Raw genomic sequence first — 58,993 nt, forward strand, 5'->3', positions numbered from 1 at the left:
AAGGCGCGCGAAGAGACCGCAGAGTGGCGTCGATGAGGTCGTTTCTTTGTGACCTTTGCATGATTTCTACTGCCACCGATCGATAGCGGGTGGCTTCTTACGAAAGTTTTATCTCTTTTAAGATTCGTCTTCTTCAAGCACAGCCTCTGTATAAATTTTGGCCGTAGCCGTTATTTCTGTGTGTGCCGGCAAAACTCGCTGACTGTGGGTTTTTTTCCTTACTCGCAGCTTCAGCAGACGGGGTACGCGACTTGCGCTATGAAACCGTCGGGCTTCGCGACAGGTCAGTGGCACTTACCTGTGCGGACCACTCGTATGTTTCTTGTTTTTCACGTGATGGTACAGTGCAGGAAATCAGCTTCTTTGTGGCGCTGCCGAAGGGCGAAAGAAGGTGTTGCTGGCCAGCGGGGAGCCAAAGATTAAAAATAAGTTGGCTCATGGTGAAATAAAACTGGCGTACCTCGTAGTGGCACCAACCGTCTCTACAGCATGTGACTGCAGTAAAGTTTGTGCACAGGACATGTATGTAATGCATTCATTGTGTATACTCGCTCAGGCCTGTCACTGCCAAGTAACACATTTTTAAGGCGATGGGCGCCACAAGGAAGTCATCTTGCATACAGTGATGACTTTATTAGCGTTCAGCTGGTATGATATTCGAGGTCCGTGGAAATATTTGTTACCTTACAACCGAAATATCTGCATTGGTACAATTCCTTGAGCTTTTTTAAACACCTTGGTTTAACTTTTGGAATTCCTGTCCCTACGACAGTTTCTCAAAATTTGTTCTGTACGCTCCAATGCATTCGAGAAAGCTGTGTTAAAGATTTTCAGAAAAAAATAATGCATCCATGAAAAACAGACAGTACGAGGAGACCTAGCGGACGCTGCATGGGCCTCACGTGGCCGTCAAGCAACAAAGCAGCTGCTACTATAACCACTTTCCACTGCAATTCCATACAAGCAACATATATGGCACTTAATGTATCGATGGATCCTCTGCACTGTTTTTGTTTGTGTCTTTTTAATTGTCTTGTAAATGCGCTAGAGGTTCATGTGTGTGTTTACCAGTAGGTGCCAAAGTCGTTACTTGGTTTTTCGGCGGCTGCAGGAGCGCAAGTATCCAAGAATACGTAAACAGCAGCGGTGGCCAAGTGGTTGAGCATCCGCATCGCATGTGGCAGGTGCGGGGTTCGATACCCACTGCCCCCGGGTACTTACCGGGGATACAATAATTACAAGCTTCCCCTGGTCTGGTGCTCGAATTCTTTAGGGTGAAATGCTTGGGAAATGGGTCTTTGACCAAACCTTGAGAAATAGAAAAAGCCCTGTGCCATGGCGCTCTCGGGCCCTAGATGCCCTTGCGCCATAAAAATCCATAATCGTCATCACCTTCACCAAGAGCATATGGTTCACCACTTGGTATTTGCCGCCGACTGCTAAGTAATATACAATTGACTTTCGTCGCATGATGCATGAAAACACTGCAGTATAAATTCTGATAAGTAGGATTAATTCACTACAACACTTATGCCAGCCTACCACAAGAAATGGAATGACAACAAACGTATCAGTAACTATATTGCCGTTTTTATTGCGCATCACGTGACGGAAAGGTGAACTACACATCATAGCCCTTGTTCGGTTCTTGTCTGTCAAGGAGTGGTGCCTTAAAGATTTTGAGATTGGCCGGCCACAGGGGAAAATCAAGTTTGGCAGAGTGTACCTCGCCCGAGAAAAGGAGACAGAATTCATCGTGGCTCTTAAGGTGGGTCCCAGGATTCATAGCAAGTTCTTTCACCACTTCAGGACATATGACGAATATGGAGATAAGAACACAATATAAAAAGAAAATAAAAGCGCAAATAGAAGCTGTCAGTTTGGTACAGCAATGGTGGCACAAGAACAAATGAAAACTTGCCCGTTTCTGACGCAGTCAACCCTCCGTTCCGATGATGGCTTTTTTCATTACCTTCCTGTGTCTTCTATCGTTGATCTCATCATTTACAAGTGTCATTAAAAAGGTCTTTTCATTGATTACCATGGGCATATTCTAAAGCAACAAACCTATATAGGTGGTTTTTTGTGAGTATTCCAGTCAAGTTTAAAAGCTCTCGGTGGACCCTATAATTTACGAATATTTCTTAAAAATTACTGCTCGGAATTGATTTGGGCAACACTTTGGCACACATTCTTGACTGCCTCTTCCCCTGTGAAATAGTGGGAAATCTGGGCGAGCCTTGCTATTGGGTTTGTTGAAGTGCTATAGGCCGGATCGGGGACGTAGCAAGGTGCAGTGCAGACCTGTTTTCTTTTTCTTCGGCTGGCCAGTAAGTGTGGGTTCAATGTGAGGAATCATTTTTATACTTAACAAAGCCAGCTAGCTTAAATTTTTTTCTGGTGTGGGTGATGAGTGATGGAATACTGATCGCTTGTGAACTTTTCGTAAATGTGGTATATATCATTTGGTGGTTTCTTTAAGGCACTTGGCGCAGTTTTAAAAAAGTAAGGACTCATTTTGTTTGACTGCAGTGGATGGCACACCCCTGACTGCAGGACACTTTCTGATTATTATGTGCCATGTTACAGGTATTTCTCATTATCGTATGTTGTATGCAAGGTGTTGTATACAAAAGTGTCGGGTGCCGCAATGACCAAGTTCCACAAATATGAACATTACAACAGTCCAACTGCTATCCACGAACAATGGATCTGAACACCGGAACCAAAGTGAAAACTGAACTACTGGCACACCTCATTCGCCTTGGGCCTAACTACGCTTATCGACTATCACTTTTTTATTTTTATGTTGTATAAGGGCATTGGGCATCAAACATTGCACCCTCTGGTGTGCATTCACTATCTGCGAAGTTCCACCTACCTTCAGACTTTCAATGAAAATTTTATGTTCAGTGTTGCTGAGGTGGCAAGCTGCAAGGTTTGATAATGACCCACGAAAAAGCATTGCGAAAGGCATACAGAGAGTAATGGAAAGAAGTGGGAGAGGTGCTCACTTTGGTGAATTTCTTCTTCATTCAGAATGTTGAGTCTGCGCCTGCCTGTCCTCACATTCACGCATGGTCTCATGCTTGGCAAAAAAAGGTGCAACAAGAAGGCATCAAGAACCAATTAAACAAACTGATAAGCCACTTCGTTCTGAGTGATGAAATTGATGCCTATCTAGCATGCTAGACACTTCCTTTTAATCTTGGTTTCTGTCTGGCCTAATCTCATCGTCCTGGTGGAGAACCTTATTTCTTTTCTAACAGCAGAGCACGCCTACAGTCTTGACCGGACTGGCCCGGTATGTTAGCCTGCAGCTTTTCTCCTGTATTTTTGGACCAGTCCAGTTGCTGAAGTTTGTAATATTGTGTAGTATATTCTGCAGGACAGGGTGAACTCGGGACTAATGGTCGAGGCCTTATTCCTGCAGCGGAAGTAGTTATGGCGACAATAGTTGTAGTGGTGATTATATCGTAACGAGAGGTGATACATATTTGACCCAGGTGTTATTTTTATTGCCCAAGAAGGCAACATTTGATCATTTCTTTTTGCTGCACCTTATTTGCTTGGCCTGTGAGCGTATGGACAAGCATTGTGGGGTGTTTATTAAAGCAATGCATTGAAATCAGCCTGTTAATTGCCTCTTTCCTGCTGCTCTCCTTGTGTCTTTGTTGCTGTTATCCTTAAAGAATTGCGTTATATATGTTGACCAGTGCTTGTTTCACTATTAAACAAGTAGTACATTCATTCAAGTGAGCAACCGCAAAGAAAACAAGCAGTGCATACAAATTAAATTGCACACTAAATGATGCTGTTCATTAAACAGGTATTAGTTAGATCTGTACTCTGAGATCTTAGCTTTAGCGCCCTCGCATACACGTTTTTTCTGTTTCCGAAATTATCATTAAGCACCCGTGCTGCAATCTGTCTGCAAATCAACAAATGGTTTAAGGCGAGCAGAGCTCATAGAAATGATTCATTGCTTTGTCAACAGATTGCTGCAGGGGTACTAAGTGATCATTTTGGTACCATTTTCGAAAATAAAAATGTCCGGTAGAGGGTTATGCATTCCTCAACATGCAAACTTCAAAAGTGTATAAATTGTATTGCACATATAGCAGGGTTTCCTGCAGCTCCGTAGGAAATTTATCATATCCTCTTCGAGTATTTTTATGGGTAGCTGTCTTGAAATGCATTTTGCTCTGCTAACTGGTCGGTGATAGCAGCTTTGCTTATCTGTGCTAAGGAACTATCTTTGGTCACATGGAAGCATTCAGAGTTAAAGGCTAGTCTGATTATATGATCAGATCCTCTCAGGTTCTGACATTCAATTTACAAGTGTTCGCAGCATCTGGATTGTGCACTGGGCACACTACATACCGTTTCATACATAGCGAAACTGCGGCTTTTTCTATATAGCGGCGGTGCTGCGGATGCGCAGATTTATTTTAGATGCTAGGTGCAGGTTTGAAAAAATAAGTTATTTCTCAATGTTGTGTCCGTTTGAGAAATTGTAGTGACTGAAAGCGAGCGGCTCTTTTAGCACTGCAATTTATGCATTGTCACAGCTGTGCACAAACTAATGTTATGAAACACATATGTAGCCTGTTTGCTAAGTGGCACATTGAAGAGTGCTGGGCAATGCGCACTTTTTGCGAATTAATCCCTGGTATTTATAGCTAAAAATTTTCTCTGGTGCTTTGTTTTTGTTTTGGTACAAGTTTCAAGATATGATGGAAGTGTATGCTCGACAGACATCTGAAGTTGGTTTGGAAACCGAGCCACAGGGAAATTGAAGGTAACAATTAAAAAGTGACTATAACACTTTAGGCAGCTTTGAAGATTAGGTTTCAAACGAGAAAGCAGTGATGTCTTCAGCGGTGCCACGGGGACTGCAGTAAACAATATTCAGCTGCTAGGATGATCTCTGCTATTCCCATGCTGCCCCTCACTTGATCCTGGATTCAATGTCGGATCAGCAGCCAGTGCCGTTTTGATAGAGATGAAACAGAAAAGGTATTCGTTTGCTTTGGAACCTCCATGCACATAGACCCCAGGTGGCCTAAGTTTTTTGGGCTTTCCACTACGCCACCACTTTCTCATATTTTACTCCTCCTTCCATCCCCTTCCGTCTTGGCATGGTTTTGATGCCTACTGAAGACAGTGCACACTTCTCTGAAAAACCAAATTAAAAATTTTTTTCTCGCTTTATTTTAGGCATACTCCCTGGCTACGTTTGCCTGCAAAGCCAAAATATCCAAGCTGCTAGAATGTAGGGCACAGTACACGGCATGTGCTAACTACAACAGTGAACACTCATAGAAAGAAATGAGCATTTTAAGCTGGCTTTGTCAGCCATGAGTGCATGGGTGCACTGTCTTGAACAATAATGCTGCATGACTAGGGCAATCCCTTATTGTGTACCTGTTCAAGAAAAGAAGCCACATCTACCTCAGCCTGATGCTAACATGTGCAATGAGACTGTTATCTACTGATCGCCAATTTGAAATTCAGTGGAGCAAATCTGGTGGTTCTCGGAGCTTCACCTGCTTCCAGGTCAAAGGTTGGCAGTTACATGAAGCACTTTGTCATCTTGCAACTACCGTGACGCTTTGCACACAACTGTGTGCAGCTCTGTTGGAGGCATGTACATAAACAGTGTGTGTGTGTGTGTGTGTGTGTGTGTGTGTGTGTGTGTGTGTGTGTGTGTGTGTGTGTGTGTGTGTGTGTGTGTGTGTGTGTGTGTGTGTGTGTGTGTGTGTGTGTGTGTGTGTGTGTGTGTGTGTGTGTGTGTGTGTGTGTGTGTGTGTGTGTGTGTGTGTGTGTGTGTGTGTGTGTGTGTGTGTGTGTGTGTGTGTGTGTGTGTGTGTGTGTGTGTGTGTGTGTGTGTGTGTGTGTGTGTGTGTGTGTGTGTGTGTGTGTGTGTGTGTGTGTGTGTGTGTGTGTGTGTGTGTGTGTGTGTGTGTGTGTGTGTGTGTGTGTGTGTGTGTGTGTGTGTGTGTGTGTGTGTGTGTGTGTGTGTGTGTGTGTGTGTGTGTGTGTGTGTGTGTGTGTGTGTGTGTGTGTGTGTGTGTGTGTGTGTGTGTGTGTGTGTGTGTGTGTGTGTGTGTGTGTGTGTGTGTGTGTGTGTGTGTGTGTGTGTGTGTGTGTGTGTGTGTGTGTGTGTGTGTGTGTGTGTGTGTGTGTGTGTGTGTGTGTGTGTGTGTGTGTGTGTGTGTGTGTGTGTGTGTGTGTGTGTGTGTGTGTGTGTGTGTGTGTGTGTGTGTGTGTGTGTGTGTGTGTGTGTGTGTGTGTGTGTGTGTGTGTGTGTGTGTGTGTGTGTGTGTGTGTGTGTGTGTGTGTGTGTGTGTGTGTGTGTGTGTGTGTGTGTGTGTGTGTGTGTGTGTGTGTGTGTGTGTGTGTGTGTGTGTGTGTGTGTGTGTGTGTGTGTGTGTGTGTGTGTGTGTGTGTGTGTGTGTGTGTGTGTGTGTGTGTGTGTGTGTGTGTGTGTGTGTGTGTGTGTGTGTGTGTGTGTGTGTGTGTGTGTGTGTGTGTGTGTGTGTGTGTGTGTGTGTGTGTGTGTGTGTGTGTGTGTGTGTGTGTGTGTGTGTGTGTGTGTGTGTGTGTGTGTGTGTGTGTGTGTGTGTGTGTGTGTGTGTGTGTGTGTGTGTGTGTGTGTGTGTGTGTGTGTGTGTGTGTGTGTGTGTGTGTGTGTGTGTGTGTGTGTGTGTGTGTGTGTGTGTGTGTGTGTGTGTGTGTGTGTGTGTGTGTGTGTGTGTGTGTGTGTGTGTGTGTGTGTGTGTGTGTGTGTGTGTGTGTGTGTGTGTGTGTGTGTGTGTGTGTGTGTGTGTGTGTGTGTGTGTGTGTGTGTGTGTGTGTGTGTGTGTGTGTTTGTTTGCCTTGTGTAATTTTTACTTTTATTTATTTCTTTACCCTTATCCCGAGGGCATTACAGACAGTAGTGGGTTACATACGACAGTAAAACAAAATTACGGCAGTATATACATATATAAATCAAAATAAATGAGGGTCACAAAAAACAAAGAAAGGTTACATAAAAGCAGTAAAATGAATTAACAGCAAATAGGACAGAATAAAAAAACGATATAAGCACAGAAGGCATAGCGACAGCTTTTGCAAACATAAAGAAAACGGTGTAACACTAAAAAAGCATCAACGTGTGCGTATCCAGAACAAGAACAACAACTGTTTTTTAAAGAAATTGGCTGGATGAGGAAATTAGCCGTAAAAGCAAAAATGACACTGCTGTTTATTTATTTATTTATTCATTTATTTATTTATTTATTTATTTATTTATTTACATATTACAGATACCTCAAGAGCCTTTGGGTGAGGACCTTATATGAGGGGTAAAGCTAAAGGTGCTCATTTGGGAGTAGCACACCTAAAGGTACTCCTTCGAGGACAATACATAGGGGGGTGGGGGTTCAGTGTAAAAACATGTATAAGGAACATCATTAACACGCGAAGGACAATAAACAGGTAAGGTTTAACATGGAAAAATAACTAAGCGCCAGAGAGTAAATAAACAGGCGATTAGAAAGAATATAATACAAAGTATAGGTTTAAAAAATAATAAGGCGTAATGGACATGACAAATACTACAATTTACGTAGTAGGCACGAAAAGAACGGAAGTAATCGAAAAAGTTCAGTAAATGGAAAACATGGAAACTGGAAGCATTTCAAATGCCAACGTCTCTGCAGATGAGATCAAAAAATGCGAATGCGTTAGATTCAATGGCTATATGCGCTGGTATATCATTCCTATCTATGATAGTGTGTGGTATGAATGACTTCGCAAATGCAGATGAACGACACGCGGTGTGTTTAACTCTGTGTGGGGCTGGTTGAGTCGCGGAAAGGCGGCTGATGGTGATTGGAATAAATCGTGGTGAAGAGATGGATGGTGATGCAGTTAATAGAAAAGCGTTAGTAGTGATAGTTTACGGCAGTGAGATAAGCCTTCTAATTCGGCGCGATTTTTTAAGGCAGTGACGCAGGTAGCATATGAGTATTCTGAAAACAAAACGTGCCGCCTGGTTCTGCAAGGACTAAATGTTAGCTACGAGATAGGCTTGGTCAGGATCCCAAATGGCTAGTGCGTATTCAATCTTCTGACAAATGAGTGCTATGAAGTTAAGTTTCTTCAGGTGCGGGGGAGCCAGTCAGAGGTTTTGCTTTATCAGGCCGAGGAAGAGAACGGTGGTTGGTAAAGTTATATTAATGTGGTTAAGCCATGTTAAGTCTGAATGCAGGCGACCTCTGAGGTATACTTGTAAATAGTTGCAAGTTCGACCGAATCGTTATTTAAGTAATAGGTTATGGGAATGCGAAAATTGCAAGTGAAAGACATAAGTTTAGTTTTAGAAGAATTAAGTGGCGTAAGCCAAGATGTGCACCATGCTGTTACTACATCAAGGTCAGTTTACAAACACTGTTGGTCAGTGTTAGAAACAATATTACGGCATATCATGTAGTCATGAGCAAACAGCATAACTGGAGAAGACACGGAGATAGGTGAATCATTAGCATATATTAAATAGAGGAGTGGACCAAGAACGATCCCCTGTGGTAACCCTGATGTGATTTTAGAGTAAGCGGAGTTGTAGTTGTTAATGGAGATAAAATGAAGTCCGGCGTTTCTTGGGTTTGACATCAGCAGTTTAGATTGAACGCGGACATGGACGGAGAAATATAAGAAATTTCCACGTTAGATCCGGGAACATCATCATTAGCCTGACTACACCCATTGCAGGGCAAAGACCTCTCGTATGTCTCTACAATTATTTCTCTCCTTTGCGAGCTGCGCCCACCGTATTCCTGCAAACTTCTTAATATCATACACCCATCTAACCTTCTGCAACCCCCGCTACGCTTGCCTTCTCTTGGAATCCACTGCTTCACCCTTAACGAGCAGAGGTTATCTTGCGTTCGCATTACATGCCCTGCCCAAGCTCATTTATTCCTCTTGATTTCGACTAGGATGTCATTAACACGCGTTTGTTCCCTTACCCACTCTGCCCACTCCCGGTGTCTTAACGTTACACCTATCATTTTTCTTTACATGGCTTGCTGTGTTATCCTTAGCTTAAGGTGAACCCTTTTCATTAGATCAGGAGGAAATTACAAATTATTACCGTACTTGGGATGAATGGTGTCATTAGCTTCTTGCAGTTTTATACCACGCTACCATATGTGTAGTGCCTGGAAATGATGCATTCCAAATCGACTTCCGACGAGTTACTGTATCCTTCAAGTCCCTACAGTACTGCGACACCTGTTTCAGCACAGCACAAATTGTAGTGCACTATTTTTACGCAAGTGTTATTTCTTGGTGAACCAGTGCAATGGCACGAGGCCAAAAAGGAGAGGACGGGACAAGTGCTGGTGTGTTCGCTCACAGCTGAGACCCGCAGTGTGCTGACGCCTGTAGTGGCTCAGTGGTATGAGCATTTTCCTCAAATGGGAGGTGTGGGGCATAATTCCTAGTGCTCCCAGCTACCCACCAGTGATAAATGCGTACAAGCTTTCCCCTAGCCTCTTGCACTATCGAAATATTGCTTGCAGATGCTTATTGGCCCGCCTTGTGAACGAAGCCTTCTTTGAGAGGGCTGGTGATAAAGGTGTAATGAAATTGCTTAACTGCGATAGCTACAACTCTTTTTTTAAGGAATCTTTTAACTGACACGTTATATATACACACAGTTGTGTGCGAAGGGACTTGCAGCGTTTTCAGAGAGTGTGCTGCACCTAGCAGCGATTGCTTTGTTTCAGGTGAATTTTGCATCCTTCATGTCGTATGTTATGTGGTTCTTTTATGCCATATAATTTAATAATAATATAATTTATTGGTCTTTCATTACATATAATGGAGGAGATAAGGCAAAAAGCTGCGTACGCAGCTTGACTAAGGCCTTATCCCCTCAAAGGCAAAACAGTAGTGAACACAGACCGAACACCGATCAGAAACTAGTAACAAAGAATAATGAAGACAATAGTTACAAATGTACAATAGATTCAAGTATCTGCGCCAAAGAAAAACAAATTTCGGTTAGGAGCAAACACAAAATGCAGTGGTAGGCCAAGTCGACAATGTACACAATGAAGAAATTATGGGTACGGAAGGAGCATGAGTAGCACAGCATATTATGACGTGAAGCAATGAAGGCACATAAAAATGTCTAGCACATCATTTGACATAGGAAAGCAAAGGAAAAAACGGTTAGGTTCTTACTCGCTGAGCATTAAATATAGCGATAAGGACACAAAAAGTATGGTACAGCGGCACATTGCTTAAGATATAAAACTAATAAGGACATTACAAAAATAGTGTCGTGAATTATCATGAAGGAAAAAAAAGTTGTTTTAAATGTTTGAGGTGAATGTTAAGAATGTCTATATTTTCTTGAAGAAAATTGTTGAGAAGAGTTGGTATCTGATATTTTAGAGAGTGTGTTGCATAATTAGTTCGATAATGCTCTACTTTCCAGTATAAGGGATTTCGCGTATTATAACCCGATGGCTCTTTGATTACCAACTCACCAAGGTTAATAAGATAATTATTGTGCTGTAGTTTGCCACGAATCAAACATTTACAAAGCTGGTATCTATGTATATCATTAACGCTTAGCAAATTCAGGTTATGGAGCAAGGGTGCAATCGGATGATCATAGGCAGACCGGGTCATAACACGGATTGCCTTATTTTGGAGCCGGGACAGTTTTAACTTGTTGCTTAGTGTGGTAGTACCCCATACAAGAATGCAATAATTTATGTGCGACATGAACAGAGAATTGTATAGGATTAATGCTATTTTCTGAGGAAGGTAGTCTCTATGGCGATGAAAAATACCTACCATGTTTCCTAACTTGGAAGCTATGTGGTCCACATGGGCGTCCCAAGACAAGGTTTCTGTAAATAATACGCCTAGCGTTTTAAAACTAGGTACTATGTCTACTGTGCAATTATTGAGGGTAAGTGTTGTGTTTTGCGGAACAGATCGAGACTTTGCGCGATAAATGATGGCTTTAGTTTTTGTTTCATTAATTACTAGACCATTTGCCCTTGCCCAGTTACTAACTTTATGTAGAATTGAGTTACCGGTATCAAGAAGTTCTGTGCACGTGTCTGATGAGAGTAATATGGTGGTGTCGTCTGCATATATTACAAATTCTGCTCGTGCATCAATTGCTGAAATGTCATTAAGATATATGTTAAATAAAAGTGGACCCAATATACTGCCTTGAGGAACTCCAGAGTTAACTGGCAACGGACATGATGGGTGATCGTTTATGCTTACGTACTGGGAGCGACTACTCAAATAAGACTTCAGTAAGTCTAAAGGTGGGCCATATATACCATAATATTGGAATTTGTCAGTAAGAAGATTGCGATTCATGTAGTCAAATGCTTTAGTGAAATCAATGAATATGCTTAGTACAAATTTCTTAGCCTCCAGATTTTTAATTATATATTCTTTCTGCTTAAGAAGAGCTAACTGAGTTGATCGGTACTTGCGAAAACCGTACTGATCGTCACTTAGTATATTCATCTTTTCACAGTATGACGTAAGCCGTTTGTGAATTAATTTTTCAAGTCCTTTCGAGAAGACTGGCAAGATAGAAATAGGACGGTAGTTATTGAGATTATTTTTTTCACCTTTTTTATGGATGACAGTTACTTTCGCTAACTGCATTGATGCAGGAAAGACACCATCTCTGAAGCACATATTAAATATATCAGTAAGAATGGGGGCTATGATGTCTAGTACAAATTTGATAGGCTTGATTTGCATGTTATATGCATCACAGCTGCAACTGTTTTTGAGGGACATAAACGCGGTGATTACTTCGTTCTCAGTTACTGGATGGAGATACATACTGTTTGTGTGGTTAGGTTTTATAAAAGAACTTGCAGCACCGGTCAACGTCGGTGTCGGCAAATTAGTAAAGTATTCATTGAATACATTCGCTAAGTCAGAACCGGATATTGTTCGACCATTTATGACAAGATCGTCTACACAACTTGAAGATGCTGACCGATTTAAGAGACTGTTTAGTTTGTTCCACGTAACTTTAACGTCACTGGCGGTACTTTGAAATGCATTTTCAAGGTAACTTCCTTTAGCAACCTTCAGTGCTTTATTAAGATTGTTGCGGTATTTTTTCAACTCGCGCAAGTCGCTGACTTCACGGGTGGCTAAGAATTTGCGAAACAGTTGATTCTTCATGGTAATTTTGGTTAACAATTGAGTCGTTATCCAAGGTTTTCGAATTCTTTTAGAGGTACGATATTCTATAACAGGAAAGTATTGATTATAAAGTGTACTTGATTTGTCACGGAACAAATCAAATGCGTCACCTGCGTTTACAGCATTTATCACATACGACCAATTGACGTTCTGTAGATCCTGACGAAACCTTATCAAACTTGAGTGGATGAAGCGCACAAAAGGCACGGCATATAGGCAAAGACGGACACGGCACAGGCGCTACTTGCAACTGTTTATTGGATACACGCACTGCTTATTTATAGCCAAGAGGTAGGGGTGATGGAAAAAAAAACACAAGCAAAGGGTAAAAGATACTGGCGATGGTATGGATACTGCATTGTAGGGAAGTGACTCAAATCTTTCTAAACTTATCTAAAAATATACTCTCATTCTTCTGTATGACTAGCGATGGGGTGCTGATGCAGGAACTCCCGCCTTTTTTAATCCGGTGAGCTTCTAGCAGTTCTCGGGCAGACTTATCTTTACTTCTGCAATTGATTTGAGTTTCCTGGAGCTTTGGTTGACAATTCTTCTTCTCTTCTTTGCCGCAGTCCTTGCAGTGATGCGGCAAATGTGACCCGGTACCAACTCTTAGTGATCGTTTGTGCTCGGTTAAACGAGCATTAATACATCGGCCTGTCTGGCCGATGTACACCTTTCCACAGGTCAGCGGGATGCTATAAACCACACCCACAGCGCATTTCAGAAACGGGTTTACATGCTTAATTTCACATTCTGTTGATTTGGCATCATCATTTCCAATCTTTCGACACAGCGATGCAAGTTTTCTGGGTGCAGAGAAGACCACTGGTACTTTGTATTTTGCAGCAACACGCTTAAGATTATGAGCCACTTTGTGGGAGTATGGAATCACCACCGGTTTGATTTTCTTTTCAGATACTTCACCATCTTCGCTCTTTCTTTCTCTTTCTTTTTTTACTTTTTTCAGTAATGCTTCCGTGACAGAACTAATTACCAGGGAAGGAAAGCCTGGCTGTCTAAGCTTTTGTATCTGTATATCAAAGCTTTCCTTTACTTTATGACAGCACGATTTTTTGAGAGATGTTTCGAGGCACATGATGGCAATGGCACGTTTCACAGTTTTAGAGTGCGTCGAATCGTAGGGCAACAATTCTTTGCGGGCACGAGGTCAATACATCCGGCAAACGCCTTCGTCAGTAATGGTTATGTCAATATCTAAAAACTGCAACTTTTTTTCTTCCGCGACTTCATAAGTAAAATACAAACCCTTACCATGTTGTTTAAAATCTAAAAGGATATCCTGCACAGTTTGCAAATAAGTCAAGGGTGATTGCTTAGTCAATATAATTAAAAAATCGTCAACGTACCTAAAGGTCTTGAGAACTTTGCTTGCGTCAAATGCCACCGATAAGGTCCTGTCAATGCCCGCAAGAAAGATGTTGCACAGTACGGGAGCGACGCACGAACCAATGCATATTTCTCTTTTTTGCACATACATTTAACTTTGAAAAGAAACGCTTGTCGAAGACAATTAAAACTCTAAGAGTGCTAAAAAGTTATCTGCAGATATTCCGGCAGTATTTTGGAAAGCAATCAGGCCGCTTGTTTCAATGCAGGCCAAGACAGATGCCATCCACTCTGCATGTGGTATAGAGTAAAAGAGATCAACCACATCTACAGAAAAAATACAACCTAGTGATTCGTTCTCCCGCAGCAATTGAATGATTTCCAGACTGTTCTTGACACCAAACGGATCTTCCAGTACCAGGTTATTGAGTTGTTTTTGAAGGTAGCGGCCAACAAGATTTTGCCAGGAACCTCTTTCGCTCACTATGCACCTGAAAGGTACACCTTCCTTGTGTGCCTTCGCAGTGAAAAACACATCCAAACTATTGCGCTTGCTGTCGTGAATACCTTTTGCGAGCTTCTGTAAACCGAGTTCTTCACATACGGAAATTGCCCGAATTTTTACCCTTCCAGGTTTCAGTTTTGTAGTCTTGAAATTCTTGTGGATGGCCTGGACTGCTTTCTCGCTGAACATGCCTGACGGCAAGACGACGAAGCCTCCTTCTTTGTCGGCCTGCATAAGTCGTAGGTCATTGTCGTTGAAAAAAATCTACGACATGCTTCATTGGAGATCGTTGGCGAGGTCCGAATGTTGGTACCGTCCTGATAAGGCTGTCAACACCGTCGAGCAGGCACCTTTCCTTGTCCTCCACATGGGCTTTGTTAGAAATCTGTCGATTGAGGGAAAGGAGCTCATGTTCCGGGATCCTCGGCTCGAGGCTGTACTTCGGTCCCTTCTTGATGACTTGAACGACGTCTTCCGGAACGTATGCTCCCCCGAGAATCTGAAGAGCCGTACCGCCGTCTTGGGCTTCATTCCTTCCTTTGGGTAGCAAAAGCTTTGGGTAGTACGTTCCGGAAGACGTCGTTCAAGTCATCAAGAACGGACCGAAGTACAGCCTCGAGCCGAGGATCCCGGAACATGAGCTCCTTTCCCTCAATCGACAGATTTCTAACAAAGCCGATGTGGAGGACAAGGAAAGGTGCCTGCTCGACGGTGTTAACAGCCTTATCAGGACGGTACCTACTTTCGGACCTCGCCAACGATCTCCAATGAAGCATGTCGTAGATTTTTTCAACGACAATGACCTACGACTTATGCAGGCCGACAAAGAAGGAGGCTTCGTCGTCTTGCCGTCAGGCATGTTCAGCGAGAAAGCAGTCCAGGCCATCCACAAGAATTTCAAGACTACAAAACTGAAACCTGGAAAGGTAAAAATTCGGGCAATTTCCGTATGTGAAGAACTCGGTTTACAGAAGCTCGCAAAAGGTATTCACGACAGCAAGCGCAATAGTTTGGATGTGTTTTTCACTGCGAAGGCACACAAGGAAGGTGTACCTTTCAGGTGCATAGTGAGCGAAAGAGGTTCCTGGCAAAATCTTGTTGGCCGCTACCTTCAAAAACAACTCAATAACCTGGTACTGGAAGATCCGTTTGGTGTCAAGAACAGTCTGGAAATCATTCAATTGCTGCGGGAGAACGAATCACTAGGTTGTATTTTTTCTGTAGATGTGGTTGATCTCTTTTACTCTATACCACATGCAGAGTGGATGGCATCTGTCTTGGCCTGCATTGAAACAAGCGGCCTGATTGCTTTCCAAAATACTGCCGGAATATCTGCAGATAACTTTTTAGCACTCTTAGAGTTTTAATTGTCTTCGACAAGCGTTTCTTTTCAAAGTTAAATGTATGTGCAAAAAAGAGAAATATGCATTGGTTCGTGCGTCGCTCCCGTACTGTGCAACATCTTTCTTGCGGGCATTGACAGGACCTTATCGGTGGCATTTGACGCAAGCAAAGTTCTCAAGACCTTTAGGTACGTTGACGATTTTTTAATTGTATTGACTAAGCAATCACCCTTGACTTATTTGCAAACTGTGCAGGATATCCTTTTAGATTTTAAACAACATGGCAAGGGTTTGTATTTTACTTATGAACTCGCGGAAGAAAAAAAGTTGCAGTTTTTAGATATTGACATAACCATTACTGACGAAGGCGTTTGCTGAATGTATCGACCTCGTGCCCGCAAAGAATTGTTGCCCTACGATTCGACGCACTCTAAAAGTGTGAAACGTGCCATTGCCATCATGTGCCTTGAAACATCTCTAAAAAATCGTGCTGTCATAAAGTACAGGAAAGCTTTGATATACAGATACAAAAGCTTAGATAGGCAGGCTTTCCTTCCCTGGTGATTAGTTCTTTCACGGAAGCATTACTGAAAAAAGTAAAAAAAAAGAAAGAGAAAGAAAGAGCGAAGATGGTGAAATATCGGAAAAGAAAATCAAACCGGTGGTGATTCCATACTCCCACAAAGTGGCTCATAATCTTAAGCGTGTTGCTGCAAAATACAAAGTACCAGTGGTCTTCTCTGCACCCAGAAAACTTGCATCGCTGTGTCGAAAGATTGGAAATGATGATGCCAAATCAACAGAATGTGAAATTAAGCATGTAAACCCGTTTCTGAAATGCGCTGTGGGGGTGGTTTATAGCATCCCGCTGACCTGTGGAAAGGTGTACATCGGCCAGACAGGCCGATGTATTAATGCACGTTTAACCGAGCACAAACGATCACTAAGAGTTGGTACCGGGTCACATTTGCCGCATCACTGCAAGGACTGCGGCAAAGAAGAGAAGAAGAATTGTCAACCAAAGCTCCAGGAAACTCAAATCCTTTGCAGAAGTAAAGATAAGACTGCCCGAGAACTGCTAGAAGCCCACCGGATTAAAAAAGGCGGGAGTTCCTGCATCAGCACCCCATCGCTAGTCATACATAAGAATGAGAGTATATTTTTAGATAAGTTTAGAAAGATTTGAGTCACTTCCCTACAATGCAGTATCCATACCATCGCCAGTATCTTTTACCCTTTGCTTGTGTTCTTTTTCCATCACCCCTACCTCTTGGCTATAAATAAGCCGTGCGTGTATCCAATAAACAGTTGCAAGTAGCGCCTGTGTCGTGTCTGTCTTTGCCTAAGTGCCGTGTCTTTTGTGCGCTTCATCCACTCAAGCTATGAACCAACTTGCCCAAGAAGGTGTTTTACTACAATACTTATCAAACTTGAAGACAAAATTTTTTGATACAAAACAGATCGCGCGGTGTTTATTCGTTTTCTACCTAACTTAACACATATAAAAATTGGAAGATGATCACTGAAGCCGTAAGCCATAACTCCTGACACAGTTTGGTTTAATTCGTAATTAGCTAGAAATAAATCAATTAGCGTTGCAGAACTGCATGTAACTCTTGTGGGTAGTTTAATAGTATTTTTTATGTATTGTGTCTTAAGTAGAAGACTGAGCTCTCACAGCTGATGAATTTGAAAGAATGTTAAGATTAAAATCACCGCCACAGACAACATGAAGTCTATTCTCATTAACATATGTAAACAGACGTTCGAGAAACGCAAAAAAGGTGAATAATTTCCTTCTGGTGGCCTGTATATTGTTACCAGTATGGGTTTGTCGCATAGTACTGATAGTACTTCTATATCTCTAGTGCAAAGTGTAAAAGATGGCAGCAGCTCATACTTTATGGTGTCATGTAATAATGATACACCCCCTCCACGACTATGTTCTGTTCAAGTTGCATATATTGTAACCAGGAAGTCTGTAGGCGTCCATATCACATGTGCACCAAGTTTCAGAGAACATTATAACCCGATATTGAATTCTTGACTGACTGAAAAAGGTGTCTAGTAAAGTACTTTTATTTCTTGCCGACTGCGTGTTCACGTGAAATACCTTAAACGAAGTTTGGAAACCTGCACCAAGAAAGTTGTATATATTATCTGGATCTATGTAACATTCACCTGACATTTAAGAAAAAAGAATCCGCTTAACCAAACAACCACCATGGAAACTACAGTTCTATCGTTGCCAGGTCACCTACTGTCTTGACGCGACACGCATTCTCGCCATCTTTCCGCCTGACAAAGATCTTTGCATTCCTGTGCCATGCATACTGGAAGTTGTGGCTTTTCGCCCATTATTTCGCGTCCCAGAGAAGAGCCCTGCAATGCTTAGTCAAGTTTTCTTGAATGCAAACTGAGACTTTTTGCCACCGATAAGAACAGGAATTTTCTTTCGCATTTTGAAGCGTTATGTGCACTTTCAAAATAGAAATAATTGATACTTCTATGATCACTCGAATGTTTACTGGATGAATACCGGGAATTCGATGCTGCTATTTCCATCAATTATGACGCATTTTACGAAATTTTACACATCCCTGCAAAATAAACTACCGGTATTTTTCGCTCAGAAGCTAACAAATTGTCTTACTTAAGACAATTGAGGGAAACAAAAAGTGGAAGCTGAACAGATAACGAAAATGCTTTGATGAGAAATTTTTGTTCCTTGGATGATGTCGAACATTTAATGCAGTAAAAAAACCTTCGACCACAGGTTAATTACGGTCCTTAAAGGAGATTTCAAGGTGCAACAAGGGCAACCACGCGACAGATGCAGGAAGAAACTAGTGCCCTTCTTGCTGCATGGCTTGAAACAGCTCCATCTGTGAACACACGCCTAAACCACCAGTTTGAGCATCAAACTTTAGCCGGCAGGTGAGAAATAAAAGCTGTAGAGGTGCTGATAAAAGCACTTTTAAAAAAGCACAGCTCTGTTGGGGCTGTCAGATAAAATATGCTGCACACAGATCATGTACACTCTTTATGTACAGGTGGGCTCCCGGCGGAATCTTTGTTCAGAGTGTCTTGCACTCTATACTGGTGTCGGCATTTGTGGTCACCCAGGGGTGACTCAGGACCTCATCTAGAGAAATTCGGTCGGCAGGCCGTATCTTCAACAACTGTTGAAAAAAAAGAAAAAGGAAGACGATGCTCAGCGCAGGCACTCCCACACGAACAAATGAATAAGACCTGGTTCAATGACAGGAAGCATTTGCGGATCATGGAATCCCCCGAATAATTTATAATCCACATTTTCTTTCAAATATGGTGCCCTCTAGGAAACATACCAAAATTTGTCCGTTACTCAACTGGTGTCAAACAAATGCATGTTGACACTCCTGTGCCCACTACTGGCACAATCCGCTTCAGCAAGGCACCAACTGCTAGTGTGAAGCCACAGGTGTGCACTTTTAGCTGTTGATTGCTCTTGTCGCTAACACGAATTGCACATGCGTGGCGTAAGGTGGCAACTTGTTTTCAGACAGTGGGTTGCAGGCATCTCTAAGGTGCTTGGACTTTCCGAGTTCGTAATCGCATCATTTTCTTTGAAGTTCCCTTTCACCAGCATAGCACACCATTTTTCAGCATATAGAGCGGAACTATTTTAAAAACGCAAACCGAAATTAATACGCTGTTTGTGGCCTAAGACTGCACAATCCTCGACTGAGTAACGACGTCCCAAACATTACTGAAAAAAACTGTGCGCAGGTTAAATGGCTGAAACAGTGATTGAACGGTACCCCATACATAAAATCCCTAGGATGACCTGACACAAGGAGAGAACATTTTGCGCAGCGAGCATTAGTCAACGTGCTGGCTATGTCTGCAACACCCCAAATATAGTGTTGCCCGTGGAAATCACCCGAACTGATTCCACGTAAACAAAAAGAAAATTCTAAGATCAAATTTGCACAAAATGACATATTGCTGCCAGACTTTGTGGAAATGTCCCATGCTGGGAGGAGGTTTGCGGTGTCGCCACTTGCAACTTGTCATAGAAACCAATAAAATTGCCATCCCCAAGATGAATGAAGCAGGAAAGTGTAGTGCAAGAAAAAACAAAGAAATTTCCTTCTGGGTTTTAGTTTTTACTGAGCCAATTTTAAATTTTTTAAGGAGACTAAACTTGGACCATAAGGCGCGCGCAAAAAGGCGATCTTGTTATTTTCGGTTTCCTATGACACACACACACACACACACACACACACACACACACACACACACACACACACACACACACACACACACACACACACACACACACACACACACACACACACACACACACACACACACACACACACACACACACACACACACACACACACACACACACACACACACACACACACACACACACACACACACACACACACACACACACACACACACAAAATTAGAATACATTTATATTAAATTACCAGGTAGATGAAATGCAAAAGGGCACACTTCCATCAGTTAAGGCTCGAGCGACCGTGACTGGGATACTTTTCTAGCTTTTCTGAGCAAGCACCATGACAATTACTAAGCCTTGATTACCTGTAGTGCTGTATGCAAATAAATACAATTCTATTTTTGTTGTTTGCACGTTGTACAAGAGCCTTCATCGTGGATATCACTGGTCTCATATTCTTTACAATGCGAATATAAGCCGTCTGCCGAGCCATATTCAAGCTGCCCATTTACAAACGCAAGATGGCGATTTTTCCTTGTCTCTCGTATATTATCTTAAAAGTTGAATTGTGTGGCTCCCATGATGCTGCCAGCATGGGCAAAGAAGCACGAAATTACAGACAAATTTTAAAACCAGCGTGATTTCAGCTAGGCAAACACAATAAGCAAACGTCCCCAACGCCCAGATATTAAACTGAGGCACCCCTTCTAGGTTGTAGAAATCTGCAAAAGACACCAAATTCTGGTTGCGACTTTTCTTAGTAAGGATATACAACAGCCTACATGGGTCACTATGTGGTATTGTCTTACGAAGGCTACACAACAAAAGAATTTCGTCTGATGATGCTTTGGTTTCTAAAGTGGAATGATGGCTGTGATGTAAAAGGTCAGTACAGGTCACATGAGGCGTAAAAGCATTGATATGATTTCTGCTTCATCCTTCCTTGCGATTCCCGCTCAGGAGAGAGGCTGACCTTAATGTTGCAGTGAATTAAAATGAGGGAGCAGAAATTATATCTCAGTTTTTCACGCCTCAAGTGACCTATATTGAACTCCTACATCACAGCCACAGTTCGTCTATAAAAACGTTAAATCAGAACCAAATAAGATAAGAAACTCAATTGTAAATTATTTTGCGGTTGTTGCCGAACACACTGGGATGATCCATGTATACATATGTCCTATGCGTTCTAAAAGAGAAGAAAATAGGCAACCAAAATTTTTACGTCTACAATCCTTACACGCATCAACCTTCCAATTCATGACCGAGAAAGCAGAGTCAATTTGGGCATTGCATTAGCCTATAAACAAGTGTCCAAGTGTTCCTGCCAGCATGTCACCAGGACGTACTTCCCTGCTAGGTATCTTACGTGCCAGCTCCGTTTCACGGGAGTGTACTAGATGTGTCTTGTGCAAATCATCAGTTTGCTCAGAGGCAAACTTGCTCACATTTACAATGATGTTCCGGGCATCAGCGCAGACATATGGTGGAAACTGGACTCTTCCGTCACGAATGCGCCGGTATGTCTCCTGCCGGGTCTCAGATTCGAAAGGCGGCGTGCCGACCAGGAACTCGTAGATGATTATGCCCAGGGCCCAATGGTCAACCTTCTCATCGTACGCAGTGCCCTCGACGATCTCTGGTGCCAGGTAATCTAGTGTGCCGCACCTGGTCGCCCGCCTGCAGACCGGGTTGCAAGAACCACAATTAGAGGACAATGAAACGCAATTAAATACAAGAAAGGATGCTAAAGCAGTATCTTTGCTCCTGCTGCCAGATGATAAGTCTTACAGGCCAGTTGGCCAGACCACACAAACAGATGGGCATTCAGAACAGAACAAGAATAGAGGATGGCATCGCAATTCTGTGGGCAATGACAGAAGGCTAGTTGTGAAATGAAGACAGAAAAAGCTAGGGGGTACTGCACTATTAGTTCCTATGCAGGATATTAACGAAAAGGCTGGAAAAACATGTCGGCAATCTGTATTGACGACACGCACTGAAATCCAGAACTTTTACATGAGCACACCATAAATATTTTCCTGCGGGAAACTTCTGTATATACAATGCTGTTTCGAACATTTTAAAACATTAATTAGTCAACTGAATACCCTCTTCAATTCTGTGCCAAGCAGTGTACATTCAGAACTATTTGAACCCTAAAAGACCCAATGAATCAATCTTGCACCGTTGAAAATTGCTACCAACATGGTCCGAAACTATGGTTGAATATAACAGCCGGTAATGATCAAGATACTATACTGTCTTACACAATGGCCAACACAAAAAAACTTTGGGTGACACTGGCGCTCACCTTACGACTATGATTTGAAACCATTAAAAATTCCCTTTGATTGTTTGTGAGTTCCTTGGTACACCCTTTCACAGACATCGACACGCTTGCTACCATAACAATCTGCTTTATTACACATCAATGTCCATATTAACTGGTGATGCTAATTCGTGACCTTAAGTAACTCAGTGTTCTTGTAATTTAATTCCGCTACTGTGTGGTGTTAGGTGCTCGTACAAGGCCTCCATTTATACACTGAAGAGACATTTTTCGGTGGTGTAGAGGTAGAGTGCCCAGCTCCTGGCCCAAAGGAAAGTGGTTCGATTCCGCTTGACCACCTGTTCACCGTAAAACTACTTTTCTCTGCCACTACCCTCTTTACCAGTCAGGATGATCCAGTCACACCGGCACAGTCGCCGGGTTTTCTGTTGAACGGGATCTTTAAACCTAACGAGTTATAAACTGACCACAGGAATAGCTGCCACCTGTAGCTATCAATGATAGCCAGCAATAAAAAAATGTGCTGAAGAAATATATGGCTAAAGCCTCCAATTTTCAGCAACAGAAAGATTACAATTCCAAGAATGAAAAATAAGGAATCGGCAACATGCTACGGGAAGCCTCCCGCATGTTAATGCAGTGACCTTTCACGCAACAGACGTCTCCTCTGCTTCGCTTCTTCGTGCACTGAACTGCCCAGTTCTGGGCACATCAGTCCTTTTTCTCTTACTTCTCGCGGCTTCTTTCCAATGCCTCCTCTTTTTCAACAACCTGCGACGCGTTCTTTCCACATTTTCAGCAACTCTCTTCACAATGTGTGCTGGGCGCTTTACCTCAATGGCACCTGTCGGCAAGTTTAATTTTCCTCGCACCTCTGAAGTTTGGCGAGAGAGCTTGCTGTGGTTACGGACAGAGTTGCGAGACTGTTTTCTCCGCTCTGCTCTTAATGCTTTTCCGGAGCACCAATCACACGATCCTGCAGACGTCGAACAAGTCCAGGATTCGAGGACATCAATTTCAATTGTGAACGAACGGTGAAATATTGTAAGGTACTGTTAGGGAACTATTGACAAAATGGTCCATTCTTTTCATGCATAGTAAACCTTCCTTTTAGGATTGTCGAACGCTTGCATAGAGTAGTATAGAGTGCCACAGAAAACAAATAGGGAACTTTTTTGATGATAGTAAAATGTCAACACCAAAAAATACAGGCCTGTAGAGGGGAGATCTACTGATATATTGATTATTACAGTTGAATTCTACTATATGAAAAAATTGAGTTCACGAACTCCCAATTGAAAATGCACAGGTCCAGAATTTATCGGCATGTGGCCCATTTCACTGTATCACAGCTAACTTCACAGGTCCAGCCCTGGCTCTTCACACGCACAGTTCGCGAGCACCTTCCCAGTCGCTGCTGGCGAGTGGCCGTAGTATATGCCATGCTAAAATTCAATTTAGCATACAGTTTACTGTGCTACAACTGAGAATGAGATGAAAAACGTAGCGCAAAGAAACGAAGACACAGAAAGACGGACAACACACGGCGCCGTGTGTTGTCCGTCTTTCTGTGTCCTCGTTTCTTTGCGCTACGTTTTTCACCTTGAAGTTATGAACCAACAAGCCCAAGCATATAACCTTCTGAGAATGAGAGATTTACTGGAGGCGACGACTGCAGTGAGAAATGTTTTACGGCGACATCCTAGCAGGCAGCACCTTACTATTACTCGAACATACGTTTCAAAAGCAACTCAGGTGGGTCTTCACAAACCTTTTGGGTTGGTAGCCACATCACACTGATTCGAGTCCTCTCGAAGGCCACTACGAACCAGTTTTCAAAAACACAGTGGAAAAGTTTTAAAACAGCGGAAACAGCACATCGACACTGAAACTGAGCCCGCGGCCAGAAGCTAGAAAAACTCATATGCGTGCTGAATGGCTGAAGTAGTGACTGAAAATGAAGAGTATTTTGATAAAATGCTTAAGACCACCAAATACAAGCCTCAGAATTTTGTTACTGAAGAGAGAAGTGCGTATGGATGTGCTGGAATTGTATGAGAGTCTAAAATGCAGTGTTGCCCACAGATAACAACAGAACCGAAGCTGTGAAAATGACAAGTTTCAAACTCTACTTGCGCCCAAATTAAATGTCGCATGGCTGCCAAACTGTGCGAAAGCAATCGGAAACGATAGAAACCTACCGTACAAGTTCAATTAGAATAGGGTAACCTTCAAAAATCTACGAACATAACTGTTTCAACACATAGCGTCTGAACCACGGTTCGAAGATGCTACATGTCTACGTATGGCCACATGTGTTGCGTGAACAAGGCGACTATTCCCAGCTTAGCACGTCAGGTTGTTAAGCGGGTGGACAAAAAAAGACTTAGGCCCGTTTGTGCAATAACAAGCAACTTGAACTTAAGGCTTAAGGGGTTTGAACATCACAAAACATCTAAGACTACGAGGCACGCCGCAGTGAATGGCTCTCAAAATTTCGACCACCTGGGTTTCTTTAACGTTCACTGACATCGCACAGTAGATGGGCCTCTTGAATTTCGCCTCCATCGAAATTCGACCGCCGGGGCCGGGATCGAACCCTCGTCCTTTTGAGTCAGCAGCCAAGCGTCATAACCACTGAGCCACTGCGGCGGCCAGCAACTTGAATGGTGGTTCGCCTTCTTACCACTTTCGTGTGTTTAAGTTGTTTCCATAAATACTCATTTCAGAGTGAATAAATGCGTTCAGTTAACAAGAATTGACAGTCAATTCAGAGGGGACTAGCATAAAAATTATGGCTTCGTAATTTACCTAATGAGAGTTTCTGTAAGAAGGCCAACAAGCAAGCTTTATGCAGAACAAACATCAATTTTGCAGCCGTTGGCTCGTGAAAAGGCCAAAAGAAGCAAAAACATTAACAATGTAGAAACAAGCCTCCCATGTCTAAAACATTTACATGCACTGCATGCATAGTTTTGACCGAGTGGTTGAGGCTCCTTGGGCTGCCGTGCCAAGGAATTCAGGTTTGATGCCTGCACTGGGCAGATATCCACTTTTTCTTTTTCCGGGCTGCTGCTTATATCGGAAAACGAAAGAGTCACCTTATAAATAGCCTACAAAAGCCTGCAGCAACGTTAGCCTGCAACAATGGCTGAATTCATAATGACCTGCGAAAATAGCCAGAAACAATGAGTTATTGCCCATTTATGGTTTTCATGTAAAAATCACTGACAAAAACTTTACCTTAGACCCCTTAGAGGAAATTTTGCTGCCAATGAAAATTCGATCATCTGCTTATTCTACTACCCCGAATGAGTGCCAGAGATGAAGGCACGTTCGCGAACATTCAGTGATGCAAGCATTCTAAAATATAATGTTTGCTGAAACATATTTTTTCCTACCTGTGATTAGAGAATAAACAGACATAGTTTTTCAGCATTAACATGTATATCAGTGAAGTTCATGAAGTTTAAGCCACGCTCTTGCACAACCTTTCCAGATTTAAAATCTTCATTACTCACGATAACAGTGGCCGCTATCTGGATGTGGTGCCACATCACAGCACCATGAAACATTTTGACTTCACAGCAGAACATTAAGAGTCAAGTTTCAACTCTGCATGAACGAATAATCTAGAGGAGGAGGAAGAAGATAAACAACATTATTTAGTCGCCTGCAGAACGACACGATGACTGAATGGCGCCGCGGTGCAGGCCCTGACGTCTTCTCAGCGGGTGGTCTCTAATCAACTCCAGCGCGTGTTACTACCGCGGTCGGTCACCCTAAAGGGCAACGTTCCATCGGACTCGTTCGGCCTTTGTATTTAAAGAGAAATGATCAACACCTCTCTGCACATTTTCGCCTGCCTCTACCCAAGGGGTATTTCAGGAGAGTGCGACGTCAACTGTTATGAGCCCCGCTATCCAGCTTACCCAAGCGATGCTGCCAATAATTCCGATTGTTTAGAATTATGGTATGTAATTTTTCTAAAAAACACACTGACATAGCAAGCAAGTGTGTTGTCGCACTTGTGCAGCCTTTCGAACAGAGTGAAATCTTTAGGCTCACAAACTGCAGTCCGCTCTAAGAGCTGGTCGTATCTTTGCAAGATTTCCGACCCTCAATCGGTAAACCTTGCTGTATAGTAGGCTCTAATGCCTTCCCACTTGCCGACTAACCTGGTTAAGCTTGGTTAACTGCTGCTCTCTTGGAGGGAAGGGTTGCAATACCATGCGTACCACTAAATGACTGGAAGCCCGTCTTGGCAATAATATGGCACAGCTGCAGTTCAGGTTTTGGGTTCATGGCAAGGTGCCGGTGAGTGCTGTCTCAACAGAATCAAGTGGCAGGCTTGGTCACAGAGGTGCTTAGCAGGAGCTGCATCGCCGACTGGCTAGTAGTTGACTGTTCATCCTCAGTCTGATTGACGATTTACAATGTCCATAGACCCTGACACCAACAGGCATACCATTAAAGGGGCTCTGAAAGGGGCTCTGATAAAGTTGCATTATGCCTGAAATGTTAAAGAACGCTGCTTCACGAGTACTGTCCAAGAAGAATTTTTTAATGCGCTTTGTAGAAACAGAGTTATCTGTAGTCAAAAATTGAATTTGGCCTCTTCGCGCCTTTCTTTCTCCTCTCGTCACTTTTTGCACATTGGAAGGTCGGTGCTGCTCCGCCGGCTCCACCTCCGGGGGAGAGCTCTCTGACCCACCGGAACTACACGGCTTATTATCCGCGGCCTTGGTAGATGCCTGACGTCGAAAGGAATCTAACCAATAGCCATCACTCAACTTGTATACAAATATGCGAGCGACGGAGGAGGGTCAGAACATGAAAAAGTCGCGAGGAAGGGTTCGCCATCTTTCGCGCGTGATTGTGAGATCTCTGCTGCATGAAGGAGCGTATAATTTGGCTCAGGCGTTCATGACAAAACAATGCAGTGATTGAGCAAGTTGGTGTCCTCTACTCGTAAGGTGTTTCAGAGCCCCTTAAGGCTATAAAGAATATTTAGGTAAAGCCGAGTTGACCTTTGGGCAACCACATACGCTTTTATGTTCTTTGTATAGCAGCTAATTCACTGGACCAGTATTATCCGGCGTGCCAGCTGCACCAAGTTTATTTCATTGCATGTTGAACATGGACTGTATTAGGCCACGTAGCACATAGTTACATCCCATTAACTTGCACTGTTAAACTACACACTGTTAACCTACAGCCTGTGTTGTAACAAAACATGAAAAACATCTGTAGTTCATTCCACAGAGCTGTCCAGTCCGTAAATTACCAACAGTTCATGCAGCAGAGAGGCCTCCGTGTCACAAACTGAACAGTGCAACTGCCACGCCACAGCAAGAAATGTGAAAGGCCCCTGAGCAGCAATTAACTCACCTCCACCTTCAGTTTAGCATCAAATCTTAATCTTTTCAAGGCCACTGTGGCATACATCTCCCGAAAAGACAGTGCTAAATGTATGTTGTTGCATACCAAGCCCTGCACATGTGCAGCACCAAGAATGCGTATTCACATACCACATTTTTATATTTTCCTGTAAGTCATGTTCTTTTTAATTTTCCATCTGTGAGTCATATAGTACAATGAAAAATCATGCACTGCCACACGGCATCTTTTGGCATGACCAGTAACTAATCTGAAGAGAAAACCAATGCCTCCAACCCCAGTACACCTCTGCCCTCCACATCCAGACACCGGAAGACTCCATGGAACCCAGTGACGAAGCCAAGTGCATCTCAGTGCCCTGCTGAACTTTTTCAGAGTGTGGCGTCCTAACCTTTTTCGAATCAAATTGCCCACTCAACCATTCACTGTTCTTTCTTACTGAATGTGATGGCGGCTCGCGGTGGGGTGGCTCTGGTGTTAGCGCGTTACGCTACCGAGCCGGAGTACTTGGGTTTGAACCCAACTGCGGTGGCCGCGTTTCGATGGAGGCGAAACGCAAAAGGCGCACATGTGATGTGCGATGTAAGTGCACATTAAAGATTCCCAGGTGGTCGAAATTATTCTGGAGTACTCCACTGCAGCACCCATATCTCTTCTTTCACTCCCACCTTCCTTCCCTGATGCGCATTTGAGGTGTCAAACATGAAGCAGGACAGTTACTGCACCATTTCCTATTCTCAAAAACCACATTTTTTGACGCCGCCTGAGGATGTGTGCTGGAGAATGTGTGCTGGAGAATAGGATCCGGGAAGCAGGAAGACTGTATGACGAGAGCAATATTATCAGGACTGGCGTAATTCAAACCTTGCAGATGCAGACCTGCAAGAGCTCCCCAGCTGATAAAGCCAACCAAAAAGAAAAAGCACACCAGAGAAATAAAGCACCCTGGCCAGTGCTCGAGTATTGTCTGCACATGGCAGCTGCCGCAAGTGTATCACACTCTCCGACGAAGAGCCCTCAGTGTTTTTATAGCACTTGCCGAATGAGCAGGTGTGTATTATAAAATAGTGATATTTGTGTGAGACTTTTTGTGTAAAACTGCCATTTGCAGGGGGTGAAACTTACAGACTGAAAAATACTGAAAGCCAGGTAGCGTCGCCCTTCTTTGATGTCTAAATTTGTTGTGTCATTTTTCAGGCAGAGATGGTGTGAATGCTCACGTCAGAGGATTACACAGTGTTATCTTGGTGGAGCACAGCCTCGGCTGGCATCTGTGCATCCACCAAGAAGGAAAGCTATTACATGCATGGGTAATTCTTGAACTCTTACAGCTCTCCTAATACAGCCCAACACAGGAGGACATTTCATCGCTAAATGACTGACATCCGTCACAATCAAATCAGCTAAGAATAAATCCCCGAAAAACAATGGTCATGCTTTTCCGAGCTTAAAAATAAAGGATTCCCAAGAGAGCGCTCAATTTTAGGCAGCGGATAGGACATAAAAGTTGTTGAGCAGCACACCATTCTTGAAGCTACGTTCTCTTATTTAACCTGAGATTTACATGCCGAGAAAATATATCCGAAACTCGTTTGTAACTTGAGCTGTATCGCTAACCCACACGCTTCTTCCAAAAAATAAAACGGATATATCCGACGTTGTTTGCTTAGTAAATTATTACAATCTTGTGTGGCTGACCATCAATTTAAACAAAATTTAAGTATTACAGAAACAGGCTAGTCATCAATGATTGAAACAAAAGCTGCACTTTCCACCCAGGCTTCACACGCCTGACGTCATACCATGTGACTGCACCACCAGCGTCGAGCATCCACCATACCACGTGACATGAACACGTGATTAGCCGTATACAGAGAGAAGCTCGCCACGCTCGCTTCAGTCCGAGCTTTTGCTCCGGTCTTTTGCTTGTTTCATTAGGTACAACCGATTTAAATCCCAGCAATTTTCCGATGCGTAAAGCCCGAGCAAGATCTTGCTATGTTTCTAGGTTTGTGACAAGAGCATAGATTAATAAATAAATTATAAAGTAAACATTGCCATGACTGGGATTCGAACCCGTGGCACCATGAACAGATGAGCTTCGCTGACCAGTGCACGCGCGCTGTGCATAACACAATGACATCTTGATCAACTTCCATCAGCTTAACCTCGAACAGACCTTTACCCGATTCTAATTTTGTTGCCAGACGTGCCGACGGTCCAACAAAGAAACAACATGAGCCTGCCAGGCTAAGCAAATTGTTTCGCATTTTAGCTGTGTTAAAACCCTGCCATTTCTAGTTTTGATGCTGATCTCCTACCCTACTTTTTTCAGCTGAATAAAATTCTTCGAATAAACCATTTTTATGAGAAAAAATTTTTCAACTCAATCATCCATCTGCTTTAAACAAGCTTTACAGTTTCTAGACGTTAAACGTCCCAAAGAGACTATGGCTATGAGCTGCCGTATGGAGGGCAGTACACGGCCATCTAGCATTTCATCTCGATTGAAATGTGATTGCTGCTGTCAGAATCGAGTCCGCGTCTTTTGGGTCAGTAGCCTAGCGCCATAACCACCGTGGCATGCCAATATTTCACATTTTTGCGAGCAAAGAATGCGAAGGAACCTTCAGAGACAATGATGCCCTTGATGCAAGTGCAATGAATGGCTTATTGTCATGTAGTGGTGAAGGCAATCCAGGCATTGAGGACGACCGTGAAAGAAAGCCTCTAAAAGAAAGTTATTCGGCTGACCTGCGCCCACAATTAACTGAATGGTTCGTCGGTGGAGAAAGCAGCGAGTATGCTCAGTGGTCGTCGGTGCGCCCGCAGCTCTTGATCGTGCTGAATTTAAACCTGATAGGGAACATTCGAGATATGACGTGCAAAGTTACCACAACAGTCTTGAACAACGCAGATTTGGCTCTGGCTGGATGCGATCGATCAAGATGAATCGGGTCACGTTTTGCATCACAAAGGGATAAAGCCGCCTGCCGGCAGATTTGAAGAACAAACATTGAGTACAATATATTTATGCGTGGCTGTCGTGGACCAGGCTCTGAGAACCAGCTCTTTTTGGCTGATCCGAATTGAGGAAGATTGCCCTCTAATCCCTCATACACATCCCGTTACCTCTATACATTTCCTTTCTCACCACGGACAACTACCTCTTGAAAGTTGTAGTGCCATTATATGCGCATGCATGTGTATGCACAGGCACTGCAGATTATTACAGGAAAGCACTACTGTGAAGGACAAATCAGCTTTTATTCAGCAAATTAGAGTATCACCATACATCCCGAACCCCGCTTTAAAAAGAGTTTCATAATCAGTCTCATTCATTTTCCAGCTTGTTATTAAGATGTTCAACTGGGTTATCGTAATACACTGAAATTTAAACACATCACTTGCGTATCTCACTGATGAAGAATGGCTTGACAGTAGATTAGTGTGTTTTAACTTTTACGTGCCAAAAACTGCCGTTCGCTGTGACATAATACAGCAGAAGGCCAATATTTCAAATATTGGCGTTTCTTTAGTGAGCACCAAAATCTCAGCAAAAAGGTGGATTTGCATTTCGCCCCTGTTGAAATGGAGCAGCAATGGCCGAAGATGAACCAAGATCTTGTGTGCTGAGAAGCCAAATGCTATGGCCACTGCGCTGCTGTGTAAGGTGCACAAGGTGCACAACAGAAGCAAAGATGCACACAAAACAAGGCTGTAATACAGTCTCCTTTACATTCACCCAATCCCCAGGTACAAAGAAAAGAGATTGCAAGTTGAAAAAAAAAATGGTTGATACACTTACCTTGAAAAGGGCGCGTGTACGGACAAGCCAAAGTCCGCAATTTTTATTTCTCCATTGATGCCCAGGAGCAGGTTCTCGGGTTTGATGTCGCGGTGGATGACATTTAGACTGTGGCAGACCTTGAGTGCATTACACAGTTGGTAGATGTACTGCACAAGAGGAAAAGGCCCATCAGAACCTCAAGAGCATGACAACCGTGCCCTGTTGTTTTGCACAGCACCGCTATATATGTCGTGGTGGTTTTATTAGTGGCTCCAGAATGGTCTCTTTGTCAATGGTATATCTTCAACCTTCAACACTTAACGTTGCTCAAATGCTGTTGCCGTCTAAATATACTACAAGAGGTATGAAGTATGTGACCAAGCAGCATGGCTAGCAGCACTAGTGGACTGCACGAGGAAACAAGCCACCAGAACTGATATGCTTCTTCGATGGCTGACTTTGGAACTGTAAGCGGTCTTGTGATTCATGTTAAAATCTAGCATACATTTTCTGCCAATAACATTTGTGAAAACACCACTCACTTGGCTTTTTCCGGAGAGGGTGGATGATGGCCATTAGCTGCATAAAACGGCAGCAAGTGGCCTCAATATACTACCGTACTCTGTGCACTACAGACACAGACACCAAAAGTCTAAAAAAGGCCTGGAACACTACAGATGAAATAACAGTTCAGTTCTTGTCAAAGTACCCCAAGTCATAATGTAGGTGACATACATTGTACTTAAGAACAAACTGGCCTCTCGCTTTTTGCCTAAATCGATATGTGACCGCTGTGACCAGGATCGAACATGCGTCTTTCGTTTCAGCAGCCGAGCACCATAACCACTAAGCCTCTGCGGCGGCTTGTTGAACACGTCTCTGGACCGTTAAGCCCCTAGTGAAAGCAAGACGAGTAAATCCTTTAAATCAAATTTTGTTTCAAGTGCTGGCACTGCGATTTTCCGTCTCATATACACACCAATGGAATGCTAGCCTGACTGACAAAGCTTTATCATGATGAAATAATGGAATTATATGCATTCGCACATATATTTGTGAACTTAACCAGATTAGTGGTGTGACATTTTTCAGAATTGTTTTTGAAGGCTGAGTTTTCTCAGAATTTCTAATTACCAATTGGCATCTACTATCACACTTAGCTAGAAGCTGCCAACCGCAGCTTAAAACTACCATCTCATGCTGCGTAGCACAACCAAGTCTACCAGGATCACGATGAGTACCTAAAAAAAATTCCTACACACAGTATGAGCAAAACAATACATAAAAAGCTGTCGTAAACCATTCTCCCCGTTAACATTCAGCAAAAGCATTGCTTGTGAGGTCGCTGCCGAAACTCGCGAAGAAAAATAGGCAGGTGCACATATTTAAATTGAATCTTATCTCCAGGGAAAGGGAGCACAAAGCCAATGTATGCCAGTGCTCATAAGGTAGGCACCAGATGGCAGTGTAGTTTGAAACAACTATCTCCCGCACATGAGGCAGGGTATTGCATGGGGTTACCCGAGGACGCAAATGCGCACTGAACCCTGCTTATTTTTATTTCTCGCTGGCCTTTGCCCTCATCCTACGTATTGTAGTCACTCCCTGATCTCATGCCCTTATGTTTCTCATCCGTCAGTAGTGAAGCTGCGGCTCATTTGACCTTCACAGTTATAACTGTGTTCCAAAACAATAAGGCTACGGAAGCCAATTATGGCGCATAGTTGACAAGCTCAGAAAATATGCACAAGTTGTGCAAAAGGTGATTATAAAGGGCTCAAGAACAATCTGACCCAGGGTCTCCTCCAACGTATACCAAAATCTTGCATACAGCTGGTTCAACATCAAGCCTCAACCGCCGTTGGAAAGGCAATTTATGTTTATATCTTTAGAATTTATCACATCCAGTGATGTTGCACAGCAGTGCAAGTGGTTAACACAAAGCAGAGCCTCGTTTGTTGTGGGTGCAGTGTACAGCTCTAAACAGAGAGGGCACCACATAAACGGCCAAGCTAGGCTAAGCCCTGGCAAGTCTGTCGCCATAAAAACTGAAACAAGAGGCAAGTGGCACAACAGACAGCGAGTACCAATACTGAGCATGTATGGAAGTATAAATTCTAAGGAAAGCTGTTCAGTATAACAGCACTGTGTCTCACTGGGATCACCTAGAAGAGATCACAGTGGTGCAGAAGCAGGCAGGGTGCTTACTGTGGCAGCTCTCTGGTCGGTGAATCTCCCTTCTCTGGTGAGATGACGGTACAGCTCCCCCTGGGGCGCATACTCGAGAATGAGGTACACCCGGGATTCGTCGTGGAACCAGTTGTAGAGGCATAAGATGTTTGGGTGCCTGCATGAGGGACACCATTTTTCACCAGTTGCTTACCTCTGCAGCTACATACAGTTGTAGCTAGGAAACCTGGGTGTGGCCCTTCCTTGCGTTAAATTCAGTTTAGGAACAGATATGAACCAATTTTAAAGAAAAATTTTTATTTGCTGCAACATTGAGCAGGTTAAATACAACGGTGCAGTTTTGTGCGAAAAGCCTGGCAATCCCATGGCTGGCCTTATGAGTAGTACTAATGAGGAAATTTCAGATACCTTTCAAAAAGAGTGCACCATACTCTCCAAATGAATTAAAAGACCAAACTTTTTTCATCCGAGAATACCGAAGGCCCGAGACCGTACAATACAAGAATCTGAGCGCATTCGAAGCACTTTGGCAGTAGCGGCAGAGCGGGGCGGATGTCGAATAATCCGTTCTTCGCTGTGTTTTACAGTCGCAGATGCTGCAGTGTTTCCGCGGTGCTTCGGACAAGAATCTCACCGTGGCCTGTTTTCCTTGGGAAGGCTGAACTCAAGCACTGGTTTCAAGCATCGTTTCCATATCAGCAAGACGGAGCCAATCAACGGGAGCCGACGGCTTTGACGAAAGCTGCGGAAACTTTTGCAACTAGGGGCGTAGTTCGCCATGCACTTTGGCCGCAGCGGCAGAGCGGGGCGGACGTCGAATAATCCGTTCTTCGCTGTGTTTCACAGGTTGGTCAAACCTGCTAGTCGATATTGGTCACCATGACTCGGGGTTGCAAATGTCGCGAAAAACTAAAGAATGACGATAACGCCATCACATGCAGTGAGTGTGAATATTGTTTTCATGGCGCGATATGTTCAGGCATGAGTGAAACGACATTTGTTTCAAAACGTTGGTCGGCTAAGAAGGTTTGGAATTGTGAAGCGTGTAAACGTTCGACTGGAGGCAAGGGTGACGCCTCAAATGGTGACTCGAATACGGATGCCGACCTTAAAGTACTTATTGTGGAAATGAACAGGAAATTGACTTCCCTTCTCCCTCTCACCGAAAAGCTAGATGCAGTAGAGAGCTCAATCCAGATGCTACATGAAGAGTTTGCCACTATAAAATAGCGCCTTGATACGCAGGATAAGGAAATCAAAGGAATTAAAGGCAGAATTGATAAGCTCGAGAGAGATGCTGGCTCAAAAGATATAACTCAGTTACAACTCAGTGTCCATGACTTAGAATGGCGCAGCAGGCGCTTGAACATCGAGATTCATGGCATTGCTGGGGCGGAAGGAGAGGACCTCTTGTCAAAAGTCAACAAAGTGGCGGACAAGATTGGCATGAACCATCTCACTGAGGTGGACACCCTCGCACTTCATATGATGTCGGCGAAACCAGGAAAGACAAAAGCTGTGATTGCCCGTTTTGTAAGGCAGGATCTTCGAGACGCTTTACTGCAGAAACGGGTGGTTCTTAGGGAAAAATACGATTCAGTGTACATCGCAGAAAACATGACCAACTGTACCAGAGTATTGTTGCAAGCCACAAAAGAGTGGGCTGAACAGGCTGGCTTTGCATATGTGTGGCATGTCAATGGCAAAATTTTGGTGCGTAGAAAGAGTGGCGATGGCGCTAAGGTTATCAAGAGCATGAGTGACCTCTCCACACTTCGTAGCTAAATGCCTTTTTCGTGTAGTCGGGAACCCGTGACCCTTATCTTGAAATGGCGCACCTAGGGCACGTTACCTTAGAAGAACTCTTAAAAGAGCTTGGTGGTCAGACACATGGTTACCATCGTTGTTTTCACTTAAATGCACAGTCTGTGTTCAACAAGGTTGCAGAACTAGAATCCTTGTCAAAAAAGCTTGAGAATTGTTTTGATGTTCTGATGAAAACAGAAATATGGCAATCAAGCAGTTGTGACACTTTTGACCTTCCTGATATGCCAACTTTTTCTGTTAATAGAACCTCTCGTCGCGGTGGTGGTGTGTCTGTGCTAGTAAGCTCTCTTGTACAGCCTGTCTTGCTTGCAGAATTTTCTTGTGTCACAGATAGTTTTGAGATTATTTGTCTGCAAGTGAAAGATGCTGTATTTGCAACTTGTTCTCGCATCCGGATGGTTCTCTCCTTGATTTTTTGTGTTTTTAGATAATTTATTGTCATTTGTTAACCAAAACAGATACAATGTGATACTTGCCGGTGATTTTAACGTTGATATGAGTAGCAATAGTACGAAGAAAATATATTTTGAAAATGTATTGCTATCTAATGGCTGTATAAACCATATTACTTCTCCCACACGACTAACGACGTCCATGTAAACAATTCTTGACTTAGTAATAACAAATTATGATGCTAACCTTGTCAGTTCCAGTGTTCTCACTTACCCTATTAGTGATCACTTGCGTGTGTTTTGTAGCATAAAATTTAGTACTCGGGGAAACTCTCACCATAAAGTGTTTAATCTTTTAGAGCCTGTTACACCTACCCTCTTAGAAGCTTTTTGTCATGAGTTAGAAACAGTTTGCTGGGACAACGTTCTTCAGGCATCAAATGCGAACACAACTTATGATGCCTTTTTGAGTTTGTTTCTTTCGGTATACCAACGTCACTTCGTTTTCAAACGCTATACGGGTAAAAAGAGATGTCGAAAACCAAGGGTGACAAAGTACCTATTGAAGAAGATAGAAAAGAAAGAACGTCTGTTTAAAACATTTATGCGAACTCGTACAGCATCTGATCTCGCTACGTTCAAAAAATTTCTTAATGACTTGACTAAGCAGCTAAGAAAAGCAAGAAAACTGTACTATGAGAATATGTTCGGTTCCAACGTAAAGCGCACTGACTTAATGCGGAATAACTTAAATGCACTGATGGCTCGGAGCGAGAAAAATCAGAGAGTTGAAGAAATTTTTCACGAAGGACAGATGTCAAAAGGAGAAGAAATGGCAAATATTTTTAATGACTACTTTGTTAACAGAGATTCTACTAAAAACCAGGCATCATACAAAAGTTTAGGGCAGAAAAACTCTAGCACAATATTTTTTTGAACCAACAGATGCAAATGAAGTGTGTTCTCTTTTTTTAGTTTAAATAATTCTCATAGTGTTGATGCTGACGGTATACAAATAAGACCCGTCAAGTATGTGATACGTATAATCAGCACCATTTTAGCGCATATTTTTAACTTCTGCATTTCTACAGCTTTTTTTCCTACAAAAATGCAAGTCGCCCGTGTGATAGCCTTATATAAGCAAGGAAATAAAAATGATGTATCGAACTACAGACCGATGTCAATTCTTCCTGCCTTTTCGAACAGTCTCGAGAAAATTATCTTAGATCGAATATCGCGCTTCTCCAGCAAGCATAATATAATAACTACTTCGCAATATGGCTTTAGGAGGGACATGTCTACAGAGCTGGCACTGTTGGACCATAAGGAATATATTCTAAAGCATTTTGTAGAAATGTATTGTTATGGGTATTTTTGTTGATTTTAGCCAAGGTTTCAATTATATTAGTCATATTATCCTTTTTGAAAAACTGCATCATTATGGTATACGGGGACATGTTTTGGCTCTCCTCAAAATTTACCTATCATATAGATTTCAATATGTCGACATATATGGTTTTATTTCTCAGAGAAAAAAAATAATTTCAGGAGTCCCACAGGGTAGAATTTTAGGCCCTGTCCTATTTAATTTGTACATTATTGATATTGTACATATCTGCTCAGATACCAAGTTCGTTATATATGCCTATGACACGAGTGCTTTGGTGCCATCACGTTCTGAAGCTGGAGGAATTACTAAAGCAAATATTTTTTTGCGCAAATTGGTTTTTGGTTTTTCGACCAAAAATTAAACATATTTCGTTACAAGGAACCGTAATGTTTAGATCCGCTGCCATTGGTGTGGTAGATACTGTTAAGGGGTTAGGGGTATATTTTACTTCAACTTTACAACGGAATGATCATGTAAACAATCTAATCAGCAAACTGAGCTGCATAACTGAAATTTTAAATCGCAACCGCTATACTGTTCCAAAGAAGTTAAACTAATGGTCTACAACGCTCTCTTTGTCTCCCAACTAAACTACTCTCATTTAGTTTAGGGAACATCAACAAAAACTTATGTGCTGAAGCTTGAAAGGCTATAGAAAAAAATAGTACGAATAATTGAAAACATTCAAAACACAGCATCTTCACATATCTTTGCTTCGCTTAATTTATTGAAAGTAAGAAATATATACGAATACAAATTATACAGGCAGTATCGTTTAAGTGTCCAGCGAGAGAGTACAGTTTTTACGGAAATGGCAGAATTAAGATCCAATTATCACACCTGCAGCACCAGAACTCCAGAACGATGGAAAGTTCCATAATGTCGCACTGCCTATGGACAACAAACACTCCGGTATAATCTTCCGCGATTATTGAATGCTGCAGAAAAAGAAGGCGCAGATCTACTCAATATGTCTCTTCCAAATATATAAAAATATTTTGCTAATCATACTCTTTTTTGTGAATGAATGCAAAGGTATATCCTTATGTTCAATTACATTACATTGTTTCATTTTCGAAAAAAAATTTTTTCTCCAGGCGTCCAAATCCAGTGCTCTATTGAAACTCTTATTTAGGCTTATTTTATTGTCTGATGCGATACAGGGCTGTTTTTCTTTTCTCTTTGCAACAACAAAATGGGACTGTCTACTGCCCCACTCTGCTGGTGTATACACTGTAAGGGGGCGGAGGATTTTTCAAGCCGCAAATGTACAGCTTTTCCCTCCACCTCCGTCCACTTCTTTGTGGAGAATAAAACTTGTATGTATATGTATGTATGTATGTATGTATGTATGTATGTATGTATGTATGTATGTATGTATGTATGTATGTATGTATGTATGTATGTATGTATGTATGTATGTATGTATGTATGTATGTATGTATGTATGTATGTATGTATGTATGTATGTATGTATGTATGTATGTATGTATGTGCACCCTGAACACGAATACCCCTACATGGGAGTAAAAAAGGAAGTAATCTGTCCTCGAGCACACCCCATTTTTACTCCTTTCTGTTTAGAGCGTGGTGCCCATACCACTTAAAGCACTCGCAAAAGAACTCATGACCCCAAATTCAAACGCTTCTTTGATCACAAAAGCAGCAAGCATGTATGCCCACGTGTGCGGAGGAGTCAATGCCAAAATGGCTCAGGAAACAATTGTGGTGTGGCTTCGAAAGGAAGACTCTGGATTCATGGGGTTTAATGTCCTAAGGAAACTCAGGCAAAAAGGGACGCTGTGGTGAAGGGTTCCAGTAGTTTCGACAACCTGGGGTTCTTTATCATACACGGACATCGCACAGTACACATGGCCTCTAGCATTTCGCCTTTATTGAAAGCTGACCTCCATGGCCGGGATTGAACCCGCGCATTTCACGCCAGCAGCAGAGCACCATAACCACTGGGCCACTGCGGCGGCTTCTGAAGGAAGACCTAGAACTACATCTCACTCAAGAATGCCCTTAAGGAATAAGCTAATGACACACTATTTTTCACCTTGCTTTACATTGAAAGCTTTCACAAACATTGAATGCGTTGCACATACTACTAGAAGCGGAATGTTCTGCAGCCTCGAGCTACCGTTCTAAAAATCATGATTTATTCTAGACAGCAGTGAAGGGAAAAGAAGACTCTGTAGCAATAAAGTCACTTAACACCAGCTCGTTATACCCATCTAATGGTTCAATATCAATTCATCTTCTCCATTCCTTCGAAAATGATTAGTCCCGACTCCCGCCATTCCAAGCCGTTGATGGCTGTGTCAGCTGTCTTCCTTGTGTTCAGCATCAGTTATTGTTCTGAATGCAGCAAGTGGTGCAACAACTTTCATGCGTCATGTGCCATGCAGTGCAATATGAAATAGCAGCCTCACCTCAGGTGAGATTGAATCTCGATCTCCCTCCGCAGCTGGTGCTCCACGTTGTTCTTCTGGAGCTGCGACTTAAACATCACCTGCGTGGACGTTTTTCGCAATTCTTTTACGGGGCCTCTTTGTGGGCTTTATGTGTTTTCAAAGCAAGTCGTAACCAAGAGTTTGAGATCTCAGCCAGCTACCAGCAGCTCTTACTTGCAATTGCATTGGTAGCGAATGCTCCATTGTAGTGACACGAAAACACACACATTCTCATGCTCGATAAAGCAGTCATCCGGTAGACCAGAGCCGTAACAAACATGCATGCCAGAGAGGGTGCTCTTGAGAACCTGCTACTTGTCAGGAGATGTAGGTGGAAACTGGAAAAGGCATGCTTTTGAGAGTGTTTTTTACTAGCACAAGAACACACTGCTATCACTGCCCCTTCTTTGTTGAAAACGGAAGTCTGGGATTTGCCCATTGCCTCCGAGCGCACAATGGCATGAATTGCTAGACCTAAGTAGCAAGCCTGCTCACTTCACTTCTGGTTAAAAATTTGGCCCGTCGTGACATGACCCGCTAAGGCCGTCTGGCGTATTGGATGGCACAGGACAAGTGGCAACTACTACAACAGCTTGTAATTGCATAAGAATGAAACAGATACACATGTGTCAGCAGTTTGTCCGGTCTAGATAGGAAGTAGCACCATAGTAGCCAGTTCAGAAACTTAACTGAGTAGCAACAAATCAACCTCGGGAATGCCACAATGGACACGTTCATTTGCTGAGCAAAAGCTGGCCTACAACTCTATCTCAGACTCTACAAGCAGCAATAAAAAATGCGGAGAGGTCATGTAAATGGTAGAACAGGGACTACTGGGACCTCAGAAGGATTCAAGCAGAAGCTCTTGCAAAAGAATAGCGAACAGGAAAGTGAAGCTTAAACTAAACCTAATAAAGATAGCTCTTGCTCAAACATTTTAGGTGTCACTGGCCACTTCTAATGCAAATGAAACCTCCCAGTCATTATCTAAGCGGACCCAAAAAAAGCAAACTGTTTACGTACATGCCTCCAACACAGCTGCACACAGTTGTGTACAAAGCGTCACGGTAGTTGCAAAATCACAATATGCTGCATGTAAGGTAGGGACATCGAAATTGCCAACTTTTGACCTGGAAGCAGGTGAAGCTCCGAGAACCACCAGATTTGCTCTACTGAATTTCAAATTGGCGATCAGTAGATAACACTCGCATTGCATATGTTAGCATCAGGCTGAGGTAGATGTGGCTTCTTTTCTTGAACAGGTACACAATAAGGGATTGCCCTAGTCATGCAGCATTATTGTTCAAGACAGTGCACCCATGCACTCATGGCTGACACAGCCAGCTTAAAATGCTCATTTCTTTCTTTGAGTGTTCACTGTTGTAGTTAGCACATGCTGTGTACTGTGCCCTACATTCTAGCACCTTGGATATTTTGGCTTTGCAGGCAAACGTAGCCAGGGAGTATGCCTAAAATAAAGCGAGAACAAATTTTTTAATTTGGTTTTTCAGAGAAGTGTGCACTGTCTTCAGTAGGCATCAAAACCATGCCAAGACGGAAGGGGATGGAAGGAGGAGTAAAATATGAGAAAGTGGTGGCGTAGTGGAAAGCCCAAAAAACTTAGGCCACCTGGGGATCTAATGTGCATGGAGGTTCCAAAGCTAACGAATACCTTTTCTGTTTCATCTCTATTAAAACGGGACTGGCTGCTGAGTCGGGATGCAATCCACGATCAAGTGAGGGGCAATGGAGTGTTACGCTGCAGGACTTTTCTCAACATTCAATATCAGCATGGGAATAGCAGAGATCATCCTAGCCATTGAATATTGTTTACTGTAGTCCCCATGGCACCACTGAAGACATGACTGCTTTCTCTATTGAAACCCCATCTTCAACGCTGCCGAAAGTGTTATAGTCCCTTTTTAATCGTTACCTTCAATTTCAATGTGGCTTGGTTTCCGAACCAATTTCTGATGTCTGTCCAGCATGCACTTCCATCATACTGATCGTTACCTTCATTTTTCATGTGGCTTGGTTTCCAAACCAATTTCAGATGTCGGTCGGGCATGCACTTCCATCATACCATGAAACTTGTGCCAAAAAACGAAATTAAAGCACCGGAGAAAATCTTTAACTCTAAATACCAGGGATTATTTCTGGAAGTGTATGCTCGACAGACAGACATCTGAAATTGGTTTCCAAACCAATTTCAGATGTCTGTCGATGATACACTTTCATCATACCATGAAACTTCTACCATAACAAAAACAAAGCACCAGAGAAAATTTTTAGCTCTAAATACCAGGGATTAATTCGCAAAAAAGTGCGCATTGCCCAGAACTCTTCAATGTGCCACTTGACAAACAGGCTACATATGTGTTTCATTACATTAGTTTGTACACAGCTGTGACTATGCATAAATTGCAGTCCTATAAGTGCCGCTTGCTTTCGGTCATTACAATTTCTCAAAGGGACACAACATTCAGAAATAAATTATTTATTCAAACCTTCACGTAGCATCTAAAAAAAATCTGTGCCTCCGCGGCACCGTCTCTATATATAAAAAGCCACAGTTTCGCTATGTATGAAACGGTATGTAGTGTGCCGAGTACACAATTCAGATGCTGCGAAGACTTGTAAATTGAATGTCAGAACCTGAGAGGCTCTGATCATATAATCAGAACAGCCTTTAACTCTGAATGCTTCCATGTGACCAAAGATAGTTCCTTAGCACAGATAAGAAAGGCTGCTAGCACCTACCAGTTTGAGCAAAATGCATTTCAAGACAGCTGCCCATAGAAATACTCGAAGAGGATATGATAAATTTCCTACGGAGCTGCAGGAAACCCTGCTATATGTGCCATACAACTTATACACGTTTGAAGCTTGCATGTTGATCAATGCATGACTCTCTACCGGAAATTTTTTTCGAAAATGGTACCAAAATGATCATTTATTACCCCTGCAGCAATCTTGACAAAGCAATGAATCATTTGGATGAGCTCTGCTCGCCTTAAACCATTTGTTGGTTTGCAGACAGATTGCAGCACGGGTGCTTAATGATCATTTCGGAAACTGAAAAAACGTGTATGCTAGGGCGCTAAAAGCGCAGGTCTCCGAGTACAGATCTAACTAATACCTGTGTAATGAACAGCATCATTTAGTGTGCAATTTATTTTTGTATGCGCTTCTGGTTTTCTTTGCTGTTGCTCTCTTGAATGAATGTACAACTTGTTTAATAGTGAAACAAGCACTGGTCAACATATATAACGCAATTCTTTAAGGATAACAGCAACAAAGACACAAGGAGAGCAGCAGGAAAGAGGCAATTAACAGGCTGATTAAAAACCGGACATTTCAATGCATTGCTTTAATAAACACCCCACAATGCTTCTCCATACGCTCACAGGCCAAGCAAATAAGGTGCAGCAAAAAGAAATGATCAAATGTTGCCTTCTTGGGCAATAAAAATAAAACCTGGGTCAAATATGTATCACCTCTCGTTACGATATAATCACCACTACAACTATTGTCGCCATAACTACTTCCGCTGCAGGAATAAGGCCTCGACCATTAGTCCCGAGTTCACCCTGTCCTGTAGAATATACTACACAATATTACAAACTTCAGCAACTGGACTGGTCCCAAAATACAGGAGAAAAGCTGCAGGTTAACATACCGGGCCAGTCCGGTCAAGACTGTAGGCGTGCTCTGCTGTTAGAAAAGAAATAAGGTTCTCCACCAGGACGATGAGATTAGGCCAGACAGAAACCAAGATTAAAAGGAAGTGTCTAGCATGCTAGATAGGTATCAATTTCATCACTCAGAACGAAGTGGCTTATCAGTTTGTTTAATTGGTTCTTGATGCCTTCTTGGTGCACCTTTTTGCCAAGCATGAGACCATGCGTGAATGTGAGGACAGGCAGGCACAGACTCAACATTGCGAATAAAGAAATTCACCAAAGTGAGCACCTGTCCCACTTTTTTCCATTACTCTCTGTATGCCTTTCGCAACGCTTTTTGATGGGTCATTATCAAACCTTGCAGCTTGCCACCTCAGCAACACTGAACAGAAAATTTTCATTGAAAGTCTGAAGGTAGGTGGAACTTCGCAGATAGTGAATGCACACCAGAGGGTCAATATTTGATGCCCAATGTCCTTGTACAACATCCGAATAAAAAACTGATAGTCGATTAACGTAGTTAGGCCAGAGGCGAATGAGGTGTGCCAGCAGTCTAGTTTTCGCTTTGGTTCAGTTGGACTGTAGTAATGTCCACATATGTGGAACTGGCCATTGCGGTACCCGACACCTTGTATACAACACCTTGCATACAACGTACGATAATAAAAAATACCTGTAACTTGGCACATACTAATCAGCAAGCGTCCTGCAGTGAGGAGTGTGCCATCCACTGCAGACAGACAAAATGAGTCCTTACTTCTTTAAAACAGCGCCAAGTGCCTTAAAGAAACCACGAAATGACATACCAAGGTTACGAAAAGTTCACAAGCGATCAATATTCCAGCACTGATCACCCACACCAGAAAAAAATTTAAGCTAGCTAGCTTTGTTAAGATTAAAAATGATTCCTCACATTGAACCCACACTGCCTGGCCTGCCAAAAAAAGAAAAAGGTCTGCACTGCACCTTGCTACGTCCCTGATACTGCCTACAGCCCTTCAGCACACCCAATAGCTAGGCTCGCCCAGATTTCCTACTATTTCACAGGGGAAGAGGCAGTCAAGAATGTGTGCCAAGGTGTTGTCCAGATCAAATCCGAGCAGTAATTTTTAAGAAATATTTGTAAATTATAGCGTCCACCGAGAGCTTTTAAACTTGACTGGAATAGTCACAAAAACCACCTTGTTTGTTGCTTTAGAATATGCCCATGATAATCATTGAAGGGACCTTTTGAATGATACCAGTAAATGATGAGCGCAACGAAAGAAGCCACAGGAAGGTAATGAAAAAAGCCATCATCGGAACGGATGGTTGAATGCGCCAGAAGCGGGCAAGTTTTCATTTGTTCTTGTGCCAACATTGCTGTACCAAACTGACAGCTTCTATTTGCGCTTCAATTTTCTTTTCATATTGTGTTCTTATGTCCATATTCGTCATATGTTTTGAAGTGGTGCAAGAACTTGCTAGAAACCCTGGGACCCACCTTAAGAGCCACAATGAATTTTGTCTCCTTTTCTCGGGCGAGGTACACTCTGCCAAAGTTTCCTTTGCCCAGTGGCCGGCCAATCTCGAAATCTTTAAGGCACCACTCCTTGACAGACCTGCAATAAAGAAAAAGAACACACATGGCTGAAAGTTATACTCCAGCAATGCCAGATTCTGAGCATTACACCAATCAAGAAACACATGCCACTATCCCACAATTTGAATGACAGCACTACACTGCACTGTTCCGATTAAACATCAACCATCACATGTATAGATGCAAGCACAAGTAAACAAAGCACAATATTTTGTTTGTGAATGGTGCCTGTCCTAGCAGAAATCATGAACTATTGTGTCTTCACGAGAAACTACAGGATCGACCACTATTATCATGCACATGCCAAGCCTCGAATTTCTATTAGGGCACGCGTAAACAGGAGTACAAGGCTACTGAATCTGTTTACTTCTTCTGTTTACACTTGTATGTACTTATTGGATAGGTGTTCATTTTTGCTCCAAGAAGAGATAGCGCATTGCTTGCACTATATATATGTAGTTCAATCATGAACAGGAATGACTTCCAGGCAAGTTGGTGATACATTCTCAATTTACAGTGTGAAGTATGAGGCAAACAGTAGAAAAAAAACAGCAAGACAAGCTAGGGGTTTATTGATAGAGAGGTGGGAGGAGGGGGCAGACGGCCCTACCCATAAATACAGAAACTTTGCACACGATAATCATGCTGGACCCCATTGTTTTGACGAAAAAATTCAAGAGCGATTGGTGCGTTACTCCAAGAGGGCATAAATCCCCCCCCCCCCCCCCCAAGACAAGCGCTGCCTTGCGGTTTTCTTTGTTTTTCCTCTTATGCACTGTTATTTCAGTAATGACTCAAAAATGTCCAAGAAGACAAAGCCTGCGCAGCCAGCTTATATGGCACTCTACCCATGACTGAACGCTAGTGCACACACTATCTGCGTACAAACACTACGCACAAAAACTGGGGCAGGAGAGTCCTGAATATGAACATGACGGGCGAACAAGCCCATGGACCACTGAAGTTTGTTGATAACTTGGCATATACATGGTGTCATGCAACTGCAAACAAAATTTTCTTTCTGCCGATTATATGTCATTCTAACGCAGTTCAGGGCAGTGCTCCCGAAAAAAAACATTCCATTTGGGAATGGTGAGACGCGCAAGAAAAAGCAATACGCGTCAAGTCCTCTGAACAATACTCACATAACGATGTTACAGACCGCCGTATAAAGCGGTAATCAAACTGGGGACATCGGCGAGGATGGATGCGGAGAGGAGTGAGCGACGTCGCCGATCCGCCGAAGTCCGTCCCTGCTCTCGGATTCAGCCTGGGTTAGCAGCGAGACGCCGAGAAGGACGAGCGAAACGTCCGTGCTGCGGAGGCAGAGGGGCAGCTGTCAAAAAGGAACCAAGGGGCCAAATCAATTCCCTTGCGGGGTTTGGCGAAAAAAAGAGAAGACGAAGGGGAAAACAGAATAGATGCGCGATATGAGGGGAGATGAGAGAAAAGAAACCCGATGGGGAACAGCCAAATGAAGAAAGACGCTAGCGGGCTGCACCCCAGGCATGCCACATCTCCCGGGGAGACGGGGAGTGAATGCGCAGGCTGAATGAACGGTCCCCTCCTTGGTCGGCGGCGGCCGCGGGAGCAAAATATGATGGTGCGTCGCCGCGAGCTCTCTCGAAGGCATGACGTGTGAGCAGCCGCCGTCACTTAGGGAAGAATTACATCGCCCGTGTGAATACCCCAATAACGACGCTGTTTCTCTTGAGCGACGAGGAGGAAGGTATACAATCACCTGCATACACACTAACACACACACACAAACACTGCGGGGCACGCACAACCTATGTCAAGGTGAACATCAGCATCAGACTTTGGGTTCTGGTGCGACAGTCCTTGTCGGCGCCGACGCACACGGCGGTGCAGGTGCAGCCCGGTCACCGGCGAAGTATCAGCAGGCCGGTACCAGCAGGCAGGAGCGCGTCGGTAGTGCGCCTGGCTACCGGGAGGCCGGAGTCAGCAGGCGGGTGCTCACTGGTAGGCCGACTGGCTAGCCGGAGGGTGGATACAGCATGTAGGGTACCGTGGGGGGTAGCGTGCGCAGGCAGCCAGACCCCGGACCTCGATGCCCGGCCGGTGCAGGCTAGCTGGCCTTGGGGAAACGCCGAGCTCCAAAACACGACGCGCCGCTCAACCAACCACAGCCATTGCCTCAAAGCCAGGCTCCAAGGATCGATTGCGCACGCGCACCGGCACGCCGCACGCGGCCACACTTCTTTCTCCTGCCGGAACCCATAGAGCACAATCCACATTATCACAACCTCCCCCAGTTTCAAGACAGTGGTTTACAATTGTTTTGGAACCACGAGAGGGGGGGGGGATAGAACGGAAATGTCCCCCGCGAGGAATGCTCACAGTTCCTGTCTGTTTACAGACATACGTTCATATGTACATACAGATGCAAGTCCGCGTGCTGAGGAATACAGTTGTCAACACGCACAAGCAGGAGGCAAAGAAGCAATAATGTTATCGGATCCGACATGGTGACTAAGCTAAGTCATTGTGGGGCATTCAAACACGGCTAAGATAATCAGCACCCACGTTATCGGTTTCTTTTATGCAGTCGATGGCGTACGTGTAATCTTGCAAAAATAAACTCGAATTCACGGAACAAACTTCGTACTTCTTCAGTCTGCGCCTCTGAAAGACCTGAAACGAATTGGACGTCCGCAGAGCACTGTGTTTGACGGAGATTCAGAGCAGGCAGTTCTACGGGGCACTCCACATTGAGCGCTTCAAGGTCCAATGGGAGTTGGTCGGTCTCTGCGGCGGCCGATACTTTCCGCGTCACCGGGGGCTTGCGCTCTTCATCTTATCTTAAGCATATATATGTGAAAAACTTCGCTCTTGTGCGCTAACTGTACAAGGTAATACACGTCGTTTTTTGTTCAAGGACATCGGATGGCCCTTTCTATTGCATGAGCAGCTTGTTAGAATCTGTAGGCAGCAAAATCAGCACCTTGTCGCCCGGGACTAACCTTGTGGGGTGACTCTTATGGTCATAGTATGTTTTCTGTTTCTGGCGTGCCTTCTCGAGTTGCTCGTGAGAAAGTTTCCACGTGTCTTCCAACCAGCTTCTGAGGTCGACAAGATAGGCGTACGTTGAGCGAGTTTCTCCATCAATGCTCTGATTTGTTCAGAGCTCATTTCGTACTGTCAGTGGCCTTCGTACATGACGTCCATAGATCAACTGGAACAGAGAGAACCCAAGACTTCCCTGTGGAACTTCACGGTAAGCGAAGAGGAATGGGGCCAGATACTTATTCTAAGACCTAGGCTATTCTTGGCACATGCTCTTAAGCATCGTCTTAAGAGTTCCATTAAACATTTCCGCCTGGCCATTCACCAGCGCGTGGTAAGGCGACGTCTTGAGGACCTTGATGGAGAGTAGACGGCTTACATCCTTCATGAGGTCATCGGTAAAGGTTGCTCTCTGGTCAGTTACAATTTTTGGGGGGATACCGAGGCGAGAAAACATTTCTACTAGCGCTTCTTCATCGTGCACAGCGTCAATGACAGGAATTGCGACGGCGTCAGGACAATGTGTCGCGAAGTCCATCAGCGTGAACACGTATGGGTTGCCTTTATCAGACTTGGGTGAGAAATGCCGTATGAGGTCGACGGAAATCCGTTCGGAAGGAGTATTGATCAGCAGCCTGTTGCCAAGCGGTAGAATGCCAACCTTGCCCTTTGGTGTGGTTCTTTGGCATTTATCGCACGACTTAAGGAATCGCGTGACATCTCCGTGTAGGTCAAGCCAATAAAAATCCTCTAGTGTGCGATCGGTCGTGCGTCGTATTCCCTGGTGCCCAGCCATGATGCTTTCATGGGCCATCTGTAGAATTTGAGGTCTGAACGCTACGGCTACTACTATATGTTTGAAGTTCCTGCCGGTCGACACGATGTAATCTCGGCAGAGGATATTTCCTTCTTCACGGAAGAAGTATTTATGACCGCTGCCGTATACAAACTCTTTATTGAGGTTAGAGAAGAGCCGTTTGAGTGTTGCATCCTTCCACCGCTCTTCAGCTAATTGGTTTGTTGTGACGTCACAGCACTGAATTAGTGGCATATGCAACGGCGTTAACTTATCCTCTTGTATCTTGGCAACGACGGTAACACAACGCTCCGAATTTCTAGGCTGGAGGTGTCCCTGGTGAACTGGCGCCGTGTCATGCTCGCTAACGCGTGCGTTCATCCAGTCTGGGTCGGGGTCAGGCGGTTCCCAGACACCTAGGATGTTGCCGATAATGACGTCGTACGAGGGGCGTTTCATGCAATGTGCTGTCACCTCACCTGAGAAGTAGGGCGTATGCTTGCACTCTTGCCTCGGCTAATTGGGTGACGGTACCATCAAAGAGATATAGTGTCCCTGTGCCTTGAAAGTGTGAATGCAAACGCTGTAAGTGTGCATGCAAGTCGTCGCACCGTTCATGAAACAACGATAACAGCTTTTGCGGATTGAGAGAAAGGGCATGGTTCTACGCTGGGAGAGTTTCCACAAGAGCGGTCTCCTTACTCCTAATTCCTTCTTGGAGTCTGAGTTTGAATTCGAGAATATTTTCCTCTCGCAGCGGCTTCCCGACTTTCCTCTCTTTCCGCAGCCCGTACCTCCCTCTGTGCTGAGCGTTCACTTTCTACCCTCTCTCAGTTCCGCATCCGAGAGGCCCAGTTGCGTACCCAACGTAGTTAGACGTTCGAGGTCGATTGCCGCTCAAGCTTAGCTCTCAGCGTGAATACGGATCAGCTAATCGGCCCTCTCGCTGACGTATCCTGGCAGGCTCGCAAAATGTGATGTAATTAATGGGCTCAGGACCGTTCAGGAGGCCTAGCCACTAGTACAGGCCACACCCCGCATAATGACGCACTTCCTCTTGAGCGACGAGGACGAAGGTATAATGTCTCCTGCTTTTACACACGCACACACACACACTGCAGGGTACTCACAACCTATGTCGAGGTGAACATCAGCGTCTGACAATGGGTTCCGGTGCGACAGTCTTAGTCGGCCCAGAAGCACACGGTGGCGGAGGTGCAGCCCGGTCACCGGGGAAGTATCAGGAGGCCGGTACAAGCAGGGATGAGCGCATCGGTTGGCCGCCTGGCTACCGGGAGGCCGGAGTCAGCAGGCGGGTGCTCACCGGTATGCCGCCTGGCTAGCGGGAGGCTGGAGACAGCAGGCAGGGTACCGTGGTGGGTAGCGTGCACGGGAAGCCAGACCCCAGACCTGGATGCCCAGCCGGTGCGGGCTCTCTGGCCTTGGGGAAAGGCCGAGCTCCAAAATACGACCCGCCACTCAACCAACCACAGCAACTGCCTCGAAGCCAGGCTGCAACGTTCGATTGTGCACGCGCACCGGCTCGCCCTGCACGCTGCCACACTTCTCCTTTCTCCGCCCGGAACCCATAGGGCAGTATTCACATCATCATAGATGTGACGTCACAGTTTTTCTTATTTTGTTTTTTTCCCGGCCAATAACTCTCAAGCCTCCCGAACCCAGACGAGTCGTGAGTACTCCGAGCCGGAAGAGACTGGTGCGCTTTTCATTGAACGTGTCTATGCGCAATCTGCATTTTCGTCTCTCTCTCGTGCATCGGCCCACTGCTGTTTGACCGAGCTCTCCTGTTAGATTCGAGCTCGGCGAATCTTCCTTTCAGTTCACGGTTTACGCAGTCCCAGATTCAGAATTCTCCCGATTGAGCCGAGTGCTGTGAGAGTACTTCGTTGTGGACACGCGATGTTGTTTCGTACTTGCCCGCCGAATGTACATAATGTTCTTCGTCGCTCCATCATAGCCCTGCAAGTTGTTGACAGAGCTGCTTCACGACAGCGCAAGTGTGCGATGGTATCGATTGATAATGCGGCGCCTTCGAATATAAGAATTTAGCGAAAGCCTCCGGGTGAAGGCGCGCGAAGAGACCGCAGAGTGGCGTCGATGAGGTCGTTTCTTTGTGACCTTTGCATGATTTCTACTGCCACCGATCGATAGCGGGTGGCTTCTTACGCAAGTTTTGTCTCTTTTAAGATTCATCTTCTTCAAGCACAGCCTCTGTATAAATTTTGGCCGTAGCCGTTATTTCTGTGTGTGCCGGCAAAACTCGCTGACTGTAGGTTTTTTTCCTTACTCGCAGCTTCAGCAGACGGGGTACGCGATTTGCGCTATGAAACCGTCGGGCTTCGCGACAGGTCGGTGGCACTTACCTGTGCGGACCACTCGTATGTTTCTTGTTTTTCACGCGATGGTACAGTGCAGGAAATCAGCTTCTTTGTGGCGCTGCCGAAGGGAGAAAGAAGGTGTTGCTGGCCAGCGGGGAGCCAAACTTTAGAAATAAGTTGGCTCATGGTGAAATAAAACTGGCGTACCTCGTAGTGGCACCAACCGTCTCTACAGCATGTGACTGCAGTAAAGTTTGTGCACAGGACATGTATGTAATGCATTCATTGTGTTTACTCGCTCAGGCCTGTCACTGGCAAGTAACACATTTTTAAGGCGATGGGCGCCACAAGGAAGTCATCTTGCATACAGTGATGACTTTATTAGCGTTCAGCTGGTATCATATTCGAGGTCCGTGGAAATATTTGTTACCTTACAACCGAAATATCTGCATTGGTATAATTCCTTGAGCTTTTTTAAACACCTTGGTTTAACTTTTGGAATTCCTGTCCCTACGACAGTTTCTCAACATTTGTTCTGTACGCTCCAATGCATTCGAGAAAGCTTTGTTAAATATTTTCAGAAAAAAATAATGCATCCATGAAAAACAGACAGTACGAGGAGACCTAGCGGACGCTGCATGGGCCTCACGTGGCCGTCAAGCAACAAAGCAGCTGCTACTATAACCACTTTCCACTGCAATTCCATACAAGCAACATATATGGCACTTAATGTATCGATGGATCCTCTGCACTGTTTTTGTTTGTGTCTTTTTAATTGTCTTGTAAATGCGCTAGAGGTTCATGTGTGTGTTTACCAGTAGGTGCCAAAGTCGTTACTTGGTTTTTCGGCGGCTGAGGAGCGCAAGTATCCAAGAATACGTAAACAGCAGCGGTGGCCAAGTGGTTGAGCATCCGCATCGCATGTGGCAGGTGCGGGGTTCGATACCCACTGCCCCCGGGTACTTACCGGTGATACAATAATTACAAGCTTCCCCTGGTATGGTGCTCGAATTCTTTAGGGTGAAATGCTTGGGAAATGGGTCTTTGACCAAACCTTGAGAAATAGAAAAAGCCCTGTGCCATGGCGCTCTTGGGCCCTAGATGCCCTTGCGCCATAAAAATCCATAATCGTCATCACCTTCACCAAGAGCATATGGTTCACCACTTGGTATTTGCCGCCGACTGCTAAGTAATATACAATTGACTTTCGTCGCATGATGCATAAAAACACTGCAGTATAAATTCTGATAAGTAGGATTAATTCACTACAACACTTATGCCAGCCTACCACAAGAAATGGAATGACAACAAACGTATCAGTAACTATATTGCCGTTTTTATTGCGCATCACGTGACGTATAGGTGAACTACACATCATAGCTCTTGTTCAGTTCTTGTCTGTCAAAGAGTGGTGCCTTAAAGATTTTGGGATTGGCCGGCCACTGGGGAAAATCAAGTTTGGCAGAGTGTACCTCGCCCGAGAAAAGGAGACAAAATTCATCGTGGCTCTTAAGGTGGGTCCCAGGGTTCATAGAGAGTTCTTGCACCACTTCAGGACATATGACGAATATGGAGATAAGAACACAATATAAAAAGAAAATTTCTTAAAAATTACTGCTCGGAATTGATTTGGGCAACAGTTTGGCACACATTCTTAACTGCCTCTTCCCCTGTGAAATAGTGGGAAATCTGGGCGAGCCTTGCTATTGGGTGTGTTGAAGTGCTGTAGGCCGGATCGGGGACGTAGCAAGGTGCAGTGCAGACCTGTTTTCTTTTTTTCGGCTGGCCAGCAAGTGTGGGTTCAATGTGAGGAATCATTTTTAATCTTAACAAAGCCAGCTAGCTTAAATTTTTTTCTGGTGTGGGTGATGAGTGATGGAATACTGATCGCTTGTGAACTTTTCGTAAATGTGGTATATATCATTTGGTGGTTTCTTTAAGGCACTTGGCGCAGTTTTAAAGAAGTAAGGACTCATTTTGTCTGGCTGCAGTGGATGGCACACCCCTGACTGCAGGACACTTTCTGATTATTATGTGCCATGTTACAGGTATTTCTCATTATCGTATGTTGTATGCAAGGTGTTGTATACAAAAGTGTCGGGTGCCGCAATGACCAAGTTCCACAAATATGAACATTACAACAGTCCAACTGCTATCCACGAACAATGGATCTGAACACCGGAACCAAAGTGAAAACTGAACTACTGGCACACCTCATTCGCCTTGGGCCTAACTACGCTAATCAACTATGACTTTTTTATTTTTATGTTGTATAAGGGCATTGGGCATCAAACATTGCACCCTCTGGTGTGCATTCACTATCTGCGAAGTTCCACCTACCTTCAGACTTTCAATGAAAATTTTCTGTTCAGTGTTGCTGAGGTGGCAAGCTGCAAGGTTTGATAATGACCCATGAAAAAGCGTTGCGAAAGGCATACAGAGAGTAATGGAAAAAAGTGGGACAGGTGCTCACTTTGGTGAATTTCTTTATTCGCAATGTTGAGTCTGTGCCTGCCTGTCCTCACATTCACGCATGGTCTCATGCTTGGCAAAAAGGTGCACCAAGAAGGCATCAAGAACCAATTAAACAAACTGATAAGCCACTTCGTTCTGAGTGATGAAATTGATACCTATCTAGCATGCTATACACTTCCTTTTAATCTTGGTTTCTGTCTGGCCTAATCTCATCGTCCTGGTGGAGAACCTTATTTCTTTTCTAACAGCAGAGCACGCCTACAGTCTTGACCGGACTGGCCCGGTATGTTAACCTGCAGCTTTTCTCCTGTATTTTGGGACCAGTCCAGTTGCTGAAGTTTGTAATATTGTGTAGTATATTCTGCAGGACAGGGTGAACTCGGGACTAATGGTCGAGGCCTTATTCCTGCAGCGGAAGTAGTTATAAGTAGTTATGGCGACAATAGTTGTAGTGGTGATTATATCGTAACGAGAGGTGACACATATATGACCCAGGTGTTATTTTTATTGCCAAGAAGGCAACATTTGATCATTTCTCGTTTGCTGCACCATATTTGCTTTGCTTGTGAGCGTATGTGCAAGCATTGCGGGGTGTTTATTAAAGCAATGCATTGAAATGTCCGGTTTTTAATCAGCCTGTTAATTGCCTCTTTCCTGCTGCTCTCCTTGTGTCTTTGTTGCTGTTATCCTTAAAGAATTGCGTTATATATGTCGACCAGTGCTTGTTTCACTATTAAACAAGTTGTACATTCATTCAAGAGAGCAACAGCAAAGAAAACCAGAAGCGCATACAAAAATAAATTGCACACTAAATGATGCTGTTCATTACACAGGTATTAGTTAGATCTGTACTCGGAGACCTGCGCTTTTAGCGCCCTAGCATACACGTTTTTTCAGTTTCCGAAATGATCATTAAGCACCCGTGCTGCAATCTGTCTGCAAACCAACAAATGGTTTAAGGCGAGCAGAGCTCATCCAAATGATTCATTGCTTTGTCAAGATTGCTGCGGGGGTAATAAATGATCATTTTGGTACCATTTTCGAAAAAAATTTCCGGTAGAGAGTCATGCATTGATCAACATGCAAGCTTCAAACGTGTATAAGTTGTATGGCACATATAGCAGGGTTTCCTGCAGCTCCGTAGGAAATTTATCATATCCTCTTCGAGTATTTCTATGGGCAGCTGTCTTGAAATGCATTTTGCTCAAACTGGTAGGTGCTAGCAGCTTTTCTTATCTGTGCTAAGGAACTATCTTTGGTCACATGGAAGCATTCAGAGTTAAAAGCTGTTCTGATTATATGATCAGAGCCTCTCAGGTTCTGACATTCAATATACAAGTGTTCGCAGCATCTGGATTGTGCACTCGGCACACTACATACCGTTTCATACATAGCGAAACTGCGGCTTTTTCTATATAGCGGCGGTGCTGTGGATGCGCAGATTTATTTTAGATGCTAGGTGCAGGTTTGAAAAAATAAGTTATTTCTCAATGTTGTGTCCGTTTGAGAAATTGTAGTGACTGAAAGCGAGCGGCCCTTTTAGCACTACAATTTATGCATTGTCACAGCTGTGCACAAACTAATGTTATGAAACACATATGTAGCCTGTTTGCTAAGTGGCACTTGAAGAGTGCTGGGCAATGCGCACTTTTTTGCGAATAAATCCCTGGTATTTGTAGCTAAAAATTTTCTCTGGTGCTTTGTTTTTGTTTTGGTACAAGTTTCAAGATATGATGGAAGTGTATGCTCGTCAGACATCAGAAGTTGGTTCGGAAACCGAGCCACATGGAAATTGAAGGTAACAATTAAAAAGTGACTATAACACTTTAGGCAGCTTTGAAGATTAGGTTTCAAAAGAGAAAGCAGTGATGTCTTCAGCTGTGCCACGGGGACTGCAGTAAACCATATTCAACTGCTAGGATGATCTCTGCTATTCCCATGCTGCCCCTCACTTCATCCTGGATTCAATGTCGGATCAGCAGCCAGTGCCGTTTTGATAGAGATGAAACAGAAAAGGTATTCGTTTGCTTTGGAACCTCCATGCACATTAGATCCCCAGGTGGCCTAAGTTGTTATGGGCTTTCCACTACGCCACCACTTTCTCATATTTCACTCCTTCTTTCATCCCCTTCAGTCTTGGCATGGTTTTGATGCCTACTGAAGACAGTGCACACTTCTCTGAAAAACCAAATTAAAATTTTTTTCTCCCTTTATTTTTGGCATACTTCCAGGCTACGTTTACCTGCAAAGCCAAAATATCCAAGGTGCTAGAATGCAGGGCACAGTACACAGCATGCGCTAACTACAACAGTGAATACTCAAAGAAAGAAAGGAATGAGCATTTTAAGCTGGCTTTGTCAGCCATGAGTGCATGGGTGCACTGTCTTGAACAATAATGCTGCATGACTAGGGCAATCCCTTATTGTGTACCTGTTCAAGAAAAGAAGCTACATCTACCTCAGCCTGATGCTAACATTTGCAATGCGAGCGTTATCTACTGATCACAAATTTTAAATTCAGTGGAGCAAATTTGGTGGTTCTCGGAGCTTCACCTGCTTTCAGGTCAAAGGTTGGCAGTTACATGAAGCACTTTGTCGTCTTGCAACTACCGTGACGCTTTGCACACAACTGTGTGCAGCTCTGTTGGAGGCATGTACATAAACAGTGTGTGTGTGTGTGTGTGTGTGTGTGTGTGTGTGTGTGTGTGTGTGTGTGTGTGTGTGTGTGTGTGTGTGTGTGTGTGTGTGTGTGTGTGTGTGTGTGTGTGTGTGTGTGTGTGTGTGTGTGTGTGTGTGTGTGTGTGTGTGTGTGTGTGTGTGTGTGTGTGTGTGTGTGTGTGTGTGTGTGTGTGTGTGTGTGTGTGTGTGTGTGTGTGTGTGTTTGTGTGTTTGTGTGTGTGTGTTTGTTTGCCTTGTGTAATTTTTACTTTGCCTTGTGTAATTTTTACTTTTATTTATTTCTTTACCCTTATCCCGAGGGCATTACAGACAGTAGTGGGTTACATACGACAGTAAAACAAAATTACGGCAGTATATACATATATAAATCAAAATAAATGAGGGTCACAAAAAACAAAGAAAGGTTACATATAAGCAGTAAAATGAATTAACAGCAAATAGGACAGAATAAAAAAAACGATATAAGCACAGAAGGCATAGCGACAGCTTTTGCAAACATAAAGAAAACGGTGTAACACTCAAAAAGCATCAACGTGTGCGTATCCAGAACAAGAACAACAACTGTTTTTTAAAGAAATTGGCTGGATGAGGAAATAAGCCGTAAAAGCAAAAATGACACTGCTGTTTATTTATTTATTTATTTATTTATTTATTTATTTATTTATTTATTTATTTATTTATTTATTACAGATACCTCAAGAGCCTTTGGGTGAGGACCTTATATGAGGGGTAAAGCTAAAGGTGCTCATTTGGGAGTAGCACACCTAAAGGTACTCCTTCGAGGACAATACATAGGGGGGTGGGGGGTCAGTGTAAAAACATGTATAAGGAACATCATTAACACGCAAAGGACAATAAACAGGTAAGGTTTAACATGGAAAAATAACTAAGCGCCAGAGAGTAAATAAACAGGCGATTAGAAAGAATATAATACAAAGTATAGGTTTAAAAAATAATAAGGCGTAATGGACATGACAAATACTACAATTTACGTAGTAGGCACGAAAAGAACGGAAGTAATCGAGAAAGTTCAGTAAATGTAAAACATGGAAACTGGAAGCATTTCAAATGCCAACGTCTCTGCAGATGAGATCAAAAAATGCGAATGCGTTAGATTCAATGGCTATATGCGCTGGTATATCATTCCTATCTATGATAGTGTGTGGTATGAATGACTTCGCAAATGCAGATGAACGACACGCGGTGTGTTTAACTCTGTGTGGGGCTGGTTGAGTCGCGGAAAGGCGGCTGATGGTGATTGGAATAAATCGTGGTGAAGAGATGGATGGTGATGCAGTTAATAGAAAAGCGTTAGTAGTGATAGTTTACGGCAGTGAGATAAGCCTTCTAATTCGGCGCGATTTTTTAAGGCAGTGACGCAGGTAGCATATGAGTATTCTGAAAACAAAACGTGCCGCCTGGTTCTGCAAGGACTAAATGTTAGCTACGAGATAGGCTTGGTCAGGATCCCAAATGGCTAGTGCGTATTCAATCTTCTGACAAATGAGTGCTATGAAGTTAAGTTTCTTCAGGTGTGGGGGAGCCAGTCAGAGGTTTTGCTTAAGCAGGCCGAGGAAGAGGATGGTGGTTGGTAAAGTTATATTAATGTGGTTAAGCCATGTTATGTCTGAATGCAGGTGAACTCTGAGGTATAACTTGTAAGCAGTTGCAAGTTCGACAGAATCGTTCTTTAAGTAATAAGTTATGGGAATGCGAAAACTGCAAGTGAAAGACAAAAGATTAGTTTTAGAAGCAGTTGCAAGTTCGACAGAATCGTTCTTTAAGTAATAAGTTATGGGAATGCGAAAACTGCAAGTGAAAGACAAAAGATTAGTTTTAGAAGTATTAAGTGGCGTAAGCCAAGATGTGCACCATGCGGGTACTGCATCAAGGTCAGTTTACAAACACTGTCAGTGATAGAAACAATATTACGGCATATCATGTAGTCATGAGCAAAAAGCATAACTGGAGAAGACACGGAGATAGGTGAATCATTACCATATATTAAATAGAGGAGTGGACCAAGAACGATCCCCTGTGGTAACCCAGGAGTGATTTTAGATAAGTGTAGTTGTAGTTGTTAATGGGGTAGAATGAAGTCTAGCGTTTCTTGGGTTTGACAGCAGCAGGTTAGAGTGAATGCAGACTTGGACGCAGAAAAATAAATTTCGACGTTAGATCCGGGAACATCATCATCAGCCTGACTACACCCACTCCAGGGCAAAGGCCTCTCGTATGTCTCTACTATTAACCCTGTCCTTTGGGAGCTGCGCCCACCCTATTTCTGCAAACTTCTTAATATCATCCGCCCCTCTAACCTTCTGCCACCCTTTGCTACGCTAGCCTTCTCTTGGAATCAACTCCGTCACCCTTAACGAGCAGCGGTTATCTTACGTTCGCATTACATGCCCTCCCCAAGCCCATTCTTCCTCTTGATTTCGACTATGATGTCATTAACACGCGTTTGTTCCCTTACCCACTCTGCCCACTTCCGACCTCTTAACGTTACACCTATCAGTTTTCTTTACATGGCTTGCTCTGTTGTCACTTGCTTAAGCTTAACCCTTTTCGTTAGATCCGAAGGAAATTACAAATAATTACCTTGCTTGGGATGGCTTCATTAGCTTCTTGCAGTTTTATTCCACGCTACCATATGTGTTGTGCCTGGAGATGATGCATTCCAAATCGACTTCCGACGAGTTACTGTATCCTACAAATTGTAGTGCACTATTTTTACGCAAGTGTTATTTCTTGGTGAACCAGTGCAATGGCACGAGGCCAAAAAGGAGAGGATGGGACAAGTGCTGGTGTGTTCGCTCACAGCTGAGATCCGCAGGATGCAGATGCGTGTAGTGCCTCAGTGGTATGAGCATTTGCCTCAAATGGGAGGTGTGGGGCATGATTCCTAGTGCTCCCAGCTACCCACCAGCGATAAATGTGTACAAGCTTTCCCCTAGCCTGGTGCTCGGGTTCACTGGGTGAAAA

General features: G+C 43.6%; 1 protein-coding gene across 2 annotated transcripts; it reads right to left on the minus strand.

The window, feature by feature from the left end:
• Positions 1–18,509: 18,509 nt before the first annotated feature.
• Positions 18,510–50,021, minus strand: LOC144135048 (aurora kinase A-A-like). Of its 2 annotated transcripts, none has more exons than XM_077667816.1 (8): positions 49,647–50,021; positions 45,839–46,009; positions 44,595–44,712; positions 39,408–39,487; positions 33,382–33,520; positions 31,192–31,340; positions 21,139–21,370; positions 18,510–18,635 (listed from the first exon to the last, which is right to left on the minus strand). In XM_077667816.1, coding segments are annotated over exons 2-8 (825 nt in total). In that variant the 5' UTR covers positions 45,841–46,009; positions 49,647–50,021; the 3' UTR covers positions 18,510–18,530. The 2 variants fall into 2 exon arrangements, with proteins under 2 accessions (XP_077523942.1, XP_077523938.1); XM_077667812.1 differs by having other exon boundaries at positions 45,839–46,029.
• Between the last annotated feature and the right edge of the window lie 8,972 nt (positions 50,022–58,993).

Source organism: Amblyomma americanum, chromosome 1 (genome assembly GCF_052857255.1).
Source record: "Amblyomma americanum isolate KBUSLIRL-KWMA chromosome 1, ASM5285725v1, whole genome shotgun sequence".
NCBI classification, from domain to species: Eukaryota; Metazoa; Arthropoda; class Arachnida; order Ixodida; family Ixodidae; genus Amblyomma; species Amblyomma americanum.

What these genes read in the sequence shown, in the direction of transcription:
- LOC144135048 (XM_077667816.1), bottom strand. An exon ending in AATTCATTGTGGCTCTTAAG is followed by an intron (nt 39,488 to 44,594) that starts GTGGGTCCCAGG and finishes ACGTCCACGCAG; the next exon opens with GTGATGTTTAAGTCGCAGCT. An exon ending in GTACACGCGCCCTTTTCAAG is followed by an intron (nt 21,371 to 31,191) that starts GTAAGTGTATCA and finishes CCCGGTCTGCAG; the next exon opens with GCGGGCGACCAGGTGCGGCA.